This window comes from Homarus americanus, unplaced genomic scaffold, assembly GCF_018991925.1.
Source record: "Homarus americanus isolate GMGI-L3 unplaced genomic scaffold, GMGI_Hamer_2.0 scaffold33468, whole genome shotgun sequence".
Classification (NCBI taxonomy): domain Eukaryota; kingdom Metazoa; phylum Arthropoda; class Malacostraca; order Decapoda; family Nephropidae; genus Homarus; species Homarus americanus.
The window spans coordinates 6661900-6726328 of record NW_024714177.1 but is presented as its reverse complement, the minus strand read 5'-3'; the positions used below and the strand labels follow the sequence as shown (position 1 = coordinate 6726328).

General features: G+C 42.0%; 1 protein-coding gene and 1 long non-coding RNA gene across 3 annotated transcripts; one reads left to right on the top strand and one right to left on the bottom strand.

Annotated features, from left to right (window-relative positions):
- Positions 1-6964: 6964 nt before the first annotated feature.
- On the bottom strand, positions 6965-19855 carry LOC121876087 (probable glutamate receptor). Its single transcript, XM_042381014.1, has 8 exons — positions 19727-19855; positions 18618-18778; positions 17737-17978; positions 12753-12940; positions 12343-12579; positions 10856-11034; positions 7336-7474; positions 6965-7111 (listed from the first exon to the last, which is right to left on the bottom strand). Exons 1-8 carry the CDS (start codon positions 19853-19855, stop codon positions 6965-6967), a joined length of 1422 nt encoding a protein of 473 aa, XP_042236948.1.
- A 38134-nt stretch (positions 19856-57989) lies between these two features.
- Positions 57990-63195, top strand: LOC121878353. 2 transcript variants are annotated; one of them, XR_006091138.1, is made up of 2 exons: positions 57990-58037; positions 63063-63195. It is a non-coding gene; the product is annotated as an uncharacterized LOC121878353 (long non-coding RNA). The 2 variants fall into 2 exon arrangements; XR_006091137.1 differs by having other exon boundaries at positions 58012-58100.
- Positions 63196-64429: the final 1234 nt, after the last annotated feature.

The window sequence follows — 64429 nt, the reverse complement described above, 5'->3', positions numbered from 1 at the left end:
TCTTAAGAAGATAAATAAATTAAAGAAGACAAAATCCCCAGGGCCGGATGAAATTTTCCCTCGAGTTTTGAAAGAGTGTAAGGAACAGATTAGTGGACCCCTCGTAAATTTATTTACAAAATCATTAGACACGAGAGTTGTGCCAGACTTGTGGAAACAGGCAAATGTAGTACCCATATTCAAAAAGGGTGACAGAACATCAGCGTCAAATTACCGGCCGATTAGTTTGACGTCAGTAGTGGGGAAATTTCTTGAATCAATTATAGCAAATAACATCCGATCGCATTTAGAGAAAAACAAATTAATCTACGATTCTCAACAAGGTTTTACAAATGGAAAATCTTGTCTAAAAATCAGCTGACTTTTTTTTAGGCAAGTCTTCGAGGTAGTAGATAATGACATATATTACGATGTTATTTACTTAGACTTTAGCAAAGCGTTTGACAGAGTACCGCATCAGAGGCTCCTGAGAAAAGTTAAGGACTCATGGTATCGAGGGGAAGTTTTAAATTGGATAAAATCATGGCATACCTATAGAACACAGAGGGGTCAGCGTAGATGGTGTTAAATCTGAGTGGGGCTGTGTAACCAGTGGGGTTCCCCAGGGGTTAGTACTGGGCCCACTCCTGTTCATAATCTACATAAACGATCTAGATACTGGGATCAGCAGTGACATAAGTAAGTTTGCGGATGACACCAAAATAGGGCGGCAGATTAATTCAGGGAAGGATGCAAATGCACTACCGGAGGATTTAAATAAACTGCAGGAGTGGTCATTAAATGGCAAATGAAATTCAACACCAGAAAGTGCAGCGTACTTAATATTGGAAGAACAAATACTGTCAATATATACAGCCTTCACAACATCAACCTAGAGAAGTCGACTTGTGAAAGAGACTTAGGGGTACTTGTAAGCACGGACCTACTGCCTAGAAAACAGTGCGTTTATGTTCGAAATAAGGCAAACAGAGTATTAGGTTTTATATCTAGAAGTGTAAGTAATAAAAGTGCAGAGGCCTTATTACAACTATATCTTGCGCTAGTCAGGCCGCACCTCCATTATGCGGTTCAGTTCTAGTGTCCTTATTATAGAATGGATATCAATTCACTGAAGTCGGTGCAGCGATGAATGACGAAAATGATTCCGGGACTTAGAAACCTTCCATATCAAGATAGGTTAAATAAACTAAACTTGCATTCCCTAGAAAGACGAAGAGTACAGGTGGAAAAGTACCCCGCACTGCAACAACAATGTACCGATATTAATTTTAGAATTTTATTCATATATCCACATATTAGCTTAGGTTAATAGCCATCTTAATAGCAGTATTATATGTCTATCCACATGATAACTTTGGTTAATAGGCATCTTAATAGCAGTATTATCTATGTATCCACATGCTAACTTTGGTTAATAGCCATCTTAATAGCAGTATTATCTATGTATCCACATGCTAACTTTGGTTAATAGCCATCTTAATAGCAGTATTATCTATCTATCCACATGCTAACTTTGGTTAATAGCCATCTTAATAGCAGTATTATCTGTCCGAGCCACGGCATCCACAACTCCTGTACACACGGCGGAGAGCTACACTACCGCTTCTTCCTCCCTGGACCCCACAGTACAACAACACAACTTATGACCTTACTTTCACTCAACTGCAAATAACCACAATGTAGAGTCCTAGAAGTCCTCACGACGCCACAAACACGAGGTAATCCACAAACACCAAACGTAAAACATGGAAATAGCGACCAAATACTGTATGACCACACACACACACACACATACACACATACACATACACACACATATATACACATACACACACATACATGTTGCCGCCACCACTGCCGTACCTCTAATGATCACTGGCGAGTGGCGAATCCGAGGTGCTTCGATTCCTTAATTCATTGGTTCGCTTTACTGATTCATATGAAAATAATCGACTGGACGGCGGAAAGAACACCATACACGATTGGTCCGTCATCTATAATCTCATTAATTTTCTTAAATCACTTCTATCCACCATTAGCTAAAATAAAACTGATAATCATTAACTAAAGTTAGTCATGAGTTTCGAAGCTTCGTCAACGATCCGCTCTTACGTCACTAAACTAGTCCACAACCAAACACGCAGTTGGCTTCCACGGTTAGCATAAGCGTAATACTTCCATTACTATTTTTATTATTATTACTAATATTATTATTACTATTATTATTATTATAAATATTATTATTATTATTATTATTATTATTATTATTATTATTATTATTATTATTATTATTTGGGGTTTTAGGCCGTGAGACGTGAGTTAATGTTCGACTGATGACTCGCTCTTTGCTCATGAAGAATATCAAAATCATCAAATATTAATTTATTTTTCTTTCTAGGGTGTGTAGATGGGAGGAAGGGTGTGTGGATTGGAGGTAGGGTATGTGGATGGAAGGAAGGATGTATGGATGGGAGGAGGGTGTGTGGATGGGAGGAGGGGGTGGATGGGAGGGAGTGTGTGTGGATGCGGGGAAGAGTTTGTTATTTATTTTAGATTGTTTGGCTCTCTGAGGCTGGCTTGAGGTTTACGGCTGACTAGCTGAAGTGAACGGCTGGTTGGCTGAGGTGAATGGCTGGCTGGCAAAGAACCCCACCAAACAGATCCTCATTGCCAGACAGGCTGCATGTCGTCATTGGCAAGTACTGGGCAAGAACTGGCTCCAGAATGTATCTGCACCTGCGCCAGTGTTGGTCAAGTCTGGTCTTGAAGGAGCTCACTCTCGGGGCTGTCACACTCTCTGGCAGTGTGTGCCAAGAGTTTACAAACCTGTCATTCTATACCTGAAACCCGCTACATACCTGCCTTCAACTGTAGTAAATATCAGCTACTACACTACACACCCTGGGGCGTTATCTATCAACCTTTATTTCCTATACGTATTAACATGTAAATAAAACATCTTTCAAATTTTATTGATTTACTAATACATACTTATTAATGTTAGAAGTTAAATAATCGAGAAAGTTTCAATGATTTCTGCCGCTTTGAAGATTATTATCACAATATTAAGAAGTTGAATCACCCTCTGTAAGATAAGACGTGCTCGAAGGCGCTCTCGGTTCTAGTAGCCAGGCCGAATCTGTTTGGCCCTGCCCACTCCCCCTGCTATACCCCAACGCCCTACCAGCCTTACTACACCAGGATCGATTCAGCAAAACATTCTAGTGATTAGTGAACGATTGATCACGGAGCAGTGTTCCTATAGTGCACTTAAGGAACTTTCTCGGCAAAACATTCTAGCCATCAGTGCAATAAGTGATTACCATACAGTGCTCGATAGTGCACCCCAAGGTAAGGTCGGACAGTGGGCACTTTATCGGTCAACTTTAAAGTGCCAGTGACAAGGACCACCGCGGTGTTGACATATATCGTGAAAACTGTGTCGGCGACCCCAAGCACCGAGGACAAAGTCCACGGTCTTTACAACTGACAAATATTAACAGATGTCTACCAGTGTCAGTGTCCCTCAAAGTGCCGCCAGTGACAAACACTTCCGTCCGCCCACAACAGATTTCAACCGATGGCCACCAATCACCTACTCCCGACGCACTCTGTACCATCTAAGGCGTGGGAACGGTTATCCTGATGGCAGTGTTATCGCGCTACTCAAGTCACTGAAAATATTCCACGCGCGGAGCCGTAGACAAGGCCGTCATGCACATAAGCCCATTAGAACCGTAACCTCCACTAGGAAACCGGAGAAACCCACCCCTGACAGACCATACCACCACACTGAAGTTCCACGGATATGGTATGATCTCCCGTCTTTACTGCTATCCAACGTCACTTCCCTAGCTAACAAGTTCGACGAGCTGGCAACTACAGTCAGGTCAACCGCCGCGCGCGTGGTTGCCATATGTGAGACTTGGCAAATTGTACCTGAAACGTGTCATATTGAGGGATATCAACTCTTTCATCACCTTCGTTCACAAAGACGCGGAGGGGGCGTTGCCCTCTTCTGTCAAGATGACCTACGCCCGTCACGCCTGGATGTTCAAGTCCCAGCAGATGTGGAAGCATTATGGGTACGTGTCGTGCTGCGGGCACACCCACGCAACACTGCTTCCATTATAATCTGTGTGGCATACCATCCGCCTCGATCACCCACCAGAGACACTCTTATCAATCATCTCATCACCACCTCAGACCACCTCAGAGTTAGGTACCCATGTGCCAAGTTAGTATTATGTGGGGATTTAAATGAAATTGACACCACTGATATCCAGGACCAGCTATCACTATCACAAGTTGTGACCTTCCCCACACACGGTCAAAACACCCTTGACCTTATCTTAACTGACTTAGCGGACCAGTACCAACCTCCTCAACCACTGCCTCCTATCGGGTGTAGCACACACTTATCAGTGCTCTGGTCCCCTGCTGCCACTCCCACTCAAGTACAGAGACCCTACATCAAGACCTACAGGCCGATTACTGACTCTGCAATGCGCCTCTTTGGGCAGTGGATAGTTCACTATCCCTGGACTGAAGTACTTAGCGTGGATGACGTGGAAACCAAATGGATAAATTATACCAACACCACCACGGAAGCTCACCACCACTTCTTCCCCGAGAAGTCCGTCAGATCTCACCCAGCTGACTTGCCCTGGATCACACCTCGGATCAAAAGACTTATGCAACAGAGAGACAGAGCCTTTCATCTCAATGACCACATCCGCTACAGGTCACTTCGCAACAGAGTCATCCGCGAAATACGCACTGCAAAGAAGTCCCACTACCCAACCAAATTACAACACCTGAAGCAGACCAACATCAGTCAATGGTATGGTAAGCTTAAAGAACTCTGTGGACTAAACAATATGACACACCCCCTCCCCTTCCTTAGCCATCTCACTAATGTTGACGCAGCTGAGCAAACAAATAACCATTTCGCTACTATATGCCAGACGCTCCCACGGCTTGACACAACCACTCTCCCTGCTTACCTACCAGCCCCCCTTCCCACTGACTTAGTAGAAGAATTTGACGTAGCAAAACGCCTGGACAAACTAAAATTAAAACGCTCTACCACCCCCATTGACTTACCAATGAAACTATTCAAGGAGTTCTCCCCGGAGCTTGCTAAACCCCTCTGCTCCATCATCAATGCTTCTCTCAGTCAAGCCAGATGCCCAGCTGACTGGAAGACCTCTTATGTATCACCAGTGCCCAAGTCAACCAGCCCACAATCCTTAAATCAGCTACGACCTATTGCAATCACCCCAATACCCAGCCTAATCTGTGAAAGTTTTGTGTTTGACTGGGCTTATGCTGATATTGCAGGAGTCGTAGACCCTCAGCAATTTGGCAACATGAAAACTTCCTCCACCACTCACTGTCTTGTCAGCTTTCTCGATTACATATACCGCCATCTCGAGAAACGAAAAACGTCTGTAGCTGTCGCCTTCATTGATTTCACTAAAGCGTTCGACCTAGTCGACCACAATATAATCATAAACAAAGCTATTGACCTCGGGCTTCGGAGAAGTCTCATACCATGGCTTACAGACTTCCTCAGTGACCGACGCCAAGCTGTACGCTTCCGAGGGGCTGTCTCCACCTTTCAGTCACTCACCTGTGGCGTCCCCCAAGGCACCAAGATGGGACCACTCTGCTTCCTTATGCTCATCAATGATGCCCTAAGAGAAACCCCAGCTCGCTGGAAATATGTCGACGACTCCACCATTGGGATCAGCGTCAACAATTCTGCTCCCAACTATACCGCCCTTCAGGATTTATTGAACAGTCTCCAAAACTGGGCCACCAACAACCATGTCACCATCAACCATACCAAGACCATGGTTATGCACATCAACCTCTCCTCCGACATTGTCCCACCTCCTTCCATTACCCTAGGTCCGAACACACTCCAGGTTGTAGATTCCACGAAGCTCCTCGGCGTCACCATAGACAACAAACTAAATTGGAAACCACACGTCAGTGAAGTTGTCAAATCCTCCAGTTTCCGTCTCCACCTCCTCCGCCGACTCAAGTCCCTCGGAGTTCCTGCACACGAGCTCCTCAGTGTATACACAACATTCATACTTCCCAAGCTCACCTATGCCTCCCCCACCTGGTCTTCCTCCCTAAATGCCACACAACGTAAACACCTAGAAAAAGTGCAAAAGAGGGCATGCAAGATTATTCTCTCCCCTTCCTACTCCACATATCAAGAAGCGCTCAACACACTGACCCTTTCGACTCTCACTGACCATCACCACGGCCTCATCTGCAAATTTGGTAAGAAGCTTCTACACCATCCCCGACACCGGCCCCTACTACCACCTGAGATCCCCTGTCCGAGAATTGCTGTTCGACACCACAACCGCATCCAGCCCATACGTGCACGAACTGATCGCTATAAGAACAGCCCAGTCCCAACCATTGTAAAAATTATCAATAACATGTAATAAATCAGTGTATTCACTCCCAGTAAACACTGCTCCCTACACTGTCACTATGCTGAAATGAACTGTAGTTTGAGCTGATCCCCATCTAAGTTATTATATGTCTTATTTGTGTCACTTATGTCACTTGTATATTATTTGTAATTCGTAACCCATTCCCCAAATATGTAACTGTATATTTTCAGCCTTCTGGCTGCCAAGCTCTTTCAATAAACCGTTAATTATTATTATTATTATTATTTATTACTATTTAGTACTGAACATGACGTGTGTCTGGTGTCCACAGGTGATACAGAATGTGTTTCATATATATCATGTCAGATGATGTTCTTCTCCATCACATTCAAACCTAAATATGAATCCATTTGTTGTTGTGGTACTAGGTGAGGTTGTTTGTTTCCCAGCAGGTGAGGTTGTTCGTTCCCAACAGGTTAAGGGAAATGTTTTTACTATTATTGTTCCCGATAATTGATGCGGAAGTGTGAAACGTTCTTTTGTTACTGTCCAGAGTTCTGACGTCGGGAGTAACAGCACGCGAGGTTCTCCCCCAGCAGGATGAGGAGGGCGATGCCATATCCCATAAAGAGAAGATAGAAGGTGCCTTGTAGGTGGTGCAGTCCCAACACCACCTGCCCGTCGGTGCTCTGAGGAGTGAGTTAACCGGTTATCTTGATGACAAAAGAAAAATTACCTAATAAGAAATAATTAAATAACACTAGTAAAGGAACGCACGTAATGAGGAGGTTGTTGACAATCACATGGTCACGAGGTGTTAGGATAATTAAAGATGAGGGTCACGCAAGCTCATTGTTTACAGGTTGTTTAATTTAATACAACAGAAGCGATGTAACGGTAAATGTCTTCCTACCTGGTCGTTGTTTGTGACTACTCCCTTGCCTTTCCTTTTCCGTGTAGCCATGACTTCCTTCAACCATTGCGACACCAGACCCACCTCTTCCAGTCGATGCACCAGGTCTCTAATTGGACGATAGTAGGGCGCCCCGAGCCTACAGGAGAAACATGAACAAACTGGTATGGCATTCTAAATAATAAACAATTCCTCCATGAGTTGTGGACCACTAATGTGACCTGTGTGTGACATTAACCTAAAGGCAGTATACACGAGCGCTTTTTCGGGCAACATTAATTTGGCAATTCAATATCAGCAGCAAAATTAGGATAGTTACTGACTGGTATATTCTGGCAGAGCGGAAGTTCCAATCAAATCTTTTCCTGGCTTCACAAGCTGCAGAGTTTGAGTGAGTCAAAAGAGAATTGGTGTTATATTTAATTTGAAAAAAATATAATTATAGGTATATTTTTAAACCGTGTAATGTATTATTTAACGAGAATAGCTAAATAATTTTACGTAAGCAAACCCAGTTTTACAATAATAGCTGACTTGACATTCCAATGTTTACGCTTTGTGGCTGCTCTACTCCTCAACACTGATGCATTATTCTGTCCATAAATGCTTCGGATTCAAGAGTCTGAATCTCGGGGTTCATGGTTCGCGACATGACTCTTTTGAGTGACTGTATACCTGCAGTAACATGAGTTCTCCCACCAATTTTACGTGGACCAGGGAGTCCGAAATTTCCCTAGTAGAACTTTCGCTGGCACGCTGAAGTCTATGAGACCACAGAGATGCTCTCTTCACTAAAACCAATTTGAGGTGTGCTTCATTTGCAGCAAGCGTCACCGAATCTCCGTCGTCCATCATGGTTGTTTTGAACTGCGTTGGTGGTGAAATCATCAACGGTATGGATTCTGCTCCTTTTGATAACGATTCTTTCAGTTATGTCGAAATTAAAATACCGATAATGAGTTGCTCGATAAAAGTTGCCGGAAGTAACGTCGTGTGATACCGCCTTTACCAAACTTATACATTAAACAAGACGACGTCCGACGCGCCGCAGTACTCCACCTCACAACCTTGTCACCAAACCATCATGGTCACTCACACCTAATTTTATGGGGTTATTATTATTCTGGCTTTGCTGCACAGCTCGCTAAATCAAGGTAAGAACCCTTTAATGTACGTAGGTATGTTGTATGTATGATCGTGTAATGTAATCAAGCCAAAGAACCTAGGAACTGTATCTAACTAGGCGACACCACGTGGTCCAGTTTTTCTAGTTTGCAGGATGATTGGTCTGAATCTTTTCGTGTTTATTTTTATTGTTTTTAAGATTTTGTAAAAAAAAAAAAAAGTAAAAGTATCGTTTCGATCATCCCTATGTTTTTCCGACGTGTTTTGAATTATTTTAATCTTACCTAACCTAACCGAACCAACCTAACCTAACCGAACCAACCTAACCTAATCAAGCCAAAGAACCCAGGAACTGTATCTAACCTAACCTCCTAAAATTCGGTGGATGACCGAAACGATAATAATATCCAAATGAATTTGTTGAGAAAATAAGTCAGTGAGAAAAAATACAATAAAATAAATTGCTGACAACCAAAACTTATAAATAAAAGTTGTTGTTAGTGTAAACATTAAGTATCTTTACAGTTCGTGTGTGGTAACAAACTAAAAATAGTACAGGGATGAGCATGTTTGTACCTCACCATGTGTAACGTGGTGAGGTACAGCTGTTACTTATGGCATTTGAATACAAATATTTAAGCGCTTCTAAATACTGAAAAAAACTATGAAGAGATGTAACTAGAAATAACACTTATAGTGCCTAAAGGGGGGGGGGGGTAAGATATCCAATCACAGGGTGAGATGTTACTGCGAGGGAAGGAAACAGTAGTAAGGAGCTCTTGTTATGATAAGGACAAACCACCAGGGAACTGAGTTTCCCAGAGATAAATAACAGACACAAGACCGGGCAGTATGTGGAGGGATGGAGTTATGACGTTATGGGGTATTTTGATTGATTGGTTAATTGATTGCTTTATTTTTCTGGCCGTCAACTGCTAGGTTATTACGCATTAGACTTGTTATATTGATGAACTTTTCCTTTTGTTCTTTTTCTTTTGAACGGACCACATTTGTTCCTAGCTTTCTTGTTCTTGGTTTTCGTCGTCCTATTGTTCCTCTTTTCTTCGTTTATTTCTTTGTTCACTTGTTTCTTAACTACAAGGAGGGCTTCCGGGAGCTCATTTTCTCGGATTGCACCTTGGCTACCCTCCACTCCAACCTCCATTTGGGACACTGCCGGTCGGAGGAGTGTGGGCCGCTACAAGCTGCACATTTCTTCGTCTTGTTACACGTGGTGTGCTGGTGCCCTCTGGTCCCGCACTCGACGTATACCTCCCGAGCCTGGCACTTCTTGACTGGGTGTCCATATTGCTGACACGTATAACATCGTGTGGGTCTGGCAACATATGTTTTAACTGGGGTGGTTTCCCATTCCAGTCGTACTTCTTTTGGTAGGGTCTTGGGGTAGCCCACCAGGGCCGCTTCGCTGGTCAGCTTTTTGACAACGGGGAGCTGGTGGCGAGTAGTTCGTTCAGCTATGGGGTATAGTGAACTTTATTGGAAGGAAAGACTCAGGACAGAAGACTAAACTGGAATCATGGGGGGTGTACCTACACCCGAAGTGGACCAATATAGGCTGATGATTTATTTCACACACACACACACACACACACACACACACCTCACTGCACCACCGAGGGCATGAACCTGGGCCACCATTATGGGAGTCAGGACCACCAGTAAGCGAGGCTTGACTCCCATGGTGATTCAGGTTGAAGCATCACTAATGAAGGTGAAGGATATTATGTGGCTGGGAGACTGTTCAGCCACAACAGTCTTGACCAACGAAATCGAAAAAAAAAAGTGAGACTGAATGGGAGACTGGGATTATTTATTATTTATTTATATATTTATTTTTTACGGGGAATAGCCCACCCGGGCACAGGTCATCGACCCGCAACGGGGCCTAGGGACGAACAAATGAGAGTAAAAAAAAGAAAAAAGAAAAAAAAAAGATTATATTAATCTACACCACGATGCCGGAAAACCATCTTTTTGAATTGAGAAAGATCGTATGAGTATGGAAACAGAAGAAGGCAGGGCATTCCACAGTTTGGCTGTGTGAGGAATGAAGGATGTACTATAAGTCTATAACGGGCTATTCTACTATATTCTAGCGCGACCGACAGCCACAGAAAAACAGTGGGCACCGAGGGCAAGACGAGTGTTACGAGCCCATGGCCTTGCTGGCGGTACACAGGATGCCAAATCTGCCGAACATTGCCCATTTAAGTGCCTCTAAAAGAGAAAGAGTGAAGCAACATTACGGTGAAGAGAAAGGGTAGAGAGATTATCAACTAAATAAGGAGAGTGATTTATAATTTCAACGAAGATCTAAGTAATTGCGCAGCTCATTGTCAAACAATTTTACAGTTTTAAAATTATATAATATTACCTAAAAGACCAAGCGTAGCCGCTGCCCTGTAGGTAGCCTCTTTTACTGATGTAGAAAGGATGTTGGCCGTGTTGGTCGGAGTAGTGGGAGTTGATGATGTCTGTGATGTAATATTCCCAGGAGACGATTGAGTGCTTCCCCGCCAGCACCTTCTGCAACCCTACATCCGGGCTCTCCGTCTGTACCAGACATATTCCATGATCATTATACACACACACACATACAGTGTGTGTGTATATATATATATATATATATATATATATATATATATATATATATATATATATATATATATATATATATATATATATATATATATATATATATATATATATATATATATATATATATATATATATATATATATATATATATATATATATATATATATATATATATATACTGTATATAGTGTGTGTGTATATATATATATACATATATATATATATATATATATATATATATATATATATATATATATATATATATATAATATACTGTATATATACACACACACACAGAGCACCAGCCATGGGAGCGTGACGTCACTCACCATGCTTGCTGGCAGAGGTTATCAACATTCATTAATAGGATTTATGAGTTGTTTGTGTGGTATGTAAGTTAAGTTGTTTCACGTTATTGTTACATTATGGATATTTGTGTAAAGTCGCCCCAATAAGGATCTTGACCTACTTTCTTTCTGTCATCGTAATATTTGAGTAACATCTAATAAATCGTGGCTGTTTTATAGGCAATGTTTATTACAGTCAGTGGTTTAAAAAACAAAGGAAGTATTGTAATTTGTGACGTATCTAACAATATAAACTTATTTCATAAGACAAATTTAAAAATATCGACATGACTTGTAATGAAATGACATTTTGTTTCTCTCGGCTGGAGTGATGTATATGAAAATGCTCAAAGTTCTTCATATCATTTCAGACACACTGGAATTAGTTATATCACCGGTTGTGGTAAACACGATGTGAAGGCTGAGGGGATACAACGCTCGCTTTTACTTGTAGGCACCAGTTCGCGCCCAGCTGTTAATGGATACCTAACTTAACAAATGTAGAAATGTAGACGATCGAGCACCGTGCCGACTACAATGCCTCCTGTTGTACCTAATAAAAAGGGTGAGTACTGGCAACCTGTTAGGGGTAGTGCGGCCACAGCTTATTATTTTTAGGTATTTTTCAGTATTTGAAATAATAATGATAATTATAATAAGAATAATAATATTATTATTATTTTGCCTCTTGGGGGAATAATTAAGATGTGGGTCAGTACCTGTTGATTATGTCTCGCCACACACTCACTCTAGTCTCTCCTCTCTCTCTTTTTATCTGCCTCTCTCTACTTACTTAACCATCTGTCTGCTTGTCTCTCTTTCTAAAGTTTCTGTCTGTTTGTCTGCCTGTCTCTGTCTCTACCTATTGTACCTACCTGCTGCTCACACCTGTAACACACTGTAAGTAAACTCTCACCTCATACTGGTCATATATCTGCCTTACTACTGGATCTGGGTTCATGGTGAAGTAGAGAGAGGCAGCACTTGTAAACATCGAAGTCTCAGTTCCCCAGGTCCAGTCATCTTTCTTTAGGAGGTCTTCCCAGTGATCTATAGGCAACGACCAGCCCTGGACGGTGAGGTGAGCGATGAGGGAGGAGCGATAGGCCGATGTGATGATCATGCAGAACAATAGCCACCATGCAATCAATATCTGCAATATGTGTTTAGGATTAGGAATAGGTAAACATAGCCTTACAAATACCTACAGTCATCAAATTAACCATCAACTTTATCTTCACTGCAGGTATTGATGAGGATATCGTCAGCCCACAACACCTGTCACTTCTTGGTATATAAGAGTACAGTACGCGATAATAAACTCACTCGGGCTACCATGTTGGAGGGTGGATTGTTGGGGGGGTCCTCAAGCAGTAGACCCCCGCTGTAGAAGAAGGCTACAGTGAGCCTAAGATGACGACGACCAGCCGACACCTTCGACCACGCCTTCTGCAGCAGCCACAAGGTAATGGCCCACGATAAGACGCCCACCAACAACAGCTGCCATATTTTTGCTGTGATAATTAGTAATGGGTTATAGCAGTAGGTAGTATAGGTAGGAGGCAGCTACCAAACAGGGAGGTACTACAGCCTGGGAAGATATTGGACGCACAATGTGTTGTCTAATGGTAGACCCTGCTGCCATATGGCATCACGAAAATTGTGACCAAGTCCCAGGTTGCTGATCTGACTTTCTGCCTCATTTACACACAATTGCAGGGTCTCAATTGTTTCTCTTACTCTTGACAACACAACAAACATATATTGTTTCTCACTTTTGGTCTTTTTCTTTATTTTTTTTATTTCTTTATGGTTTATTATTATTATTATTATTATTATTATTATTATTATTATTATTATTATTATTATTATTATTATTATTATTATTATTATTATTATTATTATTATTATTATTATTATTATTATTAATTTATTATAAATTTCGTATTTTTTATTATAAATTTTATTTATTATGAATTATTATTATTATTATAATTATTACTTTTTTGTAAACGTGGCCTCCAGCCTCCCCCAATAGCCACATCTTCGCCGCCATTTATTACCTTAAAATTTACTATCCTAATACAGAAGTAGCTACACTGGCTGTACTGAGTTAGTTGAACCGCAGATCTATGTGGCATTCAGTGACTGTTGCCTCAAAGTCGATATCTGCGACTGTTGTCGGCTTTGGGGCCGATGCTCTCGTTCCCCTGAGGCAAAGCAATGCAGACCTAAGGAGAGAGAAGGACAGTCGACATCTCAACCAGGCTGTAACATAACTTCTGGGCTGTTGCCTCTGTTCAGATAACACCTCCGCGAGTCTGGCGTAGAAGCATCTTGCACTTGGTCCCATCCCGCCAGAGGTTGTGAACACCAGAGGAGTGAAGCTGCCTTGATCTATGTTCTGAATTCTCTCCCCATATGACCTAATCTTGTCGTTCTCGTTCCTCCTGTGTGCGGCATCGAGAGCTAGGTTGCGGTGACATGCGGCCATGGGATAAAAAATCCTTATGTCAAAAAAGGCTAGCTGTCCCCGTGTCCAGAATCCTCGACCACTGACGTCCACACGGGCTTCGTTGGATGTGTTTGAAGTCCTGTGACGGAGATTCTCACTGTCCAATGAAAGGAGGGGCGGTTCCACCATGACGTCGTGGCAGATTTCCTTCAGTAGATATGCTGTTAGATCCATTACTTAGTCATGCCTCATGCATACGAAGCCCCCTTTCTTACACACCATGGTGCGGTCGATGTCATAAGGTGAGCCGCACACGTATCGGGAGGGCAAACCTTCTACTGGCCTACTGTACCTTAGAGCATTGGCATCTGTGAATTCTTGTTTATTAAGGATGAGGCCTTTTGCCCTACTACTACTTTTTTTTTAAACGTGGCCTCCAGCCTCCCCCAATAGCCACACCTTCGCCACCATTTATTTACCTTAATATTAAATATCCTAATACATAAGAAACTATCCTATCTGTGTTAAATTAGTTGAGCCGCAGATCAATGCGGCATTCAGTGACTGTAGCCTCATAGTCGATATCTGCAGCAGTTGTCGGAGTAGGGGCAGAAGCTCTCGTTCCCCTGAGGCAGAGCAAAGCCGACCGAAGGAGAGAGAAGGACAGTCGACATCTCATCCAGGCTGTGATATAACTTCTGGGCTGCTGCTTCTGTTCGGAGATCAGCTCCGCGAGTCTGGCGTAGAAACATACTACTACTACTACTGCTGCTACTGCTACTACTACTACTACTACTACTACTACTGCTACTACTACTACTGCTACTACTACTACTACTACTACTGCTTTTTTTTTTATAAAGTGGCCTCCAGCCTCTCCCAATAGCCACAACTTCGCCGCCACTTTATTACCTTAATATTAAATATCCTAATACATTCCTAATACATAAGAAACTATCCTATCTGTGTTGAATTAGTTGAGCCGCAGATCTATGCGGCGTTCAGTGACTGTAGCCTCATAGTCGATATCTGCAGCAGTTGTCGGCAGTGGGGCAGAAGCTCTCGTTCCCCTGAAGCAGAGCAAAGCCGACCGAAGGAGAAAGAAAGACAGTCGACATCTCATCCAGGCTGTAACATAACTTCTGGGCTGCTGCTTCTGTTCGGAGATCACCTCCGCGAGTCTGGCGTAGAAACATCTTGAACTTGGTCCCATCCCACCAGAGGTTGTGAACACTAGAGGAGTGAAGCTGCCTTGATCAACGTTTTGAATTCTCTCCCCATATATATCTTGTCGTTCTCGTTCCTCCTATGTGCAGTATCGAAAGCTAGGTGACGGTGACATGCGGCCATAATCAAAGCTCCTGATGTCGAAGAAAGCTCGCTGTCCCCGCGTCCAGAATCCTCGAGCACTGACGTCCACACGGGCTTCGTTAGATGTGTTTGAAGTCCTGTGTTGGAAGATCTCACCGTCCAAAGGAAGGAGGGTCGGTTCTACCATGACATCCCGGCAGATTTCCTTCAACATATTTGCTGTAAGGTCCCTTATTTCGTCATGCCTCATGCATATGAAGCCCCTTTCTTACACACCATGGCGTGATCGACGTCATAGGAAGAGCCACACACGCATTGGGAGGGCAAACCTTCTACTGGCCAACCGTACCTTAGAGTAATGTCATCTGTCTACTACTACTAGTACTACTACTACTACATTTTGCCTCCCCCAGGCCCTGATGTTGGTCAGTGACCTGTGCCCAGGTGGGCCCCGTAAAAAAAAAAAAAAATACAATAAAAAGAAGTAAAAAAACAAATAAGTTGAAAAAAATAATGAGAAGGTTTTGTTTTACTTTCGGACATGGCGCGCCCCAAAGTTATAAACTACTGAAACACTTAGATCTCCCTGTTCTGAGCATTTTGAACCCTATATTTACTATTCGGAAATGGAAAATAGCGACACAATTGAATTATAATTGATTTTACGAACTTTTCAGTCTTCGTCTGTGAAGAGATGTTATCTGCCTGAAACCGAGTTAATTATGAGTGTTTAAATCACGCATGTTCAATGTTGACTGACGTCATCCAGTCGTGACCAATGATGTATCGATCTCATCACGCGAATTTTTTTCGAGCAATCACATTTGAATTTTTTCAAAGGAAGCAGTCTGGGTACGGATTTGAATTTCAATCACCAGTCTGACAATGGCCGTGGTGGAGGTTGGGTGTGATTCGTGCCCCTACGATTATTTGAAGTTTACTGCCGAGTTTTCCGAGAAAGACGATCATGCTATCAAATTCCTACGTAATCACGGTGTTCTTCCTACGTCTGTTGAGAGTTAGTTTAGTTTAAGCTAGGCCTACCGGGGTTCCGGGGCAGAGCCCCCGGCTAGGAGTATGGTTAGGTTAGGTTACGTTACGTTAACTTGTTAGGTTAGGTTAGATGACTCGTTTTCGTGTTCTCCCCCACCCAGAAATCCCGATTTCCCAGGCTCTCCCCCATTATTGTTGGTGGGTCGGTGTGGGGCAAAAACGAGTAATTTTCGCCAAAAATGTAGGTCAGATTCTCTTGAAACAGACCAAAATACACTGGAAAAACATATTGGTCAACCTCTCGGAACTCATGTCCGAAAGTAAAAATTTACCAATTTACCAATAATAATAACATTAATAATAATGATAATAATATATTATAAGGTTGATTACCTGCATTAAACCAAAATGTTATTACTTGTCGCAATACGGTCTGACCTCCCCGTGTGAGTGGTCTCTGATTATCCTGGTAAGAGCTCTCGTGCATGACTGCAGTTTTATATTTCTTCCCAGTCATATGTTATGGTATATTCTCTTTGTTCAGGTTTTAACTCTCTTTTTTCCCTGTACAATTTACAAGACTGCCACTCCGTCATTTCTGCTCCAATTGTCTTGACTTTGATATGTAAGTATTGTACCTTGGTCTAACCGTTTTAACGTGCTCACCCCCCTTGAACAAGAATATTTTCTGAGGGTCTTTCTCGAATGGTGTGTCGGCATATTAGGAATTTGTCGATGTGTGAGGAGTCGGTCACAAGAAAAGCCTGGTGAGGTTTGTGGAGTTGTGGTCCGTTATATTAAGATATTTTAACCCATTGAGATGAAGCCTTTACTCCTTCCTCTGTTTTGACGTTTAATTTGACATGTGTATCTTGTTTATGTGTGTTGTGGATGGCGTCGTCAGGCCGGTGTGTCGTGGTCTTCATCTGTTTCCTGGACAAATAATCGGTAGTGCCTTAGGTGGTGTGGTGATGGGTGGCAGGACATACGCTGAGGCCTTGTGACTGTACACTTTCTGATCTGATTCATACAAGATTTTTTTTAAGATTATTTTTGTCAAGGTTCCTGGCCATAAAATCCTTAGAACGTTCATGTGAGAGACAGACATGAGGGAGGCACTACTTGTTCCCTGCTGTAGTTGTGTAAGTCTTGTGACGTGTGCTGGACTGGCAGGAGGGAGGAAAGAACTGGACAACATACACTGTCTTCCTAATGTCAGCCAATGGTCACAATCATAACCAGAGTTTAGAGGTTAAATTTTAGACATCTCTCATGGTCACCTTAACACGATAGTTTATTTTTATCCTTCATGTCCTGTTTGTTTCATGCCATAATGGCTCAGTACAACATAGAGTGAATACTGTATTGCTTATCTTATACAAGATGAATAATGATTAATTTCAGTGAAGCATCTCTGACAAAATTGACCAACTACACATAATAAGTTATATCCATCGTTCTATAGAGAGTCATAGGTGGTAGGAGGAGCGCAGTATATCCCTATACTGTACGATACCCCCCATCTACCCCCTCCTGTATACAGTGACATACCTGTAAAAGGTCTAATTAGCGACAGGTAGAGAGGCAGCGGCTGGGGCTTGAGAGAGACAATGACCAGCTCCTCGTAGCTGTAACTCCGGGTGAAGAGCATTTGTTGGTCTCTCGTTGTCGTGGCTGATAGTAAGAGGGAAAAATCCACCTGCTGCCTCTGTAGGTACCCTGCGATCCCCGTCATGTTACCGTCGGGTAGGACCACTCCCCAATTCCCGTCCTCCGGCTCCTGGATCGCATACCTGATACCAAACTCACAGTAATGTTAAAGATAAAATCTCACCATCAAAATAATCAAATGGACAAAATCCAACCAATGCAGATTTGTTTGTGTCATGTTAAGTTACATTGGGTTAAGTTGGTGGGTCTCTGGTAAGTGCAAGCTGAGGTTAGGTTAGGTTAGGGTTCTCCAATATTTCTAGAGTAATGTTTTATCTACACCTGATGAGACAACATGCCCGTATATGACAGTTCTTTGTGCAATTATGACACCATTTTTGCAGGAACATTAGTTAAACTAAGGAAGTTAAGAAGGGTCCTTACGTCAACAATAATTAAGATAATTTTGCAGAGTTAGCCCAGGCTCTGGTTTAAACCAGCAAAAATTTGTTGGTTAGACATTTCCCTAAATAGAAACGTGAAGATCCATTGGTTAACTCCCGAATGATGCAACATTGCCAACACTTTTAAGAGTATAACCCTTTTCTCGATCCCCTTACCCCCTGTGGTGAATATTACTACTTTTTGAGTATTATTACTTTATTCTTTGTAATTCAGGCAAGGTAATAATTGCACATGTACTCATACAGTATTATACAGTACTGTACTATGAGCTGTGTTTTTCATCACGCTTACATCCTACTGTAAGATTATGAACCTACGTAAAGTTAAGGTGAGCTGCTATGGTGTTTAACATGTAGGCTTCCAGAGACTGTCCAAGACCCAGCGCCCTCTGTGTGGTCTCGTGCCTGGTCACCACAGCGTAGGGGAAGTACGGCATACTCATCACAGTAAACAGGTGGCCCATGTAGTCCACGGGCTCCTCTGAGAGTAGAAGTGATGCTTAGTCTTCACAGTACGAGGAAGTTTATACAGAGATACCAGTACAGGTACAGTTTTGGGTCTGACGTAAAAATACAGGTAAAGGTATAGGTATGAGGTAGAGGTATAGGTATGAGGTAGAGGTATAGGTAGAGGTATAGGTATGAGGTACTGGTTTAAGTGTGAAGTATAAAGACGGGTTTAGTTTATAATTGGGGTTTTGAAGCTTGTTGAAAAGCGTATATTTGGTGAGTGAGTGAAGCTAGTGCACTATATTAGACCTCAAGATATCACCCTAGGAGGTGACAAGGCCAATATTAACATATCTATATCAGTATAGGCTGCGACTAGCAAGGAAGAAACTACAAACAGAGAATGGGAATCTGCGCAAGAGAGCCGAGCCGTGTCACTGCCTGTCTGAGAACTTAACTCAGACGTCATTCCTTTCCAAAACCCTATATCATGAATAGCAGGGGGATGGAGCCGAAGGAAGGGCGGAATAAGTGCGTACACTAGCTTCGCTCACTCACCAAAAATAGGCTTTTCAGCAAGCTTCAAAGCCCTTATTTTAGTGAGTTGAGCTCGCTAGTGCACTTTGCTAAATTCCACAGGAAGGAGGGTGCTAGGGTGTAATGGGAGCAGTGAGCACACACAGGACTATTGGAATTTTATTTATTTTAGATTAAGCTACATTAATATTTTTCTAGCGTGCTGTCTGTGGGTTGAGGGGAGAGACCCATTGCCACGCAGGGTGCGTCTGACACTCGGTAAAACATATCTTGCTATGAAGCAGGAGGCCGATTTCCACTGACCCCCTTCCCGGACCTGTGAGAGGGAGTGGGTCCTCAGGAAAGCCGCTACACCCCGTGCGTCATGGGAACGTGGGGCCTTCCCAGGGTCAGCCTTCTCTATAACCTGCCGCAACCTGTCTGCCAATCCTATGACTGACAGCGGGCGGCCTGACCGAGGATGAACGACGAGATAATGCTGGCCGGTGGTGTGATTGGTCGTAGAGGAGAAGTATTGGCGGAGGGTCCCGACCAGGCAGAGTCAGTGATGCTCGCCTTCCACCTTTCATGCTGGAACCGGTACTGGCTGGAGCCTGTGGTTCTCCCGGTCATTTTTTGCCAGGGAAGTGGGAGAAGGTCCCAGGGACACTGCAGAATATCCTTGGGCGAAGGAGGTCCAGTGGTAGAACCTCGTGAGTGCCTTGAGGTGGGAGGACCTGAAGCCTGTGGCCAGCGCTATGAGGAAGAGGGCCTTCTGTAGTAGGCGGTCCTTTGACGGTCGGATGGTGAATGGATCCTGGGATAAGACAGCTATCAGATTAATCCATGTCATGGTAAAACCTTCATAGTAACAAGAACATAGGAAAAACAGACAACATAAGGCCAGAGGCCCTCAGGCTAGATTGTCAGTATAATTCACAGGACTGAAGAAGTAGTACTTACCGAGCAGAAGAGTGATGACTTTCTTCAAGGACCGGAAGTTCCAGGGTGGTCTAGATGGTCGCTGGTGGAACTGGCCCCGCTTCAGCAGGGTAACCTACCCGTTATTAACCTTCACCCCACCTGTAATCCAGAGGGTCGGTGAGGGTCGCCAGGTGGACGGGAGGGTCGGGATAGACTTGCCTCGCTCGTGCGCTAGAGATGATAGGAACTCTAGAACTACACTTTCACTGGGCGTGGGAAATCCTTGCTCCTTGAGGTACTGCTGGAAGGCTTTCCAGCAGGACTCGCATTTTCGAGTAGTGGAGGGTCTTAGTCCTGACAAGATGTGTGCTCAGGGAGGCACAGAGAAACTTCACGCATGCAAGTGAAGTGACCTCTGACTCTGTAGCCTGGCAACGAGTGGAAACGTTTATATTCTCAGACAGGCAGTTTCACGGAGCAGTTCTCTTGCGCAGATTCTCATTCTCTGTTTCCAGTTTCTTCATTGCTAGTCGCAGCCTATACTGAAATACAGTAGTTGTGCTAATATTGGCCTTGTTACACCCGAGGGTGATATCTTGAGGTCTAATAAAGCAAAGTGCACAAGCGAGCTCAACTCACTAAAATCCTGGGTTTAGCATTGAGGTATCATCTACTAGGACTAACTCGCTATTAATTACTGTACGCTCCCCCGTCACAACCAAACCACAGGATGGATCTTTGCAAGCAACAAGCACCGAGTCATGAACACTTCATCACCAGGTTCACAACTGGACCTTTATCCCGTTCCGCCACCGTGGAGTTGTCAGGCGTCAAGACCATCCAGTTCCATCTGCCTTTAATACTATACCCTGTGTGAGGAGAAGCAGGAGCAGAGGGGTGTGTGATAATAATCTAGTGAAAGGCTTAGACTTAAGATGGGATATCAGGATCAATTACGAACCAGCCACCAAGGAGCCGCCTGGGCAGAGTGAAACCCAGACTGGGACTACACAACTTTGGTGCCTGACATTACTGTGGCTGAGGTGGACGCGGGACGAGTCGTGTGTCTGGTAACATAACACTCACGATTCGTCGCTTCTGACGATAAACAGTGAAGTGATGTTTAAAGTTTTACCCGGATCAGCAATCCCGGACTCGTCGCTATTAATCTGGTAATATGTCTACTACAGCCCCCGGAATACAGCAATATTGTAGCCCCCAGAATACAGTAATATACATACAGCCCTCTGCAGCTAATAAATTGAGCACCGTATTGTAATAACGGTGATCATATTGCTCACAAGCTCATAGTTTCTGGAGATGCTGGTGGACAATATTACTGACAAGGTGACTATGGGGATGAAAGATAAAAATACCTGTTTAGTAGTAAGATAAGGGAGATTTGAATGTTCTATGTTTGAGGAACTTTACGTAATAGGCAGATGGGAATATGTGACAAAGAAGGGAATTTCACAGTTTGGGAGAATGAAGAATGAAGGAGGTGAATAACGATGTTGTTGGACAAAATAGATCTTAGGCAGAATAGAGTAGAGGTCGGCATGATTAGAAATGATATAATGCTTCTATACTGAGGTTGAGGAAACGGAGAGATGATAGGTTATAATATTTCAGGGAGGTCAAGTGAGGGAAGTTTTACACGAAGAGCCTGACACCATACCACATTAAACACCAAAGAACAACAAGATGAGATTCTTTGAAGTTGTCGAATGTGAAGTCAAGGTATTTAGTAAGCAAATGAAGGAAGTCAACGAAAGAGTGGCTGAAACAACAGAGAAGAGGTGGCGTTCCTCAAGGTGTGTTATAGAATCCACGATTTTAGAGATGACTGAAGTGAAGGCTGTCGGACGCTAGTAGAAGGAAAAGAAATGTGAACACCTTTTTGGGGACAGGCTTATATCCAAGATGAAGAACCAGACTTTAAAGAAGGTTGAAAAGTTTAGAGAGAACAGGAGCAAAAGGAAATGCATAGTGTTTTAAGGACATTTGATTAAAATTGATCTTTTAAGTTCGTGATTTATAAGAAATAAACAAGATCTCCATATGGTGGTAATTCTTGAATGATACTGTACAATGATCCGAGGCGAGACAGACCGTGTAATAAGAGGGGGTCGAGTTGAGCGCCAGAGGTGAGGTTCCATACGTGTAGGAGCTGGACGTCTGCCTCCCCTCTTCTGCAGTACATACACCGTCGGTGTACCTCCACCACCTCCTCTACACTGCCTGGTGATGGACAATGCAAATTACAGGAAGATTTCTCCTCGGCCAATACACTCTAACTTCACCAATACTCTTACCTTAAGTCTCATCATGTTATAGTATAAACAACTTACCTTCCTCTCTCGTCTTCAAGAGCCTCTGGGTAAAAGTAGGTTCCTGACGGGTGTGGAGGGAGAGGTACACTATGTGGAGGGTATTGCGGACACTCTCATGAAGGAGGACACCTTCCACTCCTGTCCTGCTACCCACCACCACCACTCGGGTCTCTGGCTGCTGCCACAACCTCGCCGCCTGTAGGAACCTGTGTGAGGTTGTTGTACCCAGTTACAGATAATGTTACTCACTAAAGGGACATTAATGTACACTCATGCGCCATAGTTTCGATGGACCCTCTACCCCTACTCCTGACTCGATGGAAGTCGTAGCTTTGGCTTCCTACCGAACGTCCCCCTGTGGGGTACATGATGTTGGTTCACACTCAGGATGGGATGGAGAAAGGAAACTCTCAATACATGTTGTATTGGATGTACAATGCAGCTTGGTGCTGGGAAGGCAGCATGGTTACAAGCGTGATGTAGAGAGAGCTGGTTGGTGAGGGTGCTCAGAGGAGGACAGGCAGCTTGAAGGGCTGCATAGTCGCCGGCGGGAGCGAGGGCCGCCAGGCAGGAGTGGAGGAGGTGGTGTTACTTGAAGACTGGCTGTAGGTAGTAAGAGAGAGGTAGGTCACCACGAGGACAGGTCTTATATAGCGGAGGTAGGCGTGGCTTAATAGTTGACCTCCGTCATGTAAGGCGGCGCTGGTTGACCTAGACCGCGAGGCATACACTGGGGAATTCGCGGGGTCGGCTACTCAGCGACAAACAGCGTTTGTAGGGAAGGAATCCACTACACCCCCTACCCTCTCACTTCCCCCCACTCATCGTTCAGTGGTGCAATGTGGTAGCTCGAAGCTTCGCTGGATTGTACGAATAGCAGTTCATGATGTAATATTTGAGAGAATATATACAAGATACAGTTTTTTTAGTGTCTTCACAACACTTTATTTACCATCACTGTACTTAACATTACTATACAAGAGGAACCGTTCGGTTTGCAGCCCTGATTACGACTTCCCTCGAGCCAGGAGTAGGGATAGAGGGCGCATCGAAACTATGGCGCGTGAGAGTACAATCATATACACATGAGGAGGAAGTATGTGTAGCAGTGTGTGTGTGGAGTCTTGAACACTGGGTAAACGCCCTGTATATTAATAAATACTGTACAAATAGCGTCAGTAGTACAAACGCCAGTTATAGCAGCACCTGAGAGCCAGGGAGTTGTTGTTGGAGATGATGTGTAGAAGAAGAACGCGGGAGGAGAAGGTCGCCTCCCCCCACAGCCCCTGCAAGAGGTGTTCCAGCGCCCGCTGGTTCAGGGAGAACAGCGACTCTAACTCTACTACCACGCTGCCCACACCACCACACACCTGCCTCCTGCACCTACACCTGTAATGAAGTCCACGAATAAAAAACATGTACAGTATTCCACTGAAATATACTGTATATGTATATTGTCCCAGATAAAAGGAATTGGCGATCATTTGCTCACTCTTCGTATAAAGAAGAAACAGAAAAAAACCCTGTCTTTCTCCGGAGGAAAAAAATGGTCAAGTATAATAAAAAGCCTAACATAATTTGTTATTATTAAACACGAACAAGACTGGAGGATGCTAACACAAGGCGACATTTGTATCCCTAGATCTTTTACCAAACACTTTCAAGCTCAGAAATTGCCTGGCCTACACATATTAAGTAGCCACCCGCTCAAGCTCAATAGCGGCAAACTCGGATTCGCTCTAATTAATGAGTTGCTGAGGATGTTTGACTCTGAGTTTGGTTTCATTTGTTTTGAAATCTTTTCCAGCAAGGATCCTTCACACAGTTATATTCCTTTAGATACAGGTGTCACGTGATTAATAATTTAGTTTTTAAATATTCCATATTAGTTTATTTATATTTAAACCATAATTCCTATATATAGTGTAAACAAAGCGATATACCATCAAACCATTAAATTTTCCTCGGCTCGGGGGTCTAGCAGCGTGTGTCCGAATCGCCTTTCAAACAGTGACTTCAGCCCAAGGAAATGTGTATTATATACTCGTACATATAATTGAATATGCATCAAAATATAAGATTCATTAAATTGTGATGATGTATGAATATCGGTCTCCATTCAATCAAGATTATAATTTTATTCAGTGGAAAATATTTGTTTTTACAGCTTATATATATATATATATATATATATATATATATATATATATATATATATATATATATATATATATATATATATATATATATATATATATATATATATATATATATATATATATATATATATTGCAAACGGACAGTGCTCATAAACAGTGGACGGACACAAGCGTCCCCAGAGTGAGTCTGTGATAATCTAATAGGCGGTGATACACAGGACAGGAGTCTTACCTGAGGACGTGAGACACTATAGGGTCGTGGTGTGATGTTGTGGCCACTACCAGGTGACACCCTGCCACCTGTTGCTCCACCACCTGGGTCACCATCACCCTAAGTTGGTGAGCAGAGTCACCTAGTCGCTCCGAGCAGTTCCCTGCCTGGTCCATGAGACTTCCTGACTGATTCATATCACCATCAACACCCGCCATGACACTGCGGACTGTGGCCAGGAGTAGGTAGACGTTGACACACTCTTCTGTGGCCCTCATACTGTCCTATGTAAGTAAAATTACCGTAGTGTCAGGGATTAATAACAGCTGTAGTAGTGACTAGTTATCAAATATTCTAGAATATAGAGCGTGTTGATGGTCGCTGAGCTCATGGTATGTGTTGTGTGTGTGTGCGCGAGTCCTTACTGTGACGAGTGGCGACCTGTGGTGTAATGGTCAGCATTCTCGCCTCGCAAGCGAGCGGACCCGAGTTCGGGCAGGGTGAAACTTTGGGCAAGTTTCTTTACGCCATTTGCCTGTGACTATCCAGCAGTAATTGAGAACCCAGATGTTAATCGATTTGCGGATCGTATTCCGGGGTAATGGTTAACTAGTGCAGTTGGCGAGTTGTCCAGTCTTCTCGGACTATTCCTTGACACTGGGTCATGCAGCTCGTTAACTCAGATGTGTGGTTGTTGTGTTGGCGACAGCTTCTACACCTTAAACAAATTCACGCCTAGGTGGCCCTTGGACCGGCCATCCTCGTTACACGAGGGGCAACCATTACTATATGCGCTTACGTGGTTTTTAGCACATACAATAAAACAGTTACTGTTGTCCAGATTACTACCCAAAAAAAAACATGGTAAATATTTAGGAGCTGTTAACACCTACTTATATAATGAGTCTTATATAGGAAGAAAGAGAAAATAACTAAAAATAATTTTATTCTATAGTGTTTCCGTCGAAAATTTATATTTTTCGAGTATTTTAACCGATCGCATTACCAACAATATTACTGTTTAAAGTGGACAGGGCTTCGAAGTTGAGGGAAAATATTAACCACAATTACTCATCTCGTCGTCTTGTGTTCAGTAGGATAACAAAAGAATCTGTTTTACTCCACAACATTACCACCTGTGAGACGGGTCTTGTTCCCACACTTAAGCACTTCCACTACTTTGGTCTCGATTCCTCGATTTACCCCCTTTGTTTACTGTCCCCACAACTCAAGTACTGAAATATTTACAGTCTGAAGCTACGATACAATTTGGGGCAAGATTACAGAAGACAATTACTTCCGTATTTAATGGCTTACATAACAATTATACATCATTAGGTGAAGTCTGAACCCAATGACACACTCCACCTTCTGCGTGATGTTCTCTCCGTAGTCCTTCGTGCTCTTATATAGTCTAAAAAACAACTGCAAATAATCCTTCATTATATAAGGTTGTGTGTGTCACTTTCACAGCTCCCCTTCCCTCCACACGTGATATACAATTCCGTCTAAATCAATTCAAATAACCCGGTCGTCCGTTTGGTGCACAGTGCAAATTAAATCACAATCCATCGCATTTCCCTTTTTGTGATGGACTAAAGAACTTATTGAAGAAAGTGTGACTGGACAATATGATTTACACTCGAGATGGGTCAACTATCACCCTCAAGTTTACGAGACAACCTGAGGCGGTGTTAGGTATATCCCGTGTAGATATATCAAAGTCAATTGGGCTTACATTACCCCCCGGTAATAGCTCAGGCGAGATATAAATTATACATAGGCCCATTAGAGATTCTTTCTGTGACCCAGTGTTTTTAGGTCCAATGAAGTACGATATAAACTTGGCTGCAGCTAATGGTACTTGGCAGTAACTCGTGCACCTGCTGAAGACTACCAATAATTGGCTAGTATATATTAATGGGCCTCACTTGTCTGCCCCCGTGTGTTGTTTCTCCTCTGGGTGGCAGGTGTGTGCCTCGATTGTAAGACCGACTTCAACTTAACCTAGCCTAAAGAAAGTCTGACTTAACGTATTCCAACTCTAACTTAACCAAACCTAATGAAAGTCTGACTTAACTTACTCGAACCTAACCTAACCTAACCTAACCTAACCTAACCTAAGTTAAAGGAAGTCTGACTTGGCATACTCTAGTCACAGACATGATAATTTTTGTTACAATTTCCAAAAGTCTTTTGTGGTGTATTCAGTTTTACATTATATCTCTGTCTCTGTTTTCAGCTTCTCTTAAAGTCCAATTCGATTTCATACAACTTTTTCTTTATAATTTCTTAAGTTTTCACCCCAGTAAACTCATTACTGGGACATGGTGTGACTCGCAGTGTGCCTCTGGGTTAGTCTTAGTGTGGGTTACCGACTGTAGGTTTTGAGTTTTTACCTTCATTCATCTTCCTGACACTTATTTGAAATTTCATCCTCGCCATCACTTGTTGTTTCATAAACTTGTATTAATGCCAAGTACTGTACACAGGCTTAACATTAATGAAAATGACATTGCTGCCAAGTGGATACAATACTTGTTTCCCAGTCCACCCGGGTGTGAATGGATACCTGAATTTACAGTTGCGATCGAGTGCAGAGCTGTTATGCCACCTTGGACACAGTGCCATATATCCTCTCGGTCCGTAATGTGACTTTCACTTTTCATACTATAAAGTAGTGTTCATCTCCACTGTAACATCTTCCTCACCCTGCCAATACCTTCCATCTTTATAGAATGTTTTTACATTCAAAGATCCTTTGTTAAGGGTACAATATAGCCGCTCATTCTTAAGCCAGGGGTGAGGTAGATGAGGTAGGCCCTCACACCTCACTCTAGTGAAGGACTCGCCACCTCACGGGGTAGTTTGATAATGGTCAAGTCATTCGTAGGCAACATAATATTAGCGTAGTTTTACTGTAAATATCAACACTTACCATCACCCTCGTAGTTGAGCCGTTGTTCAGAGCTCACCGAGGTAAATTAGATACATCAACAAAGGACCTGTGTACACAGGTATGGTGGTGTAACAGAGACTCACAGTGTGTCACATCGTCAGTACAGTCGGCCGCTATGAACAAATGGCACTATGACGCCGTCATCCCTCACCATGTTGTTGACATTGCCCTCCGCCACTCGACCCTCTCTCTCTCCCAGGACACAATGTTAAATTATCTACTCTACCCTCAACATTCGTGGAGGTCTAGACAGTATTTGCTTTATTGTACTCACAAAAAATAACGGATAGTTTATGGATAATTTTAGTGAATGAAATAAAAATATTTATTCACTATTATGATGGTTGATCCTGCCTCAGTGTGAACCAGATAATGGTGCTCGTATGAAGTGTGTGGCAGACTTCACTTGGAGGCCATAAACTATACTGTAGACGCATGCTGAAGGAAGGTAAAGAGAAGTGCAAAGTCTATAATGATCGTGCTGGGAACATGACTAACCTCTATCAGGGTGTCGTACAGGTGGACCTGATCACCAGGTGTCACGGCTAAAGTTGGTAGTGAATGTAAAATTTAATTAAAATAAAGTTGTCCAACAGTAAAATAGGAACACAAGTCCAACCTTCAATGAAAGTTTGGCCATTCGAGGTAAAGAAAATGTTTAAACTCTCAATGTTGTATGATGATAGTGTTGCCAAACCCTGCGTGGTGCTGTACCTGTGACATAATTTGTTATGAATTTTGAATTAACGGCGCTATAGAAAACAAAGGTGGATGTATAATGTACCCGACCCAGTTATGGTTAAAAGGTTTTACTATATAGATGATAATGCCTGTCGTCCATCGCTGTGTCTTACGTTGAGTGGCCGTGACAACCAGATTGAAGTCGGTCTGGAAGGAAGGGTAGTTTTTGTAAGAAAGAATGTACTGAATTATTTTCGATGGCAGATCATTAATGTGTGATGAGCGAGGAAGTGGTGTTAGTGCGGGACCATCTAGAGCTGTGGTGTTAACGACGTGACAGGTGGATTGAAGATACAAAAAAAAAAAAGAATCCCTTAGTCATTCAGTGTCAGTTGGTCATTCAGTCAATAAGTCAGTCAGTATGTTTAGTCAGTCAATAAGTTACTAAGTCAGTCAATCAGTCTAGTTAGTAAGTCGGTAAGATTTTTAATGAAGTAAATGAGTTAGTCTGTTTATTTAATCTACCACCTAGTAAAAAACAACACACACATGACCCTATTTCTTGTGTTACGTCTTTATATTTGTCATTTCTTCTAGATATTTGACAACCATTTACTCTGTTCACTACACCGAGGTACACAGCTCTACCTTTGTTCGCTAATCATCGGAATTGGTACTGTGTGTGTGTGTGTGTGTGTGTGTGTGTGTGTGTGTGTGTGTGTGTGTGTGTAAATCGATAGTACACTGTAGGTGTTGGCGCTACATTGATCCACCAATATAAACATTAGTAGTGGGGTAGAGCAGAGGTCTTTATAGGGTGATTATGTACGTGATAATGAGAGAATAATTGCATCGTCTAACCCGTGATTATCGTTTGATGTAAGGGCGGAGGTAATGCACGCTGCCACACCTGGGTCAGTAATGGAGGCATGAGTTAGAACACTACTTGACTGAATCATCCACAAAGGCTGCGAAATTATGGAGGTGGTACGAAAGTTTGGCTGACCGACTGTCATGGTTTTGGTGTGGATCAGTCCACCAAGAAGAATCGGTGGTAGTAGGAGTGGATTATATTATATAAAGATAATATTATGTCGTATTTCTTATTTCTTACCGTAGAGTTTGATACCTTCACACTGATTACTTACGGGAGATTATGGCGTATCTACGTAGAAGTTTACTCCACCACTCGACATTCCATGATTTATACTTGATAAATGATGATTTAATGGATTCATTTAATTTTCAACATCTACCTAAGTTACTGGTTATACTTTGTCATAACCAATCAGTCATTACCTTTAGTAATAATAAGATAGGATCACAGATACGGGCAGATAATTGCACTTACATTTATTTGTCAAGCTTCCATACAATGATTTACAATTTGCATGGATATATGATTTACTCACGTTCACGCTGTAATAAAATTTATCTTCTAAAAGAGAATTTTAACTTGGGGACACATGTGATTACTCTACTATGGGTATAACTTAACAGAGCCTTAATTCTTCAAGTGATACATTTACTGCCAGCCTGGATTGCTTTTGTTGCAACCAGGCTTCCGCATAAGAACTTCTTTCCACGGCCATAACAACAAAAAGTACTCTTGGGTTACCACACATAGTCTCGCGTCACTGACAGTCACGGTAGACGGTTGTCGTGGCAAGGAGAACTGGTAAGCGTGACTTGAATTAACCATTTAGGTGCAATAGACCAGCCTGGATTGCTTTTGTCGCAACCAGGCTTCCACACGTGATATTTCCACGGGGATAACAAACCTAGGTTAACACACTTAGTCTCGTGTCGACGACGGTTCACAGGACGGAGTGGCGGTGGAGGACTCTGTGTGGTGTGGTGTGGTGTCCCTCTCCCTTTCAGGAGGGAGAGGATGGAGACGACGTCTTAACTAACCCATGGCTCAGGGGATACTACTCAAAATGAGGTTTTTGGGTGTGAAGCGATGAACAGTACAACACTGTTTCACTGCCCACCCCCCTAAAGGCTGGCTAACATACACTAATTGAAAAATACATGTCCCAGTTATGCCTCGCCGGGCGTCTTATCTCTGGTAAAACAAATTTGGAGTTGGTTGCGTGGGTAAGCCTAACGCAACCCATGACACCGACAAACGCACGAGCAGCACGCCTGTGTAATTTACGTCCGGTTAAGAGAAACGTAAATATTTAACAATTCTGTACAGTCCATTGTGCTGCTCAGGCCTATCTCACCTGCTGGCACTTGACTGTTGTTCCACCGCTGACACCTTTGATGCAGCCTAGTGAGATGTCAGGTAATTCCACAGCTTGTCATCTTTGATACAGTTGTAGATTGATTGGTAGTTGGAATCGTCACAGCTGTCCAGTGTTGTAGTTATTATCTTAGCTTGTAAGTAACACAAGACACAATTGTAGTGTTCTGTCCACTTGTTGTTCCTTGGTTTAATATGAACACACGTGGTAATTTTCTAGTTATATTGGGGTAGTAATGTCCGTACAATTATTTGGTATTGTCAGATAATGAGCGTCAGTTATTAGCTTGTAATTAGCTGAGAGAGATGGATAGATATAGCCCGGAGAGCTTGTCTTGGGACACGACTTAGTACCGTGTCAGGCTATGAACTTTCTTTTTTTACCGGATTAGCCCAACAGGGCACAGGTCAATGACCCACATCAGGGTCTGGAAGCGAAATAATAATAATAATAATAATAATAATAATAATAATAATAATAATAATAATAATAATAATAATAATAATAATAATAATAATAATAATAATAATAAATAGGAAGAAAAATATATAAAAATATATAATAATAATAATAATAATAATAATAATAGTTAATAAAAAATAGAAAAAATAAATAAAAATATGTAATAATAATAATAATAATACTAATAATAATAATAATAATAATAATACTAATAATACTAATAATAATAAATGACCATAAATAAATACAAATTTAAAATACACTCTCAAGAGTGAGAACCGATATATGTATGTTTTGTTGTCAAAGTAAGAGAAACAATTGAGACCCCGCAATTGTGTAAATGAGGCAGAAAGTTAGATCAGCAACCTGGGACTTGGTCACAATTTTCGTGATGCCATATGGCAGCAGGGTCTACCATTAGAAACACATTATGCTTCCAATATCTTCCCAGTCTGTAGTACCTCCCTGTTTGATAGCTGCCTCCTACACTTTAAAAGGTGCCTCTGGGCCCGGCTGGGTGTTATGAACTCCTGTATTTTTCATATAATTTCCTTGAAAATGTCAGACTTTTTACTTATAGACCCAAGAATTCTATATTGCATGTCATGGGTTGCGTTAGGCTTACCCACGCAACCAACTCCAAAGTTTGTTTTACCAGAGATAAGACGCCCGGCGAGGCATAACTGGGACATGTATTTTTCAATTAGTGTATGTTAGCCAGCCTTTAGGGGGGTGGGCAGTGAAACAGTGTTGTACTGTTCATCGCTTCACACCCAAAAACCTCATTTTAAGTAGTATCCCCTGAGCCATGGGTTAGTTAAGACGTCGTCTCCATCCTCTCCCTCCTGAAAGGGGGCGGGACACCACACCACACAGAGTCCTCCACCGCCACTCCGTCCTGTGAACCGTCGTCGACACGAGACTAAGCGTGTTAACCTAGGTTGTTATCCCCGTGGAAATATCACGTGTGGATGCCTGGTTGCGACAAGAGCAATCCAGACCACGCTTACAGAGTTCTCCCACCACCCCCCGTCGTGACGACACGAGACTAAGTGTGTTAACCTAGGTTGTTATCCCCGTGGAAATATCACGTGTGGAAGCCTGGTTGCGACAAAAGCAATCCAGGCTGGTCTATTGCACCTAAATGGTTAATTCAAGTCACGCTTACCAGTTCTCCTTGCCACGACAACCGTCTACCGTGACTGTCAGTGACGCGAGACTGTGTGGTAACCCAAGAGTACCTTTTGTTGTTATGGCCGTGGAAAGAAGTTCTTATGCGGAAGCCTGGTTGCAACAAAAGCAATCCAGGCTGGCAGTAAATGTATCACTTGAAGAATTTAGGCTCTGTTAGGTCATACCCATAGTAATCACATGTGTTCCCATGTTAAAATTCTCTTTTAGAAGATTAATTTTATTACAGCGTGAACGTGAGTAAATCATATATCCATGCAAATTGTAAATCATTGTATGGAAGCTTGACAAATAAATGTAAGTGCAATTATCTGCCCGTATCTGTGATCCTATCTTATTATTACTGAAGGTAATGACTGATTGGTTATGACATAGTATAACCAATAACTTAGATGGATGTTGAAATTTTAAATGAATTCATTAAATCATCATTTATCAAGTATAAATCATGGAATGTCGAGTGGTGGAGTGAACTTCTACGTAGATACACCATAATCTACTGTAAGTAATCAGTGTGAAGGTATCGAACTCTACGGTAAGAAATAAGAAATACGACATATTAATATCTTTATATAATATAATCCACTCCTACTACCACCGATCCACCCAAAACCATGACATTGCATTACTTACAAGAATTTTAGTATAAAAGTACTATTCTGTGAACAATGTTGGAGTGAGGCACTTATGTCGTTGGATGTATTGTTCTTTCGTTTAAGATCTGAAACATCCAGGCCAAAGTCCCGATTAGAAACCAGTACCTCTTCACACCGCTAGATACCGCTACTTCCACAAACACGAACACGGATGAATTCACCGTGATGGGTTGGCTCATTACCACGAGCACAACCCAAAGATTGTACTACACACTGACACACTCCTGAGTTGTATCACAGTACTAAACAGCACATTCAAATATTGCAATAACACCCACCAAGTCAGGATCTTTTCGGTTTCATGTATCGCACTAAAAAATTTTTTCTTATGTAGATTAATATGATGATTCCAAAAATGTGAATTTTTTTGGAGAAGTGAATAGCCCAACAAATTATAGCCTTTTAAACTTACAAGGTTCTATATTGAAATGTTAGAGTAAGGTTTTCAAAGGCTTGTTTGCTGTTCTTTTGAGTAGTTTACCCCCACACTCTAACTGTTAGAGTGTGGGGGTAAACTACTCAAAAGAACAGCAAACAAGCCTTTGAAAACCTTACCCAACCTTTCGTAACACATACTACACACCGAAAACACGAGTAAGGATAAGCCTTTTGTAGTTTTATGGTGTTTATGGGCTAGGTAAGGGTTTCAGAAGTTTGTTTGGTGTTCTTTACTTCATCACCTGCAACGAAAAACATAGACTAAAGCAATTTAGTCTAAAAATGGTAACATTTCATTGTAGAACATTGAAAGTTTAAAGGCCTATATTTTTTTTCTCTTCATTTCTCCAAAAAAATAATCACCTTTTTGGAATCACCATAAAATTTTACACTATAAAAAACATGTTCATTTCTTGGTGCGGTACATGAAGCTGAAAGAATCCCAAAGTCACTCCAGAACATGCACGACGGTATGGTAAACACAAGCCACACGAGGAACGACAAGATTTACAGCACACTTGGAGGATGAGTCAAACATTGAAAAACAAATGTTTGGGAATTCTAAGCATAAAAAAAGAAGAATGTTCATTTACACCTACCAGCTCACTCTTGAGAGCACGTGACACTCCTGAGCCACGTACGCGAAAGCTCTGGGGTCGCGGATCGCAGTAAACACTGGCAGTCTGGCACTGGTTACAGTGCCACATACCGCCACACCACAAATGTACTGTACCTACTTGATGTGGGAAATGAGGCGTGTTGGTATGCGGTGGAGTGTGTTGGGCCAGCGATTCATTGTCGAAATCTAGCTGGACACCTTAATTTACTATCGTGTCACCCATGTTGCCTTGCGTTAGTCCATCAACATTGTTTGTTCTCCAAGCAAATGCTTTGTAGACGTTTCCGCTGATCCTCGCTTTGTGTCATCTAAGCTTCATCTGCACCAACACGCGATACTCAGATGGGCTGTTGTCCAACTTAAACATTCATAATAACTGATGGTGTCTCTAGAGTGGTTCAAATGAGTAGAAATAATAGACATGGCACGTGATGATTTATTGACAACATTGACAATGATCTTCTATCCATTAAAAAAAAAAAAGGGGGGGGGGGGGGTGCAGAGAAACAACGCAAACTATACGTCACGAGACCCACCATTTTGAGTTAAAAAAAATACTCCAGTAAAAGTCATGGCCTCAGGTTATGTTTACGATGGTCAGTAGGTAGTAGGCAGCTACTAAACAGGGAGGTACTACCGCCTGGGAAGATATTGGAAGCATAATGTGTTGTCTAATGGTAGACCCTGCTGCCATATGGCATCACGAAAATTGTGACCAAGTCCCAGGTTGCTGATCTGACTTTCTGCCTCATTTACACACAATTGCAGGGTCTCAATTGTTTCTCTTACTATTGACAACACAACATACAGATATTGTTTCTCACTTTTGATTTTTTTTTGTATTTCTTTATGGTTCTTTATTATTATTATTATTATTATTATTATTATTATTATTATTATTATTATTTATTTATTTATTTATTTATTTTATTTGTTTGTTTGTTTGTTTGTTTGTTTGTTTGTTTGTTTGTTTGTTTGTTTGTTTGTTTGTTTGTTTGTTTGTTTGTTTGTTTATTTATTTATTTATTTATTTGTTTGTTTGTTTGCTTCTGTTTGTCTGTCTGTTTTTTGTTGTTTTTTTTTTTTTTCTGTTGTCTGTCTTCTGTCTTTGTCTTTTTTCTTTGTCTTCTTCTGATAAATTTCTTTTTTTCTTTATCTTTCTTTTGTCTTTTTTTGTTTTATCTTTTCTTTTCTGTCTTTCATTTATTGTTACCAAGTGACTGATTTTGACTGACTGACTGACTGACTGACTGACTGACTGACTGACTGACTGAATTGACTGACTGACTGACTGACCTGACTGACTGACTGACTGACTGACTGACTGATTCTGACAATTCAATTCAATTCAATTCATTCATTCAATTCAATTCAATTCAATTCATCTTCCATTTCCAATTTCCAACCAACTTTAATCCAACTTCCAAACTCCACTCCACTTCAACTTCCAATTCCATTTCAATTCCACTCCATCCATCACCATTCAATTCAACTTTCACTCCACAATTCCATCTTCTCCAATCTTATTCAATTCAATTCAATTCAATTCAATTCAATTCAATTCAATTCAATTCAATTCAATTCAATTCAATTCAATTAATTCAATTAAATTCAATTCAATTCAATTCTCATTCATTATTCTTCTCATTCAATTCAATTCATTTCAATTCATTTCATTTCATTTCATTTCATTTCATTTCATTTCATTTCTTTTTTTCTATTCTATTCTTCATTCATTCTTTCTTCATTCTATTTATTCTATTCTTTGTTTGTATTGTTTGTTTGTTTGTATTGTATTGTTTGTTTGTTTGTTTGTATTGTATTGTATTGCTTGTATTGTATTGTTTGTTTGTATTGTTTGTATTGTATTGTATTGTTTGTTTGTTTGTATTGTATTGTGATTGTATTGTGATTGCATTCATTCTATTCTTATTCTGATTGATTCTGATATCTTCTATTCTATTCTATTCTATTCTATTCTATTCTATTCTATTCTATTCTATTCTATTCTATTCTATTCTATTCTATTCTATTCTAATTTTATTTATTTATTTATTTATTTATTTATTTATTTGCCCCAGAGAGGGCTAGTTTATTGGGCACCCCCTTACATCCTGTGCAAGGTGAAGCGCAGAAGCGTTTACAGCGCCCATCTGGGAAACATGCGTAGTTCATGCATGCCTTTATGACTCATGCATTAAGATCGTCAAAGCCTGAAGGGTCATGGGTTTTGTCAGCAAGTTACATAAAGTGACAGAATGATGAGTGTGTGGGGGGAAATTCCCGGTACCAATTAGCTCTAGGATTGTGAGTCCCACAACTTTTTCTTAGGTATTAGTTATTGTTTTGAGTTCCAGTCAGTGTTCTATAAGTTCCACGAGACAGGTGTGTTAGTGTCAGGTGTCCTTGAGTCATTCCACGAGACAGGTGTGTTAGTGTCAGGTGTCCTTGAGTCATTCCACGAGACAGATGTGTTAGTGTCAGGTGTCCTTGAGTCATTCCACGAGACAGGTGTGTTAGTGTCAGGTGTCCTTGAGTCATTCCACGAGACAGGTGTGTTAGTGTCAGGTGTCCTTGAGTCATTCCACGAGACAGATGTGTTAGTGTCAGGTGTCCTTGAGTCATTCCACGAGACAGGTGTGTTAGTGTCAGGTGTCCTTGAGTCATTCCACGAGACAGGTGTGTTAGTGTCAGGTGTCCTTGAGTCATTCCACGAGACAGATGTGTTAGTGTCAGGTGTCCTTGAGTCATTCCACGAGACAGGTGTGTTAGTGTCAGGTGTCCTTGAGTCATTCCACGAGACAGGTGTGTTAGTGTCAGGTGTCCTTGAGTCATTCCACGAGACAGATGTGTTAGTGTCAGGTGTCCTTGAGTCATTCCACGAGACAGGTGTGTTAGTGTCAGGTGTACTTGAGTCACTTTACGAGGCAGGTGTGTTAGTGTCAGGTGTACTTGAGTCACTTTACGAGGCAGGTGTGTTAGTGTCAGGTGTACTTGAGTCACCCATTTTAACTAGAGATGTGAGAAGGAGTCGAATTACAATAGAGTCTGAGAGGAATTTTTATATAATTTTAGCTGACATTTTTCTGTCGTGATGGAGCACACGGGTGCGCCCTAGCATTTGTAATTAGTGGTATAACGTTATAACTATTAGGGATGTATTTTTAAGAAGGTGCTAAACGGTTATAAACGGTTATAATACAACACGAAATTCAATAACACAAAAATCCAAATTAAGGTCAATTTAAGCTTCTTAAAGGACCATTTTAATCTATTTACAGTATTCTCACTGTCATTCCTAAAGTGTTAAATACATATAAAGTGTAAAGAAAGATAAAGATCAGATCAATACCAAGGATACTGTATATTTTCAATAATAATAATGACAACACATACACAAAGTTTATGTACCTGTCACAACCATCTATAACTCTAAGGTGTTCACAAGTGTTGATGACAAGTATATAGTTGAAACGACGCCTGGTACACTATATCAAGCGTCGCCTGAGTCCACGACGCAGAATATCATACTGGACAAAGAACACATAATTAATGATGCGTTTGCCTGGGACACTAGGTACACAGTAGTGTAATTCACAAAAATTGCTGAGTAAACTGATAAACACGGAGGATACTTTAGATTAATATTACGTCTGGCAGTCTTCGTCATTTTGATAAGTTTAATAATGCTTAATTTATTCGTACTGTTCTTTTTTTTCGATTTTTTCATAGCAACGAAAAATCCCTCCTGGGTAATTTCTTGTTGTAGGTAAGTAGACTCAAGTGGAGAGGTGGGCGAGTTTCTCCCCCAGCAGGGTGAGGAGGGCGAGGGTGTATCCCAGTGCCAGCAGGTAGAAGGCCCCCTGCAGGTGGTCCAGCTGCAGCACCACCTGTCTCTCCTCAGCCTGGGGTAGATCGGTGTGTGTGTGAAAAAAACTTGAATATATAATGTACATAAAAGACAACAACGATACGAAGCTTGAAACATTATTATTCGAGTGTTCTCTAAGTGATTACCGTCTCTCTCTGTTTTTGTTTTTTTTGTTCTTTTTACTTACCTCGACGTACACAACCTCATCTGCCTCTCCCCTCTCGGCCCTGATGATCTTGGCCTCGACCTTCATGACATCTTTCATCCAGTGGCCAATAAATCCAGTCTCAATCAGTCTTTGCTTCAACCTTCTGATGGGATCAATGAAGGGCGCCCCCTGTCTGGAAAATGTATGGCTGTATGATATAACACCATATATGACTGTAATAATAATGATAATAATAATAATTAATACCAGGGATGACATCCTACAATGTAATATTAATTTTGACACCACCATAATCTGTCATCATTATCCATGTTCATATGAGTCTTCTAAATGAAGTCATGAGAAAGGTGTAAAAGGTTAAGTCGTAACAGTCAAAAGTTCCTATGAAGGAGGTAAACTCTTTTCTTTTCATTGAATGAGTCATATAATAACTTCATTGGTGGAGGGTCTAAGGGAACAACAGTACAATGGTGTTTTTTATCATTCTAAAAAATCTACGTCTTGATCCAGAGCTTGATGATTGATCTTTATTTCGTAAGTCGTGACACAGTAAGTTATGTAACACAAAGAAGTGACAAAGATGACCACGAGCCCTTAAACGGAGCCTTGACGTAAATAATGACGGTGTTGTCTACGTCAGTGTAAAACCCCCATAACTTCAGCAACAAGGAGAGTGAGCAAGGTATAGTAGATCAGTTTTTACCGAGGTTTCAAGCCGTCGTGTCCAAGGCTCAACTCACCGGAAGCCCCAGGAGTTGCCGCCAAAGATGGGGTACTCGGTGGTGCTGATGTGTAAGGGAGTGTTGCCGAAGGTATCAGTGTAGAGGGCGGGAATGTTGACCTTGACCTGCGTCCTGTAGGTGATGTACGAGAACCTTCCACCCAACACCCGGTCCAACGCCTCCTCCAGCTCGTACCCCTACAGGTAAACTCTTTCCTTTACCTGGACATGAACTAAAGTTTCGTAACAATATCTTCTGTTTCTTGAAACACACACACACACACACACACTCTACTTTGTTGTCACTCGGAATCGAGTTAGACGATCATCCAGCTATGATACAATGATATGAGTTATTAGGGATGTCACCTTCATTGGTGAGTTTTGAGGTGACTAAAGAGGCCGTTACGGGACCGGCAGAGTTGTTCACAGAAGTTGTACATGTGGAGGGCTACATCGAGTGAGGGAGGGGCAGTGGCAGTGTCTTTCTGGATTTGGCGCTTGTCTGCCTAGGTTTGCAGTCGGGCTAATTCGAAAGTATTGACACCTTCTCGTGTGGTGCTCCTCCAAGCGTTACGATGTGGAGTAATCGTCTCCCAGGTGAGGCGGTCGATTTGGCACTTTTCAGGTTTGTCTTAAGAATATCCTTATACCTTTTCAGTTGCCCGACACACACACACACACACACACAAAAGTACACATACAGTACGTATTTTCCTGTAAGCCTTCTATAATTTCATGACTCTGGATATTAAAATTGAATAACAAAGTCCTCATATCGGGGCTGGAGGCGACCACGTGATAGAGGCAGCAGTATAACACCCAGGAAAGCACTAGTGGTTATATGACCCTCGCTGCTGCCCTCCATAGTTCTCCTGCACATAACGCTATGGTTCACCACACCTCGCTCAACATACAGGACCAGTGTTAGTAGCAGGGAACATGGTAACGCGTGACTGTGATGGTGTAATATTATCATTACTATTGCATTTATAAGTGATTATTACCAATTTTAACTCTTCTTTTAAACGCCACAGACGTGATCACTTTGCCTCACCTTCATATTCCTATAGATGTGTAACACGACTGGGTCATTACTCTGGTTGAAGTAGAGGAAAGTCGTCCCTCTCAGCTCTCGTCCTCCCCACGTCCAGTCGTCTTGGTGTAGCAGGTCCTGGAAGGTGTTGATGGGCAGGTGTTTACCCTGGACTGTCAGGTGGGCGATGAGGGAGGATCGGTAGGCTGAGGTCATCACCAGAGAGAACACCAGCCACCACCCCACCAACACCTGTGGCGGGGTATCTTAATGAGTCATGATAACTCAGGTGGCCAGAGGTGATATTAGGTGTGGGTTGAAGTGTGACTAGTGTATATTGGTGAAAATAAGAGAGAGAGAGATGGTCAATATACTGTACTTCCAAACCCCTGGAGATACGCTAGCGACCAGGGGTTCACCACCAGTTTATCACCCACATAAGTATTAGTAATACATGGCAATAACTGTATATAATATACCTGGCCGGTGATATTAAGAGGTGTGGGCGTGGGCGGGTCTTCAAGTAACACACCCCAGCTGTAGAAGAGGGTGGAGCTAAACTCCAAGCCACGCCCACCTGATACGCAAGACCAAGCCCTTTGAAACGCCCACAAGACGATGCAGAAGGTCAGACTGCTCACAAAAATCATGATCCACAGTTTACCTGAAGGAGAGGAGAAGAAACGTGAGCAGTTGGTGGAGTTTGTGTTCCCCATCCTTCTGTACCCTGACTACTTGGCATCTTGTGAGTTTAGTTGAACATTCCCATAATGTGGGTCACTGTGTTGCTCCTTTAGTTTGTCCCTGAGCTTTTTGCCTTTTTGTGAATTGTCAGGTAGGAGGTTGTGTGTGCATTACTATACTCTGTTATCCCCTTGAGTTTCTGTGCCTCTTTTAATATATCGCTCGTGATCCTTACTACTGTACTGTGCGTTTACTAAGTATTTCACATTTGTGGAGTGTAAATTGTCTACAAAATCATCCACATTGCTCAGCATCTGTTTGACTGATTGTTCGTCTGTCTCTCCCTCCATCCTCTCCAGGTTCTTTATAATGAGGTGTCCCTGTGTTTGTTTGTCTTCTTGTTCTCTCACTTAGTCTTGAAAATATTGTGTTACGTTGGTCCTGTGACGTCATCAGTCTGATTTACTGTGGGTGATGATTTGGCCACGAGATCTTAGCAGTTTTTTTTAATCCTTCGTGTATTGTTTGGTGTATTATTTGTTGCTTGAGTTTATCTTCTTCTTTATCTTCCTTATCTATCTTGGTTTCTCGATTCCCTGCAGTCTTTAATACTTACTTAACCTGTTTTATACATTATGTGCAAAGTAACATGACATGGTTATTGTTACAACCTGAGATACATTTGTAAGCGTTTGGTACTCGCCAGTCATTCCTCAGCGTCCCTTGTGGTGACCCATCATGCAGCGTTGGTTTGTAAGGACGACGGCTTTGTTGCCTGAGGACTCATTACAGGAACCACGGATGACTCAAGCTGTTTTTATCTGTTTATTTAATACTTTACTTTATTCTCTTCGCCACTGATCAGCTTGTTAGCCGCTTGGACGGTCAGTTACGGCTCTGTTACGCACTGTTGGCAAGTACTGGGCGTGTACTGGTTCCAGGGTAATTTAGTTTCCTTTGTGGCAGGTCGACCAATGCTTGGCACCGCTTAGCTAATGCCTGTTACACGACTCGCTGTCTGAGGTGAGGTCAGGTTTCGTTAGGTTTGGTTTGATCCGTTTTTTTCATGTTTTTATCCCATAATTTACTTATATTTCAAAGCCCTGCCCACTATGTGGAATCAAAACTGCTCATTTCAGTCAGAAATGAAGGTCAGATTCGTTTGAAACACTGTGAAAGTCACTGGAAAAACCTAATTTTATTGGTAATTTCCATGGTTGTTCTTTACGGAATTTTACCAACAAGTCACTCATGGCTTTATCAGCTATCCTTGGTCAAATGACTCGAATTGACTGAATATCAATTATTAGTTGCAAGTAGTCTACTCAGAGGACGTCCTATGATAGTATACCCTTTAGAAGTTATTAAAGAAAATAATAGCGTCTTTTTGAAGGGTTAACGAAACTACCTCGTGAGGTAGAGACAACAGTGCACACTTATTGAACTGGTGATGATATCTACAAAACAGTAAAACTACGCTCTTTAGCTAATGACAGGAAAAATAAGTATTATCGGAACAATCGTACTTCTCTACTTCTCTACATGAACAAAAAGTTGTGTTAACTCCTTTAGCGTTATGTTCAGAAACCCATGACGAAGAATTTAGATAAAGCTACAGTGACTTTTTTCTTTGATTGTACCTTCATCACGTTACCTCAAAGTTGTTTCTTCGTGGTGTGGAGATGCAGACCTAGCTTATAAGTTTTTGCAGTTCCGTATTTTGTCTTTCATATACTATATATATTTTTATAAGTGACGGGGATTTTAGTTGCTTGTGTCTGTCACTAGAGAACAACAAGGGTATAATAACTTCCTGAATCTGGTGCGTTATGACGTCTTCTCGAGGACTGGGTAACGCCTAAGAAATTTCTCGAAGAAGATTACAAAGTTCAAGATGTTATGAGCGATTGCACAATTCTAAATACATGATACAGAGCCACCAGGTGTTCGCTTTCATACAGGCTGTAGTTCTATACTGTCCGATAAAGCTTTGGATATACACGCGTAAATACTTCATCATCATCATCACCCATGCTTACGTGTGTTAGCCTTGATTAACTGATGCAATGGTATTCGGGCTAGGTTCCCAATGCCTGTCACCAACCCGCGTTTATTGAGTGGGAACTGGACATTATAAGTAGGACCTCCAAGTGCATTCTTAGCTTGAGTAATAACATCAGACCAGCATTAGATTTTAAACAATGACGCTCTTGCACCAATCAAGTATAAATGTCAGTTAGATGGTCTACACCTCGAAACCTTTTCTTTCATTGTGTTCTTAATTATATACATTCATTAATAAGTCACTCACCAAGTCGTAAGTTCATTATGGTTGTCTCGTGGCTTTTAACAAACTGTCTTGTGGGTGTCAAGAGAAATGAGTACCTTTTTGGTTTGTGAGAGAGAGAGAGAGAGAGAGAGAGAGAGAGAGAGAGAGAGAGAGAGAGTTTGCCGAACCATTGATTACTCCGATCACTCCTGAACTTTTCTGATTCATTTATGAGATCAAACTTCTATAGGAAAGACTTTAGAGAAAAATTATTACGTAAGCTAATGGTGTAGTGGTGTACAGTTCACGGTTAAGGAGAATAGTACTGTTAGGCAGACACAGTTAGTTTACCTGTAAACGGCCTCATCAAAGCCAGGTGTCGCGGGAGGGGCTTGGGTTTAGGGGACACTATGACTAAGGGGTCGTGGGTGTAGATCCTGGAGTGGGAGATGACCTTCACCCTGGCCTCCGTCAGCGTCAGGTCGAGGGAGAAATCCGCCTCCTGGTGTTGGAGAGTTCCTACGATGCCCGTCCAGTTCCCATCGGCCATAGGAACCCCCCACTTCCCGTCCTTAGGTTCCCTTACCTCATACCTACAAACACTTATATTGAGCATCATCATCGTTTATCTTGTGTTTATATTAATCTATTATTTCCGGCAGCAATGAACTTTACTCTTAGCCTTGTGTTTAAGCTTTAGCCTTAGAGTCTTTCACTACTCTTGAAAGTAGAATACATCTTATAACTAAAAGTCCTTATGTTATGTTTACACTGTTTTCTACATCTGGTTTCAGGGACCATTGATGTGATGTCGTAACCCTCTGACCATCCTCTTTAACTGGAATTCACCTCAACAGTTTCTAAAGGTAGGTGGAGTTTGTCCCGGGAACCCACATTGACACTCTGCATCAGACACATCATTGCGAGAACAGATTTTGATATAAAGAACCAGATTTAATGCTTGAAATCTACACACAGAATAAGAATTAATTCATGCGCTAAAGTGAAAGAGGTGAGAAATGCTTAATGAGTTACGTGAAGTTGAGGTGAGTGGCAAGGGTGCGGAGGATGCGAGTGTCGAGGGAGTCCTTAAGAGTGACAGGGGAGGTTGGGTCCTCATCCTCCCCCATCTCGTAGGCGATAAAGGGGAAGTAGTTGAGGGTGACGATCTTGAACTTATGGCCAAGGAAGTTGTCAAGACGCTCTGAAAAGGTTAAGGAACTGAGAGAGTCTTCATTATATCAGAGTCACATAATAGAGATTTTCATCATTATATCGTCACGTAACTGAGATATTTTTCTTCTTTATATCAGGGTCATGTAAACAGATTATCGTTCATATAAAAGAGTCAGATAACTGATATTCTTTCCCATTATCAGAGTCACGTAAATGAGATTCTTTTCCTTATATGAGAGTCAATGACCGACAAGTGTGGCGTTAAGTGTGTGTGTGAATAATTATATAAAGTATGTAAGAGTCACTGTCTTGTAAGTGAGAGAGCCATTGTGACTTAAATTTAACCTTTGAAGTATTTAAAATAATTAGATATTTATAGATCACCACCACCATCACCACCACCACCCTGCACCACACAAAGGAGACTGTCTCAAGTGTGGGTATTATATACAGGTCCCTCACATAGTCTAACTTAACCTAACTTATCCTAACTTAACATAACCTAGCCTAACCTAACGATCACTAACATAATCTAACTTAATCTAACTTAACCAAACTTAGAGATTCCTAACCTAATATAACTTGACCAAATCAAACTTAACCTAACCTAACCTAACCTAACTTGTCACATAAGCCCTTGAATGACATGCATCTTTACCAAACAAGATTAAGAATGAAAAATACAATAAAATATATTATCTATATACAATTATTAATTGTTAAAAGAAAACAACATTTAATAATAGATAAAAGAAAGTTTTAAATAGAGGAAAATATGTGTTTCTTTGTTAGAGGAAAATATGGTCATTGAACTCAGATATTTAACCCCAAGATCACCCAAATTCATAAGGTTTTGAAGCTCTACTCACAGATGGCTTTACATGATTTTGGTAACAGTAAGGAGTTCACACGGCGGTGTCTGTCAACAACGAAAAATGACTTATTGTAAGAGTGAGGCAGGGGAGGCAGCCACTCTGTCCGGATACTCGGAATTCCACACACTAAATTGCATCTTTGCATGGCTGGAGATGTGTGACGGCACGTAGAGAGTTCTGTCTCATAATTTTTAATTGTTGATGGACTAGTGTAATTACTATCCTTGTCAGGCACTTAAAGACTTTAGTTGTTGAAGCGCAATAATGTTATAACGTAAACAAATGTGGCGGCGTTGGAGAGGATCGCAGGAATACTGTACATAAACGTGACTCAAAATCTACGCCAAAATTGGACTGATAATCGATGTATGAACGAGAAACTCTTTGTAACGTGCGTGACTGTAACCTACCGTGGAAGAGGTCGAGGTCTTGGGGTGTTTGGTGGTCTTGGTGAAGCTGCTGGGCGCCCATCTCCCCGTTGTTACAGAAGAGACACCGACGGTACAAGCTCACGACTCCACCCCATGCTGAGGGAGGGCATAGTACGTTGTAACGCGATTATGCTAGACAGACAGACAGACAGAGGGCGATAAAGTCTCATAACCATCGTCAGTGTTAAGACATTCAGTTCTATCATATCAATCATTGTGAAATACACGTGAAGTAAATGACTATACCTGTAGACTACCTCAAGTTGGTAAATTGGTCCTGAACATTATGCCGTTAGATTTTAGGAAGCAATATTTCCAGCTAGCGTAAACACAGCCTCCTGAACTCAACAGCAAGTTAAACACTCGAGCATCAAAACAAGAGTCTGTTACCATCTCATTTCCTTGTAATGTCAGCGCCTCTAGTAACCTGTTGTTGATGACTAACATTAACTTTTCTCGAGGTGTCATTCCTGAGAGACCTAGCGGATAATTGGGAGGCGAGGCTCATGCTCTTCACTCCTTCCACAAGATGTGTAACCAGACATAAACCTCAAGTGTGTCGGCAGCAACACCGCCTTAAATGTAACAACGTTTTATTATTGATAAAGATCGTCTCTCTCAAGGGTTCCTCCCCCGCGTCTTACACTGTGGGGTGGAGAGTAAGGATCAAGTGTCACCCTCCAAGAGATGTGTACAAGCAAACATAAAATCAAAGAAAAATAACATTATCTTACTTAGAACAACATCTTGCTCTTGATAAATATTACCCATCTCAGACGGTTCCTCTCTTGTGCCAGGTGGGAGTGGATGGTGGAGCTCACAGATTACTCTTGTCAGTGTGTTAAGGACAAATATTAAGATGATTTTTACCGACAGTAACGCCTTTCAGTTTGTGTAGACTTGTTAATGGTGATTTACATTACCTTGCTCAGTCTCCCTAGAGGTTCCTTGCACGAGTTTTGTGTTGTGTAGAGGTGTGAGGGGCGCGTGAAGGGCGAGATAAAGGATGTGGAGGGTGTTGTGTAGACTGTGGTGGTGAATGACGTCCTCCATGCCCCACCTCCTTCCTACCACCAGTAAGGGCGTCTTGGGCCGGAGCCACAACCTGATCGACTCCAGAAACCTTTCAAAATTATAAAATATTAATTCTTCTTGTAGCTTGGTGAAACACACACACACACACACACACACACACACACACACACACACACACACACACACACACACAGAAGAATAATAAAAATTTTCGCCTTCGACAGCACTAAAATATTTTAACTTAATGCAGTGACACACACACACATATATACTTAGGTATACTACATAATGTATTCACAAAATCAATGTTTTCCGATGCACAAATAACTCGTTACCTGAACGCCTGGTCGTTGTTGTCGGCAGCCAGGTGAATGAGAAGAGCCCAGCAGGTGGAGGTGGCAGACTCCCACAGGTGGTGCAGGTGTGGTGGCTGGTGGTGGGAGTACAACACCTGTGTGTCCACCACCACACTACCCTGGACAACAGCTGAGACACGTCTGGTGAGGGAGACTTTTTGTAAACAGGATATAAGTGAAGTATTTGGTGTGATGGTTTGTTTTGGTAAATGATAAGAATGAGAGGCGCTACTTTTAGGATTTTGTTTATAAAATATTTCTTGCTAGAATTTCCTTAATGGATTCACTGTCGGAACGGGAAAACCCGTCTTTAAATTTACTAAGGAACCAGCAATAAGACCGTGGCCTCCGCCCTTTCAGGGAAGTAACAATCTATACCTGATTTTAACAGGAATGAACGGGTTCTTTCCTGCTAAAGTCAACCATCGTTCAGTGATGGCTGTTTGGTAACTCACCAGGGTGCCGAGGGTACTCAGGCCACGGTCTTCTTGCTGTTTCCTTAGTAAATTTAAAGACGGGTTTTCCCGTTCCGACAGTGAATCCATTAAGGACATTCTAGTAAGAAATGTCTTGTAAACAAAACAGAAGAAGCCAATAGTTTTCGGCTCCTCTGTTCTTAACATTAAATTATTTTTCGCTTCGTTCTCGTGTATTTGTAGGTGTGTGTGTGTGTGTGTGTGTGTGTGTGTGTGTGTGTGTGTGTGTGTGTGTCGTTAAAATACCTGTGTTTGTTTGTCTCTCTGTTAAAAATGTAATTTATTTAGGTCAAAACTTGACAAAAATTCTTCAGAGTAGAAACAGCAGGTGACTGTTCGGTTGTTGTGGTGTCTCGTATGTGTCAGTAACTCACTCACCTGAGGATCCTGGAGAAGAAGGGTGTGTGATGTGTTGTGATCGCCACCAGGTGACACCCGCCCACCTGATGCTCCATCACCTGGCTCACGGCCACGCCCACCTCCTCCTCCTCCAACCCGGCAGACTCTTCCATCTCCACCCCGCCCACTTGTTCATGAGTGCCACACACACCCTCCGTGACCATCACCACCAGGAGAGTGACGAGTACGACGCACCGTGAAGTAAACATCCGTCTGGCTAAAAGCATAAAAGTGATGACTTATGATACAGTAATGAATGAAAACTGTCATTCACAATAAACCAGTAAAGGTCTTGTTACACTCACCCGTTATATGAGATGGTCGCTCGAGAATCAAACTCGTGTATGTAAGCAGACGAGATAGTGATTAGCAGACCAGACCTTAACCCTAGAGTAATGTACAGACACTAGAACTTAAAAGGATTGGTGACCTGAGGCTGTGAGGTGGTGGTGTTCAGTCACAGGTGTTGGGGGTTCAGAGTGAGGTGGTGGTGTTCAGTAACAGGTGTTGGGGGTTCAGAGTGAGGTGGTGGTGTTCAGTCACAGGTGTTGGGGGTTCAGAGTGAGGTGGTGGTGTTCAGTCACAGGTGTTGGGGGTTCAGAGTGAGGTGGTGGTGTTCAGTCACAGGTTGTTGGGGGTTCAGTCACAGGTGTTGGGGGTTCAGAGTGAGGTGGTGGTGTTCAGTCACAGGTGTTGGGGGTTCAGAGTGAGGTGGTGGTGTTCAGTCACAGAGGTGTTGGGGGTTCAGAGTGAGAGTGAGGTGGTGTTCAGTCACAGGTGTTGGGGGTTCAGAGTGAGGTGGTGGTGTTCAGTCACAGGTGTTGGGGGTTCAGAGTGAGGTGGTGGTGTTCAGTCACAGGTGTTGGGGGTTCAGAGTGAGGTGGTGGTGTTCAGTGTGTGGGGGGAGGAGGTGGTGGTGTTCAGTCACAGGTGTTGGGAGTTCATAGTGAGGTGGTCAGTGGCTTATTCTATATATTTATTACATTAATTTAAAAACTTTAGTAAATTCAGTTCAAGCTCCTTATTAAATAATTATTGACACCAACTCATCGTGAAGTATAGATAAAGTAAATAGTGAGTATGGTGTGGTATAGCCGTGTACTGTAAATAGAACTCCAAATCACTGTTCGGTTGTTGCCCTTTGATTGACAAATCTTCAGGAAGGAAATTATTTCTGAAAAAATAAAAAAGACCAAATTTCAGCTCTATGTTAAAAAGACTGGTCGTGCACGGGGAAGGGGAGGGAGGGACACTCTTAGGAAGAATGTCTATATTAAAAACTGTAGCCGTAGATATCAAAGAAACAAAACTCAGACATTTTTCCTATGTGGGGGGTTCCATTTTTAGGGTGGAGGCTGACCTCTAGGGCCAACCTTCGTACCACTTGTGGGGGAGCTGCAACACGTGATCCATTGTAGTGATTCTCAAAGGTTTATACAATGAATTTTCCTCCTAACTGAACCTGTAAGAATACATTTAACCGGATAACTTAATCTGTAAAAAAAAAAAACATCAAATTATTTTATATGATTATAAACCTGGTGGCGGTTCCTAGGCGATAAATTCAAACTACTGTATCAAATTTCTGTGTTTTTTCCCGGTTCGAGGCTGTTTACCTGTTTTAAGGTGTTTTGGTTACATAATAGATGTGTTACAGTGAGGTTTCTTAATCATTGGGTTGGGTAGAAGGGTGTTTTTTGTGGTATTTAAGTGGTATTTTAGTTTTCACACGTCTGGCAGATTTGTAAGAGGCGTTGTCATTGAGGGAAATATTGTTGTACTGTAAGGACTCGTGATGCATCCAGCCCCCTCTCTCTCTGGCCAGCCTCCCAAAATTCCAACCTTCAAGATGTGTGCACCTCCATGCCAAATTTCAGCTCTCTATTTTTAAAACTGTAGCTGTGCACAGTGACAAGATAAAGATTATTGGCGACTATTATATAACTGTGGCTCTGACGTGAATAAAACCTTCAATATTTGTGTTCATTATGTTCTCTGTTTACGTTTAAGTTTATTTTGGAGAAACAGCAAAAGGGGATACGAAAAAGATTGATATTTACTTTAATTATGGACCAACAATGTTATAATTTGGTGTTATATGTGTGTGTTAAGGTGTGATGCAGTATAGCTTATAACTACAACACAGAGGTCGTTCAGGCTGTGTTATGGTTTAAACCTGCAGATGATATATGTGAAAATGATCGAGTAAATTTCCTTCCAAGAGTGTAAAGTGCGACAACATCCAGAAAATTTCAGAAAACGTCGACAATGATCGACTTTACCTTGAAAGCAGTTATTTACTTAGTTATGTAAAGTGATTCATAGTGAGGGAGTAGCATACTATATTATAAATTTGTAGTATATAATATGCCTCCTCCCAGGTTATAATGTTATATGTGCCCAGGTTATACTATGATATTACGTAATACACTTTGTCGTCAGATTAAAGGCTGCCATGCTTTGGCCACTGTTGAAAAGGTTAACTTATCTTAAGTTAAGTCATATTAAACCCAGCTGGACGTGTTCAAGATGAACTCATTTGCATATCAATAAATAACGTTTCCGCTGATATAACACAAGACTTAAATGTCAGCTAAACATCACAGTGTTCAACTGTTACAGAAAATTATGAAGTATCAAGACGAACATATGTCACTGACCTTCTGGTTCAGATCCATCAGGAGATATGGAAGAAGGGGGAACAGCTGTTACACTTTCTGTTCTTTCTTTAAGAATTTTGATGTTCTTGCGTAGTTTCCAGCTTTATCATTCTCATAGTGTTTTTCAAGCATATTTTTATATTTAAAAATGAGGTAATCTACCTGGACGAAGTTGCGGATGAATCCGCTCAAGCTTATGTTGAAAAGCTAATATACTGTATATATGATTTGCCAGCTTACAAGCTGGCTACTTCAAAGTTTGGTAATTAGCTTATCTAGGTAACTGGTAATATTACCGATAATTGCTTCAGTAGTTCAGAGATCCACTCTACTTTTTAAAGTTATGGAACTGCTTTTCCTTTTTCATTGATAAACATGTTGACTTTGTTCAGTAGGTCAGTGAATCGTGGCAGCATACTTCCCTTTATTAACCACCCGACTCATGTGAAGGAGACAATATCCTCAATACTCAGTTTCGATATTTTTGAGAAACAACTTAAATTGGCTTTGATTTATGGCTCGCTTGACAGTCTATGAAGTTTACGAGTGAAGCAACAACTTTCATTACATTGGTTTAAGTTCAAGTATTTGCCACACAAATTCAGCTACTGTAAAATGCAATGAAATTGAATAAGTTAATTTTTTCGTTCATCAAGATGCTTTATCAACAATAGAACTATCCCACTGTGTGCACCGATCATTGCAGGAGCCCCAACGGTTGCGCTGACAGCTACTGTTTCATTACCTACCTAAATGGCACTGTACTGTACCCAAAATCCACTGAGTAATTCACTCATTTAGTTTGACCTTTAAGCGAACTGAGTTAAACAAGTTCATGATAGGTAATATCTTGCACTACACCCCGCACTAAGCGCCAGTTGTCGGTGATCATCAGTTGTGTCGTCTGCTGCTGAGGAAAACAACACATTCCTCCATTTTTGTTTTAGTTGGCTACGTATATCACTTAATGAATCAGTAACTGCCTTTCTATTTACGCTGATGTTTTAAATTTTCTTCACTTGATCAAACAAATTAGTTTCATTTGAGTTGCGTTCACTGCAAAAAAATTATATGCCCAAATTTCCAGGATCGTTTTGTTTTCATATAATTTTTTTTCTCTTTTACAATATACATTTAAATCCGAAACTTATTGATCGAAAAATAAAGCCACAGCCATCACTGAGATTTTCGAACTGTTTTGTGTTACACTGTCGCGCCACGCTGTCCTGACCACATGGGATAGCTATATCACATGAAGACCTGTGATGTAACGGTCAGCATGCTCGCTTCGCAAGCGAGCAGACCCGGGTCCGATCCCCAGGCAAGGCCATTTGACTCTGTCTACCCTGCAGCAGTAATTGGGAACCTGCAAGTTCCGGGGTAATGGTTAGCCAGTGCAGTTGCGAGTTGTCCGGTCTTGGACTATTCCTTTACACTGGGGTTACTCAGCTCGTTAACTCAGGGTGTGGTCGTTGTGCTTTCCGACAACTTCTACACCTTAAATAAATTCACGCCTTATAGGTGGCCCTTAGGCCGGCCATCCTCGTTACACGAGGGGCAACCAATATAATGAAGGTTTTCAGCGACTCGAGTCAATGGCATTTTAATGGTTTATTAAAGTGCAGCACCGTACAACCTTGCACTGATATCTACTTGAACAAACCCATTCTAACAAATTATAAAAGTCATCAACGAGTCGTGTAGATATCTTGTGTTCTCTAAGCTCTATAGGCCTTGGTTTTCTCATTCCGTTTTCATACTATTTCACTGCGTCTACATTGAACGCTTTTGTTAAACGACCCTCTCCCCCATGTCACTATATACTGTATATTATCACGTGGATACAACTAATGTCTTTTGTACATTTTCAGTTTATGGCCACCACACTTTTCAGAAAAACGTTAATTACTATTATCATTAATATTCTTAATACTCCTACTTCGTCAGGCAGCAAGAAGCACGTGGTGGTGGGAGGGTGACAACCGTACACACGCTGCCAGGTGAGGCAGCGGGTGAGGTCATGTTGTAAATATTGTATGAAGTGTTATCAGTCACGCCCCAGTCACCACCACTTCCTCTCAGACCTTACATGTAGTTTCTGGGAAAATATGAATAGCTATTGTGTGTTACTTCAACCATTATGTCCATGTATCACACGGGAACAATTAATGCTTGAAATGATGATTACAACCCACTCTCAGGTACACACACAAGCATGTGTATATTATACTTGTATGTACACACACACACACACACACACACACACACACACACACACACACACACATATATATATATATATATATATATATATATATATATATATATATATATATATATATATATATATATATATATATATATATATATATATATATATATATATACACACAGTGATGTAGGCGAGACCGTTAGGCCCGAGATCGAGGCCAAAACTGTAATTATGGTTCACCCGCAGATTACGTCTCCTAGGTAGTGCGTGTTAGTTATTACATAAGGAGACATACTGTACTTCCTTAATATTGAAAAAGATAATACTTTTCAGATTTTCGTTTTGCCTTAGCTGTGTGAGGATTACTTACCAGTTATTAATTGACTCAAAACATGACTTATTTTAAATTAGTTCAGTTTAGTCTTGGAGTGTTATCCCTTGCAGGTTTAGCACCTTACAGCAGCCTATCGTAGAGGAATACATTTATCTCGGTCAGTGGGCGACATTGAATTGGTAATTTTCTAAACACACTGAAGGACGCTACACAGTCGTCAGTCGGAATATTAGGAACATTCTGGGAGCTGGAAATTATCATGGGAGATGAGTTACTGGACAGTGCGGCGTTAAGGGAAATAATATGAAGCGAAATGAAATTTACCATAAATGTTTGTGGTTAAAATTTCAGATAAATTGTTGACTGATTCACTAAATTATATTGTATTCTTAAGTTAGAATAATACAATTTAAATAAATAAATACCGTACAGTTTAGGTGAGATAACATTTACCAGAGATGATTGAGGTGCTTGTGTATAGAGGCTGTTTGGGGGAGGGAGTGAAGTTATGCAGACGAAGGGTCATGATTCCCTGGCTCTTCACCTGAACCCTGACCTTTAAAATACTGGGTCGATGACAACTGGACAGTCTTCTTATTCTTCTGCTCATACAGAACTTTGTTGTTATTACCTCGTTAATTATAAAGCTACGTTCTCTGATTAGATCATTCCCACTGAATATTTCCATGGTTGTTTCCTCTACTTTATCGAACTTAACTATTCTGCCTTCCCCACAAGGTCACGTCGAGCGTATGGTACTGTCTGCTCTGGTCCGAGGATGTCACTGATACACGCAGGCCAAATTTTTTCATCGCACAATTTTCAGATTTACAGACGTAACTTACGTTATCATTATGTCATACCCAACCATGACAAAATTCTCTCAATGTTGGCCGGACAGTGGGCCATACTGTGGTCTGCCTCTGGCTGCCGGACTCCACCATCCGAGGCCCCTCTACTCGACCTACCTGAGGACCTGTCTCTAGCAGTGAGATCTACTCCAAGGGTCTTTTTAAAGTTCCATTTGAACATCTACTGTAGGGCCGTGGAGACCACCGGGCCAATCTGAGCTACACTTGGGAGGCTGCCAACTCTATTTTTCAAAACGCAAGTTTAATATAAATTTGGGTAAATTAGATACTGTGGTTCAATAACTGTAATTAGGAGGTTCCCAATGGCTTAGACAGTTTATTACAGTTATATTTGATGTTAAAAGCTGTAGATTGTAAAATGATTGATTTCGAAAAAGAAAAAAAAATGTCAGACCTGCAAATTTTTCACTTCTCCTTACCTCGGCTGACGTCATTAGAGGCATCTTGGTCCCTTCTTACAGCAGCTTATATTGTCAACTTCATGTAAAAAAAAAAGAAGTGTGTGTGTGTGCGCGATGGTTTTCGTGGGTCATAAAGATACATCATTAATATCAAACCTTTGCTCTGGAGTTGTTAAGAAATAAAGTTAATAAACAATTAAACATCTGAAATTATTTATCCAGGTCGTTAACTCTCCGTTCATGCCGAGTGTGACGTCATCAGCCACCTGGGTTGTGTCAGAAACTTGAAGCAGCAGATTATATTTGGCAGTAAGATTAGAAAAGCAGTTTCATTTTTTTATGCTTTTTGTTGATACGAATGAAAACTCGAGTTTAATATCAGAGCTGAAAGCCACGGGGTCAGGTAGAACAGCATTTTTCTACGTGTCACTCACTCACTCACTCACTGACGGACCAGCTAATTGTTACACGTCTGTTACTAATCATAAAAGCAATACCTTTCTCGTGAACAAGAACGCAGTATTAGTTCTCTCCCTCAGCCTAACCAGACAGTAAGACAGACAGACGGACTGACAGACAGAGACAGACCACGGGAAACACAGTATCTCTCTCACGCTGTCGGCGGCGGGAGGAGAGATGTGAACTCCAACCCGACTCACCTGCTGATCATACACACACTGCCTCCACCGGTCCTGATCAGCGCCTATACTCTGACCACCCTTCCCACCCACCGCCTCTCCGCCCACTACCTTCCCAGCTCCCCACCCACTCTCACCACACCTCCTCATACCTCCTCCTCCCACCTCCTCCTATCTCCTTCCCTCCCCACCTCCCCCTCATGCCTCCTCCTCCCCACCTCCCTCCTATCTCTTCCCCTCCCCACCTCCCTCCCTATCTCCTTCCTCCCCCACTTCCCTCCTATCTCCTCCCTCCCTACCTCTCCTCCCTATCTCCCTCCCCACCTCCCCCGCCCACCATCTCCCCGCCCACCCACTTTCCTGCTGTAGCCTCTTCTTGTTCTTATTGTTGTTCTTCTACGTACTATGGGTTCTTCGCCACGTACTGTACATAAATATATTTTACAGAATTGCAAGTAATGATGTTATTGCATGATAGTTTTCAAGAGCATTATAACCCTGAGTACGATGCTTGGCCCCTGAGTACGATGCTTGGCCCCTGAGTACGATGCTTGGCCCCTGAGTACGATGCCTGGCCCCTGAGTACGATGCCTGGCCTGCTGATTACATTGCCTACCTCTGAGTAGGAAGACTGTCCCCTGAGTATAATGAATTAACCTATTGAGTACAAAATCTTTGACCCCTGGAGTAAGATGACAGTCCCATGAGTACGATGGCTTAGCCCTTTTGAGTGCAATGATCTAATCCCTTGAGTACGATACCGGCTTGTTGAGTACAGTGAACATGTAGTAGTAGTACGCTCAATGTACACCTCCCACCAAATATCATGAACTAAATGTGAGATAAAAATATGAAAAGAGATTATCTTTGACAAAACACTTGGTTACTATTTTGTCCAAATTTCAGCTCCCTAGCTCAAAAATAATGCTCTTAATACCGTCCGGATAAAGAAGAAAACATGTATGCGGCGCAGCTTCTGAGTAAAGATAAACCCCATTCGGAATTCATATCCTTGAGGCTGCAGGCGGAATAGGGGAGATGGCTGAAGTACAATAATAGCCCATAGAGTACGATACTTTAACCTTTGAAGTACGATGACTCATCCCTTTGAATACAATGACCCTTAAGTAAGATGATACTGCACTTAAAGGCTTTAAGTCATAGTACATGTTAACCATTTGAGTACGATGACTTAACCATTCGCGTACGATGACAACCCCTTCAGTACGATGACTTAACCCCTTCATCAAACTCAATGGATTAAATCACTGTATTCAAATGGTTGTCATCGTAATCAAGTGGTTTTAAGCTTTTGTTTTGTTTTTCCTTGTTTTCGTCAGGACAATAAACAAGAAATAACACTTCATTCCCGGGTCGTCTGGATTATTTATTTTTTTTTTATAAAAAAATGGTACAAAAAGATTCGTGTATAAAATGATATATAGAAAACTGTGGTACAAAACGACTTTAAAAAAAAAGTTCTGGTACACAATAACATGGATACGAAGTGACTGTAATCAAGATGATCTTTAAAAAATTAATAAATATATAAATAAGGATGAAAGTAATAGCAATTTTCTTTAATAATGGTCCAGGAAGTTTCTCCTTTCGTTATTCACCGGTGTTCCCTCACACTGCTCCTCCATTCACCATTCATTCCCCCTTAACACCATTCACCTTAAGCGCCTTCCCACAACGCCTATAACATTACCACTAATGGAATTTAACGAGCGGAGGATAATTGGAAAGCGAACAATTTCGCACCAATAGGTTGCTATTCATTGGCCATTCATGGACAAGCTAATTGCGCAACAAGTGTCTGTAACTATTGTACGACGACCGCTTTACCCTCTCTCATAGGGGTCGACAATAGGTCCTCCCCCGTCACCACACAATAGAACCGTCCGTCAGACCTCTGCTGGGTGTACGGTGTCGCTGTTGTGGTGGGTGGAGACGGTGTCAACCATAATGGTATACGGAATTTGACATCTGAAAAGTAATGCAAAAAAGAAGGAAAAACACGAAAGAAGATCTATATAGAAAAAAATAAGAAGGAAGAACAAGAAAGAAGACCAAGATAGAAGAAAATAGAGGACAGCAGCTACGGCCGAAAGGCGAAGTCTGGCTACCAAACCCTAAACACTGTCTAAGAATTCTCACATTTTGATGGACAGGTGAGTGTATGGGGCAATGTTATATTTTACGACGTAAGGAAATTTAAATTATAAATATTATGTCCTCTTTATTATTTTTTAACTATCCTTTCACACTTGGTGAATATGATGCGATATGAAAATTGACGGGGAAGCAAGTGTGTGGTGCTGATGTCATCCTTACTAGTGTAACTTTGGGATTTTAAGAATGATTAATTAACTACCTTATTCTTCTGTTTACTTTTACACAATGGATGATTATTGCGGCTGTTTGAGAGATACAATCAATATTCAATGGAACGAACTGTGCGCGTGATGCCCTACCAACTATACCTAACCTAACCCTACCAACTATACCTAACCCTACCAACCATACCTAACCTAACCCTACCAACCATACCTAACCTAACCCTACCAACTATACCTAACCTAACCCTACCAACCATACCTAACCTAACCCTACCAACTATACCTAACCTAACCCTACCAACTATACCTAACCTAACCCTACCAACAGTGCCTAACCTAACCCTACCAACTGTACCTAACCTAACCCTACCAACTGTACCTAACCTAACCCTACCAACCATACCTGACCTAACTAACCTAACCCTACCAACCATACCTAACCTAACCAACCTAACACTACCAACCATACCTAACCCAACCAAACCAATCAGTTATACCTAAAAACCTAGACTAACCTAAACAACCATACTTAGCCAAACCTAACTTAGCTATTACCGACTAACCAACCATGCATAAATTAATCTAGCCTAACCAACTTAACCTAACTAATAATAATGAACTTAACCAAACAACTGGGAGGTGTGGGAGAAAGGGACAGGACCTGGGTGGTGTGGCAGGACCTAGGTGGTGTGGCAGAACCTGGGAGGTGTGGGAGGAAGGGACAGGACCTGGGTGGTGTGGCAGGACCTGGGTGGTGTGTTAGGACCTTGGTGGTGTGGTAGGACCCGGGTGGTGTGGCAGGACCTGGGAGGTGTGGGAGGAAGGGACAGGACCTGGGTGGTGTGGGAGGAAGGCCTGGGTGGTGGGGCACTGCTGCACGGAGGCTGGTAGTCAGTGTGCGCGGGGCAGCGGAGGAGAGAGGGTAGGAGTGTGCGTGCCCCGGTTAGCTGTCAGTGTGACTGAGGTGTGTGGAGGCTGAGGGTGTCGCTCCTGGTGTGTGTGTGTGTGTGGCGGGACTTGGGGCGCGTACCTGTGTTGTTGTGGGCACTACCGTGGTCATCATCCCCTCACCCTCCGTTGATCAGTTAATTTATGTCATTGTTTCATAAAATCTCAGACATTATCTGTATTTTAATACAGGACTTAGTCAGCCGAGCAAAAATCAAGAATTTGTGCGTAGAAAATTTCGAATGGAAGAGACATTCCCGTTTAAGATGATTTAGATTGAAAGTTGTGTAAAATGTCATTTGGCCCGGTGCCTCACTTTCCAAACGAGCTTTCAACATATCGTCCACATAAATGAATATTCGAGTAAGTGTAAATACTTATATAATTAAACGTTTCGATACACAAGCGTTTAAACTCTAGTGTATACGAACTCGGAACTAACAGAAAATAGGCAAGTGGAGTTGGTGGAGAGTGTTGACATGTTTGTAAGTCTTCAGTGGCTCGAGACCAGAGTCACGACCGTGGGGAGGGAGGGAGGGTGGGTCACCGGCGGCCTGGTTGCTGCTATATTGAGATAACGGCAGTGCATGTCCAACACCCCTTCCCCCCTGCTCACGACCTGCCCTCTACCAGCGTGTATGTCATAACATTGTGTTGTTCGTGGTTGTGGCTGGGAATAATCCATACTGCTCGGGTGTGGAGTGGAGTGGAGTGGAGTGATCTTGATGCCCCTCATGTGGGAGGTTGCTGGACATCTAGAGCTCGCCCCTTTTCCTTCTGTCTGTCTGTCTGTCTATGAAGGTACCTCTCCTCAACTAAGGGGAACACACGACAGACAAGATTATCCAGTTACCATCAGTCATATACCGAGGGGCATGTCCCCTTAATATACACCGTGGTTGTCATACACTGTCAGCGTAGGTGGAGATGAGAGCGGTGAAGAGCACAGCACCACACCACCACTGTGCTAGTGAGTAGAACCTTCTTACTATAGTGACGTTATTAATGACTGTTTCGTTGCATATACTGTGGGGGATGGATGTGGGTGGTGTGTGTGGGGATGATGTGTGGTGTGTGTGTGGGGATGGACAAGTGGTGTGTGTGTGTGTGGGAGATGGAGGGTGGTGGTGTGTGGGGATAGATGTAAGTGGTGTGTGTGTGGGGATGACAAGGGTGTGTGTGGGGGATGGATGGGCGGTGTGTGTGTGGGGGGATGGATGTAAGTGGTGTGTGTGTGGGGGGATGGATGTAAGTGGTGTGTTTGTGGGGGGATGGATGTAAGTGGTGTGTTTGTGTTAGTGAACTGTAGGTAGAGTGTGACAGTGTGATTATAGCACCACAGTTTACACACCGGACTGACAGTGACTGAGTGTATGGGAGACTGTGCAGATTCTACTGTAATTCACGACTGTGTTTGTTTGTAACACTCGTACACACACGACTTAATCTTATTCTGTAAGTCAGCCTGTACCTACATCTGACGATTTGTATGTGACTTATGTGTACACTTCCCAGCAACTACATGTGCATGTGAGTGTTTACGACAGTGTACACATAATAATCTAAAGCCGAGTGTTTGTACGTTAAACAATGTAAACACGGCAGTGTACGCTTGTCCAATACTGTTTAACTGTGTGTACATGTGAATTTTACGTACACGTGATCCTGGACATACATGTGTGTTTGTGTGCAATGTTATACAACCATGTACACACGACTGGGATGGACGAGTCCTTCAAACACTGTGTACGTCATAGTATACGTACACTGACGTGTATACAGAAGAGTGTACGCTTGTGATTGGTGATGTGTGTGTGTGCACAGGAGAATGTACACGGCTAATTTGTAATGTTTGTGTACACAGAAGAGTGTACACGCGATTGGTGATTGTGTGTGCGTGCGTTCGCGTGCGTGCGTGCACGCATAGGAGAGTGTACACACGTGACTGGTGAATGGTGACTGGCTGGTCTTTGAAGCACCAGCTGGGAAAACAGTTGGTCTGGCCTGGTGCACTCTGGCTACTGGTGTTGGTCTCTCTCTCTCTCTCTCTCTCTCTCTCTCTCTCTCTCTCATCTTGACTACTTTCTTCTATCTGTCCATCTTACTGTCTGTCTGTGTATCTAATAATACGTGTAAATTATATATATATATATATATATATATATATATATATATATATATATATATATATATATATATATATATATATATATATATATATATATATATATATATATACATACATATATACATTATACAACTATCTGTCTTATCTATCCCACTCATAATTTTCTTCTATTCATCTATGTCCAACTCTAAAATCTGTTTATCCAGTTATATAATCATCTGTATATCTGTCTTGTTTTTTCTGTGTATCTCTCTCTCTCTCTCTCTCTCTCTCTCTCTCTCTCTCTCTCTCTCTCTCTCCTTTACTGAATTAACAACTGGATATAATATTTCCTGTTTTTAAGATATAGTTTAAAGCATTGACTATATCAATGATTATAGCACCTATAATCTTGCCATATATTAGTCATTCGTTATATAAGAAAGTTTAATCTAAATCTCAGGCTATATAAGAATGTGTGCTTATTTTTATTTATTTAAAGAATATGCCACATGTATGTATGTATGTATGTACAGTATGTATGTGTGGTTGGTGGCGCCGATACATAGAGGTGTGGCATGGGATGTACTTAAGGGAACAACCCCATGCAATTCCTATACGTTCTCCTGGCAGGTGTGTTTTGTGAAGTGGGTTGATGTAGTCTCGTATATCACTCTTGTCAGGGAGAGAACTTGAAGGTAGGGAGGAGGCGGTGAGAGACGTGGGACCCCAGGCCAGGCTAGCTAACCCACGTTACCACGTCAGATGTGCGTGATTTAGGGTCCCGTTCACCTACCGTACTTAGAGGGTCTTGAAGTCATCCACGATCAGATTGGACTTTTACGAACAGCGCGGAGTGAGTTTATGACTGGTCGCTGATTGTTAGCCACATTCAATAATCTTTTAATGCCAGTTTTAATTGCCAGTAAAGTCGGGAGTAACTTGTATGTCCGTGTGTATTATGTATAGCGGCGAGGTAGAGATTGGCGGGGCTCGGCCGTCACCAAGGCTTCAGGGTGTGTTAGCAGGTAAATTTAATTGTCTTTTGTGAGCCTCACACAGGTGGTGGGTTGTCTGTGGGTGGGAGTATATATATATATATATATATACATATATATATATATAATATATATATATATATATATATATATATATATATATATATATATATATATATATATATATATATATATAATTTTTTTGCTGTTATTGTTTTTGTTGGTCTGATGACTAAGGAAGAACTATATTGTATGTTCAGAAAAACAGAACGAGGCTACCAACCCCTTGTAAGAATCTCCACCAGTTAGGTCAGGGAGGTAGGTTTGGGGTGACTGAACGTCGCCAAAAGTATTATGAAAAACTGACTCGGTTACTCGCCGAATAGGATAATTTAATAATTTTGGCTGAAACTAAAAGTATTATTTTAGGAAACCCGTATATGGTTGCTTGATGCGTGGAGTGTGTTGTGAGGAGGTGTGGATAGAGTGTATGAGAAGTGGGGTGAGAGGGGAGGGGGGTCGTTGTTGAGCCGCACCTGTGATGACGGTGTGTTTAGAAGCGGCGGCGGCGGCTGTAGTGGTTGGTGGTAGCGGAGCTGCAACTCGTTCACCTTGACCTGATTCTCGGCCTTTGAGGGATTTACTCTTGGCGAGAGATGAGGTAATGCTTCGATTTGTATTTTCCATTAACCCCCTGAACACATGTATATTACCAGCAGCTGCCTCTAGCGTCCTCGGAACACCTTCACGTACCTGCTGTCACACCAACACATAAATCTACTACTAACTCTATCTGTCGTGTCTCAAGGAATAATCTTTAAATCATCCATGATAATGAGATTCTTTGATGCCTTAGGCCCCTCGTGTGTGTGTGTGTGTGTGTGTGTGTGTGTGTGTCCCCGCTTCTCGCTACACACCTGTTGTTCTCCTCCAGCTATCTCCCCCACCACTTGGTCATCGTTCACTGCACAAATTAGCCTTCCATTCTCCAATGTCTTCTGTCTCACACATTTTCATAACTTTTTTTGCCACTTTCATTTTCCTTCGTGGATTTTTTGTTTGTGTTGTTTATGTGATTGATTGAAGTGTTGAGCACCACCCACGAGCTGACGTGTGATGATGTTTGTGTGGTGGCCAGACAGGTGGCTATCCTCCCTCCTCCTCCCTCCCTTCCTCCCTCTTTTATCCTCACCTCCCACTCCCCATACTTTTTTGTCTCTCTCCTCACTTGCTACATATTCTACGTATTCCTTCCATCCTCCACCATCACCCTCCAGCGTCTGTGTTACTGCCTCTTCCAAACTACACCCAGCTCTTATTGCCTCTACCTTCATACCCCCTCTGCTCCAGCTTGCTTACCCCCCCTGTCATCTGCCTGCTGTTCTTCCATCCGCTCGTACTCACTCCAGCTGTCACCCCCACCTCCGAGGGTCGTTTGGCCTTCTAGGCCGTGAAGAACAGGTGCTGCTTGCATACTTTTTTTCCGTCGTCATCCCCGGCTGATGGTGAGCCGTTATGATGTTCTTGTAGGTCAGGAGGAAGGGGTAGTGAGGAAGACAAGGACACGGGACTAGATGGGCAGGAAAATAGCAAGCAGGACGGGGTGGTGGAAGGGTGACATTGACGTGCAGTGACGTGTGAGTCAGGCAATATCTCCGCCTGTGTGGTCGCAGATGTCAGTGTGCAGGCATTCTCCTCGCCATTTTCTGTATGAGTTCCTTCATTGTCAAGTGTGAAAGAGCCGGTCCTTTAAGTCCATTTGCATAACAATGGAAACTGAAATGTATCCCGAATGTCTGAGATCTTTTTTTTTTTTATCTTGGGTTGAGAATATGAATGTTTGTGTGAGAGAGACGTAGACTGTATTCAACAAATCGGTCATGTAAAAGCTGTGTATTCTAGATCTCTGAGGAACCCAGTGCACCAGGACAAACAACCGTTCGATCGTGAAGTATTGAAATAGAAATGAAAATGTAAGTGTAACCTACAGAAAAAAAACCTCTGAAATACCCATCAGTTTAACAGAGAAAAGAAACAAAACAAAAGAGTGACCTTGGACGTAGAAAAGTGCTTGAAAAAATTTAACAAAATAAACATTACCGAAGTGTGGTGTGAGTGAGGTGTGGAGGAGGACATTCCACAAGCACCAGTAACTGTGAACTGCACAGGACAGACACACACACAGGGTGACCACAATAAACAAGAGGGAGCCAGCCAGCAGTCCATGGGCGCACTGCACTTTGGAAAACGCCAACCCCTGCACCAGGCCTTCTTGTTCTACAGGTAGGTGCTGTTGTGTCCACCTGTTAACCCTGTTTCTGCCCCGTGTGTGTGAACCCTATGTCTGCCCTGGAACCATGTGTCCACCCCGTGTGTTAACCCTGTTTGCCCCGTGTGTGAACCATGTGTCCACCCCGTGTGTGAACCCAGTGTCCGCCCCTTCAGTAAGATGACTTGTACCATTAAGTATGCTGGCTTTTACCCATAGTGTGATGACTTAAGGCACCTGGTTTATTGTCTTTAACCTTGAGTAAGATGACTTAAACCCCTAGTGAGACTAAAACCCTAGTAAGATGACTTAAACCCCTTGAGTAAGATGACTTAAAACCCCTTGAGTAAGATGACTTAAACCCCTGAGTAAGATGACTAAACCCCTTAAGATGACACAAACCCCTTGAGTAAGATGACTTAACCCCTTGAGTAAGATGACTTCCCTTTGTAGGATGACTTAAACCCCTGAGTAAGATGACTTAAACCCCTTGAGTAAGAAGACTTAAACCCCTGAGTAAGATGATTAAACCCCTGAGTAAGATGACTTAACCCCTTGAGTAAGATGACTTAACCCTTGAGTAAGATGACTTAAACCCTGAGTAAGATGACTTAAATGAGTAAGATGACTTAAACCCCTGAGTAAGATGACTTAAACCCTTGAGTAAGATGATTTAAACCCTGAGTGATGACTTAAACCCTTAGTGAGACTCAACCCCTTGAGTAAGATGACTTAAACCCCGAGTAGACTTAAACCCTGAGTAAATGACTTAACCCCTGAGTAAGATCTTAACCCCTTGAGTATGAGACTTAAACCCTGAGTAAGATGACTTAACTCCTGAGTAAGATGACTTAACCCCTTGAGTAAGATGACTTAACCCCTTGAGTAAGAGACCTAACCCCTGAGTAAGATGACTAAACCTCTGAGTAAGATGACTTAACCCCTTGAGATATGATGACTTAACCCCTGAGTAAGATGCAAACCCCTTGTAAGATGACTT

Coding starts and splice junctions, on each gene's coding strand:
- LOC121876087 (XM_042381014.1), bottom strand. CDS start 19,855: ATGAAAGGTGGAAGGCGAGCATCACTGACTCTGCCTGGTCGGGACCCT. Junction 12,580..12,752: donor CCTCCAACATGGTAGCCCGA/GTGAGTTTATTA, acceptor CACATATTGCAG/ATATTGATTGCATGGTGGCT. Junction 7,475..10,855: donor GGCTACGCTTGGTCTTTTAG/GTAATATTATAT, acceptor TTTCTCCTGTAG/GCTCGGGGCGCCCTACTATC.